This window comes from Cupressus sempervirens, chromosome 6 (assembly GCF_028749045.1).
Source record: "Cupressus sempervirens isolate cs-2001-9-10 chromosome 6, ASM2874904v1, whole genome shotgun sequence".
NCBI classification, from domain to species: domain Eukaryota; kingdom Viridiplantae; phylum Streptophyta; class Pinopsida; order Cupressales; family Cupressaceae; genus Cupressus; species Cupressus sempervirens.
Genome location: NC_143123.1, coordinates 307764771 through 307836859, shown reverse-complemented (window position 1 = coordinate 307836859; position 72089 = coordinate 307764771). Strand labels below are relative to the sequence as shown.

At 36.7% G+C, this 72089-nt stretch overlaps 1 protein-coding gene across 1 annotated transcript; it reads right to left on the bottom strand.

Annotated features, from left to right (window-relative positions):
- Nucleotides 1-18458: 18458 nt before the first annotated feature.
- On the bottom strand, nucleotides 18459-69717 carry LOC149552427 (inorganic phosphate transporter 2-1, chloroplastic-like). The gene is made up of 3 exons (XM_089787986.1): nucleotides 68551-69717; nucleotides 20366-20557; nucleotides 18459-19755 (listed from the first exon to the last, which is right to left on the bottom strand). The coding sequence occupies exons 1-3, from the start codon at nucleotides 69370-69372 to the stop codon at nucleotides 18931-18933; spliced, it is 1839 nt and encodes a 612-aa protein (XP_089644112.1). The 5' UTR covers nucleotides 69373-69717; the 3' UTR covers nucleotides 18459-18930.
- Between the last annotated feature and the right edge of the window lie 2372 nt (nucleotides 69718-72089).

Genomic DNA, 72089 nt, shown 5'->3' with positions numbered 1-72089 from the left:
AGAAAATTATAGTGAAGAGTTTCAATTATCACTAATCATGAATGAGAAAGTGGAGTGCATCTAAACTAAACAATAGTTCTCCTTATTGGAATTAATGCATGGTAATTGGTTGAGTCCTACGTAAATTACGATGAGAACAAAATGTTAACACCGACAAAATGGTTATTGTAGTTTGGTCGCTATAATTGATTGTTATATAGTTTGTTGCAGTAACTTGGTATATACTCTATACACCTTTGTAGAGGTCCCTAAATTCCTAATTATCTTATATTTAGGATATGGATCGATAATTTGATTAAACGAACTTCTCTATATTTTGTTCTCTAATTGTTCTGTGATGCCAAATGATCCTTGCAAACTATATTTTACCATCTTCTTCACTAGTCCTTTTATTTTTATTTTTTGGAATGCTCATTGTTATAATCATTACAGACGAATTCACTCCCTTTCAATCTGATGTGTGTGTCATTTTGGATTATTCTTTTCTATATTTATTTTCTCTGTCACCGATATCCGTGGATTAGCCATTTGTGTGGAATCTGTTGGTATGTTTGTCATTGTACCAAAAGCTTGAGCTATCAACAAACATCACAAATATCGGACTTACCCAGATCCACGAGAGGTGGTTAAGCCATGTTGTGAACCTCGAAGGATGTACTAACCACCAAGTCAACAATCTCCCCTTTAGCATCAAGGGTTCCACACTAATGGAATGAAGGAGACCTCCCAAGATTTGGACCTATAACCTAAGGCTCTAATACCAATTGTTGGTATGTTTGTTGTTGCGCCAAAAGTTCAAGCTATCAAAAAATGTCACAAACACCAAACTTACCCAAATCCATGAGAGGCGGTTAAGTCATGTCGCGAACCCCGTAGGAGGTGCTGACCACCAAGTCAACAGAATCAAATTATTCACCTTGGATATCAAGTACTTGTAACCACATAGGGATCGCATATGCACCTTGTAATGTGGATAATCGCATGAAGGAAGTCACCATTCTTCAAGAAAGATTTGGTAAAGTTATCTAATCTCTTATTTGTGGCTCACAATTCTATCTCTTTTCTATGTATTTTATCCTTTGCTCGAAACTATCCTAACTTTTGCAAGTAATCATATCTAGTGGTTTCAATGGTGATTGTAACAACTCATACAAACACCAAGAATGTATACGATAAGGAAGTATTTCGCCTGACAATATTCCTCATGTTGAATTTACTTCAAATCTATTTCTACCCCTTTTGACCAGTCGTGAAATATTTTAAAACTCACAGGCCTGGTAAGGAACCTACTCTGATACCATGTTCAAGTCGGTCAAATATATATTTTATTTTTTATTTTTTATTTATGTCTTGGATTAACGTAAAAGCATGTTTTGAAGGGACCCCAAAACCCTTTACAGTTACTCAACGAGGAGATGTTCAACTAAGCATTATCAACTAGATCAGCTACCAAGAAATTACAACTACTCGAAATAAAGGCTAAAGAAGAGTCCCACAACACTGGACCAAATGAGACTAACAAATTCAAAGTCAAAGAAAGAAGTCCCAATCTGTCCTAAGGAAAAGAGACCCTCAATCAAGTAAAATAGGGAAAACACTAGGATTTTCCTTTTCCTCCCTTCTTATGAGAGCTAAGGTTCATATCAAAATGAGAAGAGGATTTTTTATGGTGTTTTCTAGAAACAGGGATCCACCCCTCCTCAACCATTGAAATCGCCACCTATGAATCCAACAAGAGAAAATCTTTTGCAGAAGAACTAGCTGAAGAGACTCGACTAGAGTCAATATCAATAGTTCTAGTAGAGGAAACTACATCAACAAGACTGACACTATCAAGGACCTCAACTCAAACAACCTCTACCACTATAGAGGATATGCAAGTAGCATAATCAGAACAAGAATATGGACATAAGTGATAGGAGAAGTAGGCTCAACAATAGGGAAAACCTTAGCAAGCTTCTTAGCAACAATATAGTGCTTAGAAGAAGACCCCTTCCACCAAGAAGAAGCCTTAGTTGTCTTTGGCCTTTGAAAATTGCAATGAGCTACTAGGTACCTAGTGTTGAAGCATTTTCTACACCTGAAAGGAATCCCTTAATAATCCAAAGCTTGAATCCAATTGCTCCCATTAGGAAGCCCAACAATAAATTTCTTGGGTAAGCCCTCTGAAATGTCCACCTCAAGGATTCTCACATAAGTGGACTGCAAAATATTCAAAGAATCTTCGTCAACCATCAAAATGTTACCAATAGCTTCTCCTACAACTTCCAACAAGGAATAAACCCGAAGATTAAGAGAAAGGTGAGGGAGTTGAAGCTAGATCGAAAACTTAGTAAAAGATGTAGTAGCGAGGGAAAACTCAAGATGTCATGGTTTCATCATCAATAGGTGTTGCTGATTCGACTAGGCAAAATAAAAGCAACAAAGGATCTTCTTACGATCCTCAGTATCATCAAACTTAGTAATGAAGAATCCCTTCACCATGGGGAAAAGGTGGACAATATCAGATAAAATAGGTTCCCATTCTCTTGAAATCCAAGCATGCCAATCTGAAAGTCTCTACCAGAGACCCTGAAAGTGACAAACCACAACATGAACTAAAAGATTGTCAATCTCAGCAATATCTTGCATTACATCCTCCTACAAACTGAGCAAAATAGGAACACAGATAGGAAAGGGAACCTTCCCCTTTGAGGGAGCCAAAGACTTTTCTGCAACCTTAGATGCATAAGAAACACCAAAAACTCCAGCAACAAAGCCTTTTCCCAGGCTACCTGTAGCCACAAGCACAACATTGGACTTCTTTGCCCCTCCCTGCACTACCACAACCTCAGAATAAAGAGACAAAGGAGGAGCCCCAATTTATCCTAACCCATTAAGAGTTGCATACCCACTACCAACCACACCATCAGCACAAACTAACAACAAAGAGATTGCGATAGGAGCCCTAAAGCATGTGGAAAGTGTAGAACAAGATTTAGTATGCAAAGAACATTAACAATAAACTAAACATTCACAAACCAAAACTAAATTCACATATATGTTTAGACAAAGAAAAGCAAACAAGAAGTGCAAACCTCGCAAGAGAAAACACTCCATGCTTTCTTGATTTTGTAGATGTGTCCTTTGATGTGGATGTATGCTCAAGATGCTCAAAGCTGCTTCAATGGAGATGGGTAATGGAAAATTGGTAGCTTTGTGAGCTCTCAATTTGGCATTATAAGGGTATGGGTATGGATTTTGGCTCTCAAAAGGACATGATAACTTTAGTTCAAGGATTTTTGATGAAATGGCTTGGGATGGGATTCAATTTATAGGCCAAGGGGTAGAGGGATGGAGGGCTTAGATGCAAGGATGGGGAGATGGTTAAGGAGGGCTAAGATGCACTCAAAGGGGAGCACATGGATTGTGCTTGTTCAGCACCAATGGGAAGGTGACACTTGTCACAAGGAGGATGAGTGTGAGAGGGTAGGGTAAAGGGTTGGTTAAAGGCATGATGAGTGGGGTTGAGTATGTAAGAGAGATGTAAGAGGAATGAGTGTGGAAGAGGGAAGAGTGTGGAAGATGGATGTAAGAGTCATGAGTGGGTTTGTAAGAGTCTTTTATGGTTTGTAAGAGCACTCATGACTTAGTGGTTGGGATTTTTGAGGGGAGACTTTGGTTTTGTTTAGGAGAGTCTTAAACTTGCTTAGGGAATGTGACAACATTAGAGGGTGGATTAGGCTAAATGGAAGATTAGGGATAAGTTAGGGGTTTTTAGATTTGAGGATTTTATTTATCAAATAGATTTATTTAATAAATGGGGATTTTTGGAATTAGATAGAAGAATAGGATTTAATTGATAAATAATAAGTTATTTGATTTATCAATTAGGACTATAGATGATTAATTAAATTAATCAGCTAGGGGATGGCAAAGGATTAATTAAATAAGAATTTAATTAATGATGTCTTTAGAGATAACTAAATAGGATTACCAAAGTAGTGTAATCAAATTTAGGTGTCTACATTTTGCCCCTCTTTGACATAGTATTGAGACAGCACTATTTCAAAAAAGTTTGAATGAAGATGACACGAGGAAGATGTTTTGGCAACAAGGTTGGCCCAGTCTCGGATAAGAAGAGAGACTAGACTTAGATGATGCCCCCTCAAGAAGGTGGCAGGCAGAGAAATGAGGCTCGACAACTTCTTGAAAAGTACAAGAAATTGAGATGAGTCGAGACACAGGTTGGCAAAGAGAAGGGGCTGAATTAGCTCAAACTCTCACTACGGGAGAATGATAAAGGGAAATCAGGGGCACAAGAGTAAAGCAAGCTTAAGACTTTCCAGGATTAGGGGGGAAGGATGGAGGAGCAGAGCGCTATAAAAGGAATCCATGGTAGGGAGATGCATGATGGAATGATAAAGCTGATGCAACAGGATTTCAAAGAGTCAGATTGGCGGAAGATGGGTTTCGGAGATCCCTAGGACTAGGATTGTGGATTTTGAAAGATGAGGCTTGGTGGATTGATTTGATTGGTGGATCCCTAAGACTAGAATTTTGGATCCCTAAAGCTAAGTGTGAGGAGTGATCCAAAGAGATACTGATGCATAAGCTGGGATAGGTTCTGGATATGGATGGGGGATAATGGAGATGAAGGGAATCCATTAAAGCTTTTTGAGCAGGGGGATACTTCAAAGAGAAGTACCACCATGTAGTTGAGCACTAGATTTGCTATAGGACTGTTGGTTAATTTCCAAGGTTACCAAGAACATCAAGGCCTTTTCACCAACCGTCCAGAGGATTGACGAACTGACTTGAAACAAACACGCAAGGATTGCCCCAGTATCACACATAAATCCCAGAGAAAGCAGCGTGGAAATGACACTAGGTAACCCACAAGCAGAAAAAGACCTAATCAAGACCTTACGCTCTGATTGCCCCATTCAAAGCATACCATGATATGGAAGATCGTGGCAACCTTGAGGAGGGAACAAGGAGATTGTTTGGAAAAACTATTTCAAGACCCAAAAGGGAAGATCCCAAATCAAAAAAAAGCAAAAATCCAAAAGAGAACTATTTGCCAACGAGATGGGTAGGACGAGGTACTAACAGACCAAGATCAGACATGAGAAAAGCTATATCCTACAAGGACCTATCGGAGAGCACCTAAGCTGGTGGATTTTGGATGAGTGATGCATCGGGCAAGCTGAACTAAGGATAACACTTTGGTGACAAGAGATCTAGCTAAAGGATGAATTGGAATAGCTAACCAAGATGTGTGATGTGTGCAAGATGTTGACCAAAGATGAACTGACACGAAAGCTGGATAAATACAATGGTACTAAGCTAAAAAAGATGTATAAGTTGACGGACCAAGATATGTTACAAATGTACAAGGTTGTTCATGTTTGGGGTTTGTGAGATGGAAATGTTTGTGAAGGGTGGGATGTCTATAATAGTTGATAGGTGGATAGGTAGATGGTTTGCGAAAAGGTTAAGTGAAAATGGGGTTCTTTGTGTGCATGTGATAGGATACAAGCTAGGATACAAGATTTACAAGCTGTATAGGAGGTATTTACAAGCTCCATTAGATTTTGGATATTTGGTTGGAACACCAAGGGAACAAACAGTTGTTGTTATAAGATGGTGGGTGAATGGATGACGGATAGGATAGTGATAGATAATGGATTAGTCTTAGTACACAAGGCGCCTGAATTATCAGGTTTTCACCAAGGTACCTATCCAAGGCGCTTGAATTGCCAAGTTTTCACCATTGGACGCTTATTTTTCTTTACTATTTTTTTGTATTTTTTAAAAGCTAGAAATACCAAGGGTCTTTAAGCATAGAACTGCTTGAGATGAATGATATTAGTGGGATCATTCAAGAGTTCTCCTTCTGGTGTAGATAACTGATAGGCTCCGGAGCCAAAGGATGCAATGACAACATAAGGACCAAGCCATGTAGGTTCAAACTTGCCTTTCTTTTCTCGATCTGCTTGGACTTTCATGTTTTCTTTGAGGACCATGTCACCTGGCTGAAAGTGTTGTGGGAGCACCTTCTTGTTGAAATTTCTTTTGAGACGATTTTGGTAGACTGTGAGGTGGTCATAGGCTTGTTGTCTCTTCTCGTCTAAGAGATCTAGCTGGGTGAGCCGAGCTACTCTATATTCTTCATCTGATATTTGCCCTCACAAAGATATGCGCAATGAGGGAAGTTCAACCTCTATGGGTAGTACCGCTTTGGCACCATAGACTAAGGAGTATGGAGTTGTTCCTGTGGATGTACAGAAGAAGGTTCGATAGGCCCATAGAGTCGGATTTATTTGTAGGTGCCAACCACGGTCGGAATCATTGACAACTTTCTTTAGGATTTTGAGGAGGGTTTTGTTAGTTGCCTCGGCCTGGCCGTTACCTTGTGGGAAATATGAGCTAGAAAAGTGGTGATGGATGCAGAGGGAAGTGCATAATTCTTCCATGTTGAGATTTTCAAAGTTACCTCTGTGGTTGGTGAAGATGGTGGATGGGATACCGAAGCGGCAAACAATGTGGTACAAGATGAACTTTGAGACCTGAACTCCTGTAGCTGAGACTAGGGGGACTACTTCCAGCCACTTAGTGAAATAGTCTGTAGCTGTTATTATCCATTTATGTCCATCAGATGAGAGAGGTGTGATAGTTCCAACTAGATCAAGGCCCCAACAAGCGAAAGGCCAAGGTGGTGCATAGGCTGGAGATCCTGTGCTGGAGCGTGCACAAGATTTGCGTGCTGCTGACATGGGAGACACTTTCTAATAAAGTCACAGGAGTCTTCTTCAATGGTAGGCCAATAGTAACCTGCTCTAAGGATTTGTTGTGCTAGGACAATACCACTTGTGTGGGCACCGCAAAGTCCGGAGTGTACTTCTTTTAACGCCATCGTGGCCTCGTTTTTATCTAAACATCGAGAGAGAGTATCGTGATAACCCCGACGATATAGGGTATTAGCTATGATAACATAGCGGGATGATTTTCGGATGAGGTTCTGGCGTTGGGTACGTGTGAGGTGAGGGGATATGATACCATCATTAAGGTAAGCGTGAATTTCATGGTACCAAGGGGATTGGGGACCAACCAAGATACAAACACGGTTTGAATCCTCATTCACATAAGCGGGTGTGAGGAGCTGCTCGACTAAAAACTCATACTGCGTAGCTTCTTAGGGAATTTCCAAGAGCGAGCCGATAGTGGCCATGGCATCTACTGCCTTATTCTGCATTTGTGGCACTTGTCTAAACTGAAGCTTTGTAAAATGCTGGGTCAGCTGATCAACTAGCTCTTTGTAGGGTAATAGCTTTTTGTCTTTGGTTTGATATTCATTTAGGACTTGCTTGATGATGAGCTGAGAATCACCAAGATTTCTAACTCAGTGATATTCCATTCTGCAGCTATCTTTAATCCTGCTACAAGAGCTTCATATTCTGCTATATTGTTGGTGCTAGGGAATTGTAGCTTGAAGGCTTTTGGAATGTAATCTCCTTGAGGTGTAACCAACAATATTCCTGCCCTTGATCCATGAGAGGTGTATGAGCCATCAAAATAAAGTTTCCATGGGGGTTGTTCTTCAATTAGACAGATATGCTCATCTAGAAATTCTATGATCAAAGGACATGCATCTATTAGAGGTGCATTAGCTAGGTGATCTACTATAGCTTTCCCTTTGATTGCCTTTCTGTCCACATACTGGATGTCAAACTCACTTAGTAGCATAACCCACTTTGCTAGCCGACCTGTGAGTGCTGTTCTGGAGAGCATATACTTGAGAGGATCAATTTTGGATACTAGTTGGATGGTATGACTTAGCATGTAGTGGCAAAGCTTTTGAGTTGAGAAAACAACTGCCAAACAAGATTTTTCCATAGGAGTGTAATTGAGTTCATAACCAACTAGGGTTCTACTGATATAGTAGATGGCTCTTTCTCTGCTATAATCATCAAGTTGTGCTAGAAGTGCCCCTAGAGCAGTAGGCGTTGCAGCTATGTACAAAATCAGGGGACGACCAAGAACTGGTGGAACCAAGATAGGGGGATTGGTGAGATACTGCTTGAGCTAGTCGAAGCTGCACTGACATAAAGGATCCCACTTGAAGTTCTCATCCTTCTTTAGTAAATGTGAAAATGGTGTACACTTATCTGCAAGCTGGGAGATGAAGCGCCAGACGGATTGAAGCTTTCCCTGAAGAGAGTGAAGTTGTCGCAGTGTCTGGGGAGGAGGCATGTCTAAGATAGCCTTGACCTTCTTGGGGTCAATCTCTATACCTCGTTTAGAAACTATGAAGCCTAGAAGCCTGCCAGATGTGACCCCAAAGACACACTTCTTGGGATTTAGCATGAGATGATATTGGGCTAACCTATCAAAGACTTTCTCCAGGTTAGCGAGATGATCCATGAAGGTGTGAGATTTGACTAGGATATCGTCCACATAATCCTCCAAAATGCTATGGATAAGATCATGGAAAATGACTGTCATAGCTCTTTGATAGGTAGCCCCAGCATTCTTTAGGCCAAAAGGCATCATGGTGTAGCAAAAGGTTCCCCAAGGGGTAGTGAATGTTGTCTTATGCTGATCCTCTTCTGCAATCTTGATCTGATTATACCCAGAAAATCCATCCATAAGGGACAGAATTTCATGTCCAACTGTAAGATCTACAATCATATCTATATTGGGTAAGGGAAAATCATCTTTTGGGCAAGCTTTGTTTAGATCTCTAAAATCAGTGCAGATTCTGATGTCACCGGAAGGCTTAGTGACAGGGACCATGTTGGAGATCCACTCTGAGTAGTCGATAGGTCGGATAACCTTAGCAGCTAACATTCTTTCTAATTCAGCTTTGACCAGTAATGCCACCTTGGGGTGCATTTTTCTAAGCTTTTGTCTGACGGGCTTGATCTTTGGATTGACTGCAAGATGATGAACTACAAGCTTTGGATCAAGTCCTGGCATGTCTCGATATGACCATGCAAATCGGCCAATGTTCTCTCTTAAGACCTCAAAGAGGAGATCAACTTGGTCTTGTGATAGGGATGCAGCAATGTGAACAAGTCTGGGGATCTCTGAAGAACCGATGTTGACTTTTCTAGTATCCTCTATTAGAATAGATGACACCTCTGGTCAATTATCTTGAGGAGGCAATACTAAATCCTCATGTTCTGCTTGTGGCTCTGGATTTTCTTGCTGAGGGGTTCTCTTCGCAGCCTTAGCTAGTCTCGGATTCATCTTAGTTCCAGTTTTGGGTGTATCGAAATTAGGTTGGGGATTTTCTCCAAAATACCCCTTGGGATCTAGCTTATAGATATAGGCAGAATCTGGCTTTGTCTTCTTGTGAGGTGTTTCAGCTCCCATGAATCTTAGAAGCGCTTCCTCTTATGCGAATTCATCAATGTGTATGATGCTTGGTTGGTCTCAATCTATGAGTTGTGGATGAGCGAGTGGTAGGTCAATGAGATGGATGGATAGTTCTCGGAGAACAAAGTCTCCTAGGAAGATTTGGTCTAGGATATTGTCGTAGGCTCTCTTTTCAACTTCCTCAGGAATGTCTTTGATTTCGACAAGGTCGCGGTGGATGTTCGAAAAAGCGTGACCATTCTTATTGGTGCCCCCAGTTGTGGGTATGCCAAAGCCAAGACCTGACTTCGTTTCCCACTTATGTGCTTCAATGGGACATTGCATGCCCCTTTCTTCTGGTCCTAGTCCACCAGCTTGATAGTTCCATTTTTCAGTGATGAGCTTATGTTCTTGGGGATACTTCTGGCTGAAGTGATCAAGGTGTGCTTGATTTCTTGGAGGTGCATCCTTATGTAACCAATAGTTGATATCTGGAGTGAGCTCCTCATGAAGAGGGGTTTTTGAGGATACAAAGGTTGTTGGAGCAAACTGTTTGTATTGAGGAGGTGGAATCTCCTTAGCTTTGTGATATGTCGGTCGTCCATGGGTATGTGGATCAAGTGGGATTGCTTCGACAACAAATGCATCTGACAGACTATATTTTCCACAACCTTTGTTGTTGATCTTTACGGTAGATAGGGTGGAGGCGAGGATGGTTTCTGCATCATTACAAGTGTGGGATGAGCTAGCGATGGCTGTGCCGATGTCTATTCCAAGGCAATGGTTTGTATATGAAGCTTCAACCGCATTGCAGTAAGCAAAGGGTTCTGGATCAGCATGGATGGTTACCTCAGTGCCCTGATGCGGAAATTTGATGCACTGATGGTAGGTGGATGGAACGACCTTCATAGCGTGAATCCATGGGCGACCGAGGAGGATGTTAAATGGTAGGTTTAGATCAACAACATGGAAAATTGTCTCTTGGATGACTGGCCCAACCTTGATTGGTAGCAAAATAGTTCCTTCGGTGGTTCTTTCCAAGTTGTCATAAGCTTTGATGGTGATAACTTCACTGATCATATCTGCCTCAGTATACCTAGCTTGTTTTATGAATTTTAGGGTGCAAATATTCAAGGCTGATCCATTATCTATCAGTACTCTTTTCACGGCGAAGCGGAAGGGTGTGATCTGGCTCGACCATGGGTATGTCAGTGGGTTTGAAAGATAGGGCACATGAGGATGAAAGGTGTCCAACAAGATTACAAAAATCAGTAGCATTGATATCAGAAGGGACACGAGATTCTATGAGAGCACTGTCAAGGATGTCTTTGTACATAGGACTAGTGCGGAGAAGGTCTAAAATGGAGATTTGGGCTGGCATGTTCCCAAGGTGTTCCAAGATATTGTACCGGCTTTTTGATGGAGCTGATGGTGCTGATGAAACTGGTGGGCCTGCGATGTTAAATCGTGCTCTTCGAGTGGTAACTGCACACTCATTGTCTGGTCCTCGGATATTGATAACATTCACAGAAGGCTCTTTCTCGGATATACAACCTATAAGGCTACCATAGTCTATATAGGATGAAGTGTGGTTATTGTTCTTCCCATGTTGTTGGTTTGTCTGGCGGTTGTTGGTGTTGTTGTTTTGGATAGGTGCTTTTCCAGGATTTTGGTTGTTGTGTGGAGGAAAAGCATTTTGATAAATCTGTAAGCCTGCATTGGGAGAGGTTTGGGCACCAACAGTGATTTCTTTCCGATCAATGAGGTCCTGCACATAATCTTTCAGTTTCATGCATCTAAGGGTGGTGTGACCGTTTACCCTATGGAACTTGCAATACTCATTGTCCTTGTACCATGTAGCTTTGGATTGGCTTGGATCAATTTGCTAGGTAGGAGGAAATTTGATGAGGTTTTCCTTAGCCAATTTCTCAAAAATGACATCCAATGGCTCACCAAGGGGTGTATAGTTTCTAGGTGTGGGTTGGAATCTGGGTTTTTGCCCTGCAGCTACATTGATGGCATTAGCTTGATTGTTAGACCCTTGAAAGTTGGGTCTTGTATTGTGGTTTTGATAGCTTTGGTTATTCCGTTGTTGGTAATTGATAGCTTGTTGGTTGTTTGTTTGACATGGTGGGTTAGACTGGTTTTGAGAAGGACCAACAATATTCACATGTCTGGTGTCAGTAACCCCATCTGTTGCAACATGCTTGTTTTTGTTCCAATACCTAGACTTGTCATTGGAATGTGATTGATTTTGGTTGGCCTCTTTATAAATCTTGACCACACCATCTTTGATGAGTCCTTGCTCAAGGATCATTCCTTTCTCTTTGATATCCTTATAGGTCTACAAATAGTTCATGGTCATGTGGTGAGCCAAGCTGGGATGTGCATTATCAATAAACATTTTCACCACATCGCGTTCTGGCAAGGTGCAGGATATGCGGGTGGTAAGGGTTTGCCATCTTTGTAGGTATTTGGCAAGGCTTTCTCCACCTTTTTGCTTGGTGTGGACAAGATCAACTATTGATAGCTCTGTTTCAACAAGATGGGCATATTGGGCTACGAATGCCTCAGATAATTTAGCAAAGTTTTTAATTGTGCCATAGGGGATTCTGTAAAACCATTCAAGAGCTGGTCCAGCCAAGCTTTTGGGAAAAAGGTGCAAGAGGAAGACATCATTGTATGCCACGTCCTGGCAGTGCATGTAAAATTCTTTGATATGTGTGACAGAGTCTCCTTTTCCTCTGAATTTGTCAAATTTGGGTACCTCAAAGTGTTTGGGAAATGGTGTCATGGTAATGGCTCTGTCAAATGGGTAAGGACACACATTCTCAAACTTGAATGTCTTCGGATCATTCCCTTCTTGGATGGCTTTCAGAGCTGTCTTCATTTGCTCCCATTCTGAATTGATAGGTGATGGCTGGAGTGCCCCCAACGTAAGAGTGCCTTGAGGTAGGTATGCACTAGATGGGGCCACTGAATATGGATGGCTATGAGGGATTTTTTGATAGGGGTTGTACATTGTTTGGGCAGCTGCACGATGGATGACGGGTTGTTGAGGGGGAGGTGGCGCATATTGCTGCATGTGTTGCGAGGCTTGCTGTTGATATGGGATTTGAGGTTGGGATTGGGGAACATAAGCTGGCTGTGGGATAAATGGATTGCTTTGTGGAGGTAAGGTATAAGATGGTTGTGAGGTTTGCGGAAAGGATCGGGGGGCTTGTGGGGTTTGACCAATATATGTGAGTTGTGCCCCCATTTGGGATGGTATCTGCAAATAATTGGTGGTTGGCTGGATTGGTGGATTACCTCCTAAAAGTGGCATTGAAAACTAGTTGGTAATAGGAGGTAATGGATTAGTTGGTGGTGGAGGTGGTGGGAATTGAAAGCTTGGGAATGGAACTGATGGGGTTTGATAGCTTGGTGGCTGGATTTGGAAGCTTGGTAGAGTGGTGGCGGGAGCTAGGGTCACTTGGGAGCTTGGTAGAAAATTGGTAGTAGCTTGTGGGATTTGATAGCTTTGTGGAGTGAGGGTAGTAGCTTGTGGATTTGTGGCTGATGGTATTGAGCTCCCAAGACCTAATGGAAATGATGGGATTGTGCTTTGGGCTGTGGTGAACAAGCTGGGGGTGATGAAAGGTTGATTACTTGGCCCCATGGGTGGCATCCCTGTTGTATATTGTTGAGGTTGGCCAAAGATGCTAGCACTGATTTGGGAGATGGGTGGATTTGGAAGGCTGGGTTGGGGAGCAGCAGCAAGAATAGTGAATGGGGTGAACGGTGAGGTGTTTTGGGTAAAGGGGGTTTGGAGCGGAGAGGTATGAACCAAGGATGGAGTGGTGGTGGCTGGGTTGGCTTGCGGCATGGAGATTTCAACTTGGGTGGATGATGGTATGTTTGAGTTTGTTGGATCATATGGATTGGCTGGAGGGTCTTCTTTTGGCATATATTAAGGATAATTTGGATCATAAGAGCCTATGGGTGGTGGCAGCTGCCCAAACAATGGGTGAGATGGATTTGATAATGGAGGGGGTCTTCCAAAGTCAAAGGTTCCTACATTGTCCCTTCGAAAATTAGCCATGATTGTCTCTTTGTTCTTGTCTATAATGGCGTTTACCAATACTGCATTTCTTGGTTGGTTCATGAAAGCTTCAATGTCAGTAGGTGATGGCATAGCTTTTTCTGGGCTGAAGGATGGCTGAGTGCTCAAGGGGGGTGATGTTGTTCGATCCAAATGATAGGGCTCCATTGTTTCTTTCTTCTTGGCTAAGTGAGTGACGGGTGGCATGAAAAATGCTCCTAGGGATGAGATGCAATAATACTGATGGATGCAAAAGGGGGAAGGCTTCTCTATGCAAATGATTTCTTAGGTTGAGGCAAAGCTATATGACAAAACCTAAGGAGGATTGGGTTGGGGATTCTAACTTCAAAGATACGTTGCCAAAGCACAAAAAGGTCTGCTTTCCTATGTGCAAGCTTGGTGGTGATTGTGTCAACTTAAGGATAGACTGATGATCCTGTAGGAAGAACACGAGATTGACCACTTGTGGATCCCAACCTTTAGCTCAAGGTGATGAGGGATAACAAGTGACAAAGTTGGATTACCCTAGACAAAGCTCTGTCAAAGGGATAACCTTGGTGAGATTGGTGGATTTGAAAGATTTTAGGAATGGCAAACTTTTGGCAAGGTGACAACAATTTTGAAAGCTTAGATGTGCAGATTTTGGATTGCTGGCTAGATGGTTTGGTTCTAAATGAGATGGATGAGCTAATAATGCTTACAGGGATAACCTAAGATGGTTGTCTTTTCTACAAAGATGACTCTAAAGTGAAGCTTATCCAAGAAGATGTGGAGAAACAAGGGTGTCTAATCATAGAAATCATGCCTAGTTGGTAAGGCATAAGCAGGATTAACTCGCGGATGTTGGCTAAATTTGATGGTGCGCTCTAACCAGGCCTCTTGAAGTACTTCGTCGGGTGTTATTTCTTTTCTCTTGGCTGAAAATTCTTGGTATGCCAGAGATGGCTTGAGTTTGACTTTGTGAAACTTCTATTTGGGTTTGGGTTGTTCCGACATAAATTCCTGAATTTGCTTGGCTTTGGGAGATTCTGGTTGTTTTGCTTCAACTTGTTCAACTTCTAAAATAGGCAGTGACTACGCTAAGTGTGCCCTAAGCTAAGATTGACCAAGTTTGGAAAACATTCATTCAACAAGTAAAATAAAATCAAGCAATAGATAGGAACACCTAGATAGAAGTTTGTGGTTCTCAGAATGTGATACTTGCGCCGAAGAGTGTGTATGTTCTACAAATGTTTCGATCAGTCACCTCAAACACATTAACATCCTAGATGGTTTTTTGCAAAGCTGACAGTTGGTTTAGCTAGGGAGTCCTCGATATACCCAAGGTATGTGAGGCCCAAATCCGTAGATGAGACCAAAAAGATGTCACACAACCGAGAGAAGCGGTAACCCACTTCTCCTCTTTCACTTCTCAAGGGTATAAAGTTCTTTGAGGCTTAGCCCGAGTGACAAAATCTTGATCCCAAGAGAGGTGTCTTTCGATTCACCTCCCGATTCTTATACTCCGCCGGAACGCTAGAGTTGAGGTCGTTCAAGGGGTGATGAAATTCCCAAGCAGGCCTCCTAAAAAGAAACAAGGTTTTGGATCCTAATCTTATGCACCCAAGATGGCTTCGAAAGACGACAAGGGGTGAGAAGACTTGGATGACCTTGGGCTAAAAAACACGCTTGTTCTTTTACCAACTGACTCTTATGTGTGCTAATCTAGACTTTGCAAGCACTCATGTTTAAGAGACAATGTTCAATTCCAACTTGAAGCACCAACAAAAGTAAATCGATCGAAGAATGCAAACAAAAAGAAGAGTTAGGGTCAACAAAAGCAAACTCGCGCGCCCGGAGGCCCTCCACGTCAAGTATCGATTAATTTTCTTTAAGGCATTCAAAATTGAGTGTGAGTTTGTTTTAAGCCCAAAACAAAAGTGTATAAGATTCGATTTCAAGTGCGCGCCCGGAAGCTCTCCACGTCAGTTGTTCAATTTTAGTGCCCAAACTTGAAGTGTGATCGATTTAATCTAGAGTTTTGGTCATTTAAGAATTTTGATAAAGTTAAAGCAAATGTTCAAAGACCAAGTGAGTTAGTTAGATTGTGGAACATTTAACACCTTTTTCAAGTAGACCCATCCCCATAAATGGCGCTGAGATTGCAACCAATGGTTGAATTAATGGGTGATTAGAAAAGAGGTGAGTCCAAGGAACTACTCAAATTGATTTTTGCAAATTTGTATTTAACTTAACAAAGTTTCTTAAATGTCCAAAAATCAAACTTTACCTAAATTGCATGTGGAAAAGAGATTTGTTTTGTTCAATTTTAGAAGCTCCAAATGAAGTGTTTGATATTGCAATGTTTAATTGATCCTTGGCATTCAAGATTGAATTTGTTGTTTTAAGCATGCATTCCAAGAAAAATTGATTTTAATCCATGGCATTCAAGAGTATGTTTTGAGCAACATTCATTCAATGGAAAATGTGTTTAACCATTCAAGTTCATTTTAGCAACATGCATTCAAAGACAAATGGTTAAACATTCAAGTTCATTTTTTAGCAACATGAGAACCTGCAAGAAACATGGTTAGTGGTTTCATATGTGCTCCAACCTACAATGTGACAAAAAAAAGCAATTTAGTTAATCACCCAAAATCTTCAAAAATGAAAGCTTAACTATGGAAAAAAAAAATTTAACTTTTTTTGCTATTTTTCCTACGCGTAAAAATGCTTATAATGGTCTAAATCCTACGGAACCACTACAAAGTGCAGAAATAAAGATTTTAAAACAGAAGTGCAACAGAGATAGATGACAGTTCATCAGGCGCAGACACCAAACTGCGAAGACGCTGATCTGCGGAGACGACAGTCCAGGATGCGTAGACGACAGTCGAAGACACCAAACTACGGAGATGACAATTTGGTTGCGGAGACGACAGAGTAGCTGGCGGAGACGACAGTTTGCAGGCGCAGACACCAAACTGCGGAGACAAAACTGCGCAAAAAAAATTGAAAAAACGCGGATTTTTTTTTAGAATTTTTTTAATTTTTCGTTATTTTCGAATTTTTGAAGGTATGTCTTCTTCCTAAGTGCGTTCTTTAACCTGCAAAAACAAAAAAAAATCCTACAACTCACTCAAACAACAAGAAACATTAGATTGTTAGAAAAATAACATATAGATAGAAATTGATGATTAAATGACCCATAGTGGGGTCCCACCAGGCGTGCCAAAATGTAGAACAAGATTTTGTATGTAAAGAACATTAACAATAAAATAAACATTCACAAACCAAAACTAAATTCACATATATGTTTAGACAAAGAAAAGCAAACAAGAAGTGCAAACCTCACAAGAGAAAACACTCCATGCTTTCTTGATTTTGTAGATGTGTCCTTTGATGTGGATATATGCTCAAGATGTTCAAAGCTGCTTCAATGGAGATGGGTAATGGCAAATTGGTAGCTTTGTGAGCTCTTAATTTGGCATTATAAGGGTATGGGTATGGATTTTGGCTCTCAAAAGGGCATGATAACTTTAGCTCAAGGATTGTTGATGAAATGGCTTGGGATGGGATTCAATTTATAGGCCAAGGGGTAGAGGGATGGAGGGCTTAGATGCAAGGATGGGGAGATGGTTAAGGAGGGCTAAGATGCACTCAAAGGGGAGCACATGGATTGTGTTTGTTTAGCACCAATGGGAAAGTGACATTTGTCACAAGGAGGATGAGTGTGAGAGGGCAGGGTAAAGGGTTGGTTAAAGGCATGATGAGTGGAGTTGAGTATGTAAGAGAGATGTAAGAGGAATGAGTGTGGAAGAGGGAAGAGTGTGGAAGATGGATGTAAGAGTCATGAGTGGGCTTGTAAGAGTCTTTTTATGGTTTGTAAGAGCACTCATGACTTAGTGGTTGGGATTTTTGAGGGGAGACTTTGGTTTTGTTTAAGAAAGTCTTAAACTTGCTTAGGGAATGTGACAACATTAAGGGGTGGATTAGGCTAAATGGAGGATTGGGGATAAGTTAGGGGTTTTTAGATTTGACGATTTTATTTATCAAATAGATTTATTTAATAAATGGGGATTTTTGGAATTAGATAGAAGAATAGGATTTAATTGATAAATAATAAGTTATTTGATTTATCAATTAGGATTATAGATGATTAATTAAATTAATCAGCTAGGGGATGGCAAAGGATTAATTAAATAAGAATTTAATTAATGATGCCTTTAGAGATAACTAAATAGGATTACCAAAGTAGTGTAATCAAATTTAGGTGTCTACAAAAAGCACAACAGGGGCCACTATTGCGTGAGAGGGACACTCCATAGGAGCACCAGTCGCAGAGGGATAAACACATCTCGTGAACACCTTTAGCGAGGAAGTTGATGTATAAAGTAATGTTTTCTACTTCAGATGGCTTGATATATCTATGTTGTAATATATAATAACGCTTGTTGATTTATGTGTGTTTCAAGCTACTCTTTTAATGAATATGTATATGATATAAAGAGGCACGTCTCTCGTAAAAACCTGTCTCTTTATAATATCTTAACTCACATTAGTTATTGCTTTAACATATGTCACAAATTATATTTGCTCAATATCTCTCTCTAGATATAGTTACTTAATAATTCATTATCAATAATAATAATGCACCATAATCATAATAGTGAAAGATAGATACCAAATGTTTTAATACCGGTAGACTAGTCAAATATTTGATGCTACAATCATTAACACTCCTATCAGTTTATTAAGAACGAGAATGTACATCTGCTCAAACGTAGTTCTATACAATTTTATTGGGGATTAAGTGAAAGTTCAATTCCATTTTGGCAGCTTTATGTTCACGCATCATTAATTGTGCAAAATGCTCTTTTATAGTTTTAAAATTAGCATTTCATGTATCATTTTACTCTTCTAAGACTGGCACAATTTTATGGAGATTTGCCAATAAATTCAATGATTACAAACGTACAAATTATCAAATCGATTATGATTTGAGATATCAAGGAAATGGCTAATTTCAAATGTACAAATTTCAAACCAGTTCTGATTTAACAAGGAAAATGGCTAGTTGTAATATAAAGTCTCGCCAAAGAAAAGTTCGAGCTCCATGAATATTTCAGTCATCCAAATTCGATGCCCAATATAATGCAAGTATTCATTCTACTTTCGCATTTCAGGCGGATAATTCTCTTACAACTTTATCCGTCTAGATTAAAGGTAGAATAATCAGAAAGCACAATCTTTGGTAAGGCACTTTTACAAATCTCGATTTGGAGAAGCCGACACGCGACTTATGATTCCTAGTAGGATTTCTATATTACATTGCCATTATTTGCCATTGTCTGCACAAATCCGAAGAGCCCTTCAGCCACTAAAAGTAATTTGATGTACATTCTCTGGTAGAAGATTGCAAGTTGAAGTCTTTGAAACAGATGTTGCTGGCAATCTCTCCGCGGCAGTTCTATGTCTAATAGTTCCGCAGATAATTCCAGCATTTTCAAGATTCAACCAATCTTCAATCACCACAAAGCAGGAAGAACTCTGGACAGTATGAAAGTGTATGTTATAGAGAGTAATGCTCCCAGAGGAATAGTAACCACCCATGATGCTACAATTTCTTTCACTATTTCAGAATCAACATTCTTTAATCCTCTGGCAAATCCAACTCCCATGACTGCCCCCACTAGTGTGTGTGTTGCAGAAATTGGAAGCCCAAACCTTGATGCAACTGTTACTACTGTTGCAGCTGCAAATTCAGCTGCAAATCCTCTAGTTGGAGTTAGTTCAGTGATTTTCTTCCCAATGGTTGCAATCACACGGTACCCCCATATTAGCAAACCTGCTACTATACCAAATCCTCCCCAGAGAAGTATTGGAACAGACACTGTTGAATCATTTCTGAGGACTTGACCTGGAAGAATTGCTAAAGCAGATGAGATTGGCCCAATGGCATTTGCAACATCATTGGCTCCATGTGCAAAGGACATAAAACAAGCTGACAATATTTGCATGTAGCCAAAAACAGCATAGACAATCTTCAGCTGGGTGCCGCTAGGACCCCCTACTTTTGCTAACAGATTAAATGGGCTCAATTTCTTATTAGAGAAATTGCTCTCTGCAGGGATCTCACAGTAGTCTCCAAACAGCTCTCCAAGCTGCCTCTGAATGGTAAAATACACTACAAGTGCACCCAAAGCACCGGCAGCCAAGGCAGCTGAAAAACTGAAGATTGCACCCCAGTGACTGGGAAAACAAGTTAATGAAAGTGATGTAATTCCTAAAAACACAATTGTCGGAGCTGCTTTTACAGCTGCTTGTCCTGGGTTCGGGGCACTGTATACAAACTATTGTACAAATCAAAATATTAGCATTTTGGGTCAAGAAAAAGCTCAATGACTTGTAACTACCTTGAAAAAAAAATTGAACTACACTAGAAATGTAGAAACTCAGATGAAACAAGTTCACTATTACATTAACCATTTGTGGCCAAAACATTAGGCTTTAATGATATACGTTTCAGTGGACACTGCACTTATACATATCAGTGCAGCCTAAAACTTGATTAAGTTGTATGCTTCTTGCGATTCTATTATAATTGACAAATACTTACCACCTCTTTGCCCTTAGAATTACTCAAGGAAAAGTCCGTGGTAAAGAGGGGTTATTATATGATAAATGATAAATCATAAGATTGTCCACCCTCATGGCTATTGCTCCTATCTCCACTTGAAAGCATTAATCTGATCTAAGTGTAAGTTCTATGAATGTTTTTAACTGACATCATATACTAAAATCTAGGAGGCATTCCAGGGGATATCTGGACAAAAAAGCTCTAGATTTAAATTTGTTGTCATTTTCATGTTCTGAAATGTGCTAGACTGCAGGCAATGTATTTTGTTAACACTGCCCAACGACAAAATAAAGAAATGTGGTAATGCAAATCTTAGAAGTTACCCGTCTTATGCACATGTAGATGATAAATGCGCCTGCAGATCCAAGAATAGGAGAGATAATCCATGAAGAGACAACTCTTGCAAGTGACCACCAACTGACTGCAGAAGCTCCTCCATAAACTAAACCAAATCCAACCATTGCACCAATTATACAATGGGTTGTTGAAACTGGCAATCCATAGTAAGAAGCCACCTGATGCAAAACAAAGTTAAAAAGCTACCTAAAATCGAACCCAGAAACATCAATACACAAGACAGACAAAAATATTGTAAAGAATTGATAACGTGTAACTAAATTAGTAGATTCACATTTTCATCTGTGACAAGAAAAACATAGATCTGTGTTCACAACTGTCATGATCTTCATTCAAACTGGTATATAAGATATCAAGTTCAACCAAAAAATACTGAGAAATTGTTGCATGTTTTACATTATATAGAATTGAGTCATTCCTAACTAACCCAGCACGTTCTTGCATCCTTCAAAATAGAAAATTTGACAAATAAAAACAAGTATAGATCTATCTAGCAATTAATGTAAAAATCCCCATGATTTTCATAAATGATTTATTAGAAAAAAGGTTAAGAATAATTTCTTCCTTATTTAAGTGATGAAAAATGTAACTTTCCCTATACATTTCTGTGCATAAAACTGAAAACCAACAAACCATATAGATAATGTTACATCCCAAATTTTGCTACATTTAAAATAATCTTCTAGCCATTGGAAAGTTCATGTGAAGTTAGGTGTTGGGTAAATTTGTTGAAAATAATGGTTCATGTGAAATTTGTTGAGATATTTTGATTCTTGTGAAATGGATATTCGGTTATTAGTCAATGTTTCATGTGACATGTTAGTTGGCTGTTATGATGGGAATTGGAAAATGAATATCTTAGAAATTGAAAATGATTATGTGATTTTTTATTATTATTTCAAATCATTGGAAATATGTTATTACCCGGAATCATTTCCTGCAGGAGCACAATGAAGAGGGAAAAGTTTCCAAAATGAGAGTTGGGAAGGGGGACACCCAAATCCACTATCAGGCCATCAAGTATGAATCTAACCGCCTAGACCAAGAACAAAATGACTAGACAAGCAATAAAGTACAAGAATGACCATGAGCTATTCAATTAAACTATAACACTAAAAAAAAATTCAAATAAGAAATATTACCTTCATTATATGGATGAGTCCCAGTGTGCTTGTTATGCGATTGCATCTAAGTATATAAATATCGTGTCTATACTCATACTTGTGTGGGTATAAAATGTGTACATACATATACAAATATGTGTGTGTGTGTGTGTGTACATATGTATATACATACATATTAAGGCTAAGCAAGCATGAATATAAAAGGGGCAACATTAGCATACTAAGGCACGAGGGTAGTTGATATTTCCACTCTTATTCTCTTATTTCAATCCTTGACTATGGTTTTTAATTATTTATTTAATTGTTGGAGCTAACACCTTTTTGCCATGACTCCTTCTAAGGCATCGGGCTTTATTTTGATCTTATTCATAAATGAAATTGAAGAGCTGAGTGAACATTCTTGCCACCTCAACCATTTCTTGCATAACTGAGCATGCACACGGGTGACTTCTTGATTACCTTGCTCGCCTCTTTGAGGATGTTTTATTTGTATTGCTCTCATTCCCTCTCGGACACTCTTTGCATTCATTTTTGCTTCTACAGAACTCTCTTCTTGGTCATGCTAAGTTCCTCTCTGTACAACAACTAGTACGGTGGTGTTGTCATTGGTGGTTGCTTAATATTGTTGAGCTTGTGAGGAAATCCAGTATGTTATTCTTGATCAAATTTGATTGTTTGCTATGAAAAGCGGGTGGCATCTTCCTGTGCCGATACCAACCATATCTATCAAATCGTATCTGCAGAATCAGGTCATGCATTATATTCATACTTTATTGACCATGTTTATTTCGTGCATTCTGAATTGTCACTTTGCCTTTTAGAGCAGGCCTTGCTTGTTTTACGGAAAGCCATAATCGGGTGGGGTTGCTTGATGTATTCCTTTCTATTATAATTTGTATAGAAAGGTAATGTGATTGCCAAAAGTTTATGCATGTGATAGTATTGGAATTCAAAGGCACATATGTTCTCTATCATGAGTACCGAACCATACAGGGATATGATTCATATATCCTTGAAATGGTGACATTGCTCTATATATGTAAGAAATAATATTCAAAGTAAAGACTTGACTTCCTTATGATGCCATAGGCCATAGCTAGCATGAAGATGGCAAATGTATAGCACTTTATTTTAAACGGTAATCATATAATGAACCTCCACAGCAATCATCCATGAGGATGAGCATGGTCAAGATGAAGGGAGAGTGGGAAGGATCTTGCAATGAAAGAAAAATATAATCAATGATAAAATTTAAATTCAGTAATAAAGATAGCTTACAAAAATCCTTGTATGCATTCTTGTTGTCAAATCGAGTGGTGGGTGATCAGGCATATAGGTTGCCCATCCAAAATCCTTGGCCAGGGTAGTTAATGGCATGTTTGCCACCATGATTACAAGAGGTTAGAGTGCTAGCAATTGTGAGATAGGCTGATTGGAAAGTACCCACAACCTTGACAACTGACTAGTCGACACTCTTAACACCCAGATGCTTAGTGGCCAATCGAAGATTGAAAAACTGAAGTAATAGAAGGAAAACCAATACAATTACGTAGAAGCTAGACCAGTATGATGGTTACAATGAGCCAATATAATATGCTATATTTTATAAACAAGCAATGATGGGTCTCATTGGAAGTTGGACCATTCCTTACATAGTTGAGGAGGTACACGAGAGAACCTAACATGGGGTGCTACTAAAGACTACATTTGTATCAACCCAATCAATCATAAGTCAATAACCTAGATCCAATCAAACTTTAGTCAAAATTGAAGACTAATTGATTATTATGAAGAAAATGGTTTGGAAGAGTCATGAAGTAAAAATTTATATCATAAAAAAAATGGCATCTAGTTGTATAAGCAGTTGATAGAAAAATTTTAGAGATGGGATTAGGAAGTATATTAATAACAGATATAAAAGGAATAAATAAAAGAAAAGTAGGAGGATAAATTTCATTATTATTGGTCGTCAATAATAATGAATAGAGGGATAGATATATATCATTTGTTAACAAATCATAAACATGAAGATTCTCAAAATGGAAGAGTGGGATAGCTACGATCTCTAACTTGATAGACTCTCAAACTACAAACTCCACTGGGCATTTAAGCTATATCTATGGGACAAAAAAAAACTCATCAATAATAGATATGACCTAATCTACAAGGTAAACCAATACTCTATGCATTGGGCTTTATGTTGATTTTTATTCATAAATGAAATTGAAGACCCAAGTGAACATTCTTGCCACCTCAATCATTTCTCGCATAACTAAGCATGCACGCAGGTGAATTTTTAATTGCCTTGCTCACCTCTTTGAGGATGTTTTATTTGTATTACTCTCATCCCCTCTTAGGCGCTCTCTGCATTCATTTTTGCTTTCACAGAACTCTCTTCTTGTTCATGCTAAGTTCCTCTCTGTATTACAATCAGTACGGTGGTGTTGTAATTGGCAGCTACATAATATTGTCCAGCCTGTGAGGAAATCCAGTATATTATTCTTGATCAAATTTGATTGTTTGCTATCAAAAGCGAGTGACATCTTCCTACGCTGATACCAAACATATCTATCAAATCGTATTTGCAGAATCAAGTCATGCATTATATTCATACTTTACTGACCATGTTTATTTTGTGCATTTTGAACTACCGCTTTGCCTTTTAGAGTGGGCCTTGCTTGTTTTACTGGAAGCCATAATCAAGTGGAGCTGCTTGATGTATTTGTTTCCATTATAATTTGTACAGAAAAGTAATTACGTGATTGCTGAAAGGTTATGCATGTGATAGTATTGGAATTCGAAGGCACATATTGTTGACCATACTCCAAAAGATGGCAAAGTATTATCCATACACTAAAGTTGGCAAAGTTTTGAAACACGCGGACATTTTTGAAAAGGTGGTGAAGACAAGTTTAAATATATAAATTACATGGCACAAAACGTAACGCAAAGGTAGCAAGGCAAAAAGACAAGGGAGTACGTGGCAAGCATATTGGTGTGGTATTAACAGCAACACGATTATACACTGTACGTAGCATTTAATAGAGACTGCTGCATGAAAAAGGGAACTCGCCAAGTGTAAGGATCTGATGGCAGACTTGAAAGAAAAGTTGAAACAAATTTTGGTTGTCGGCATTTTGATAGACCATTTTTAACTCTACGGATGTTATTGTGAAGGGTTTCCTTGTCTTCTCTACAAGTCTGTAAATTTTTTATTACTTTCCATTACTCTGCATAAAGAAAGTTTCTCTTGGTTCTCTATGTGAAATTTTTTGAAAAGATCTTCTGTGAAGTCGAAATGTTTTTTTTTTAATCAGCAAAGCCATGAATTCGTTTTGCTCTGTAAGTATGAAGCATCTTGCCGTTTTTATGAAAGAGTTCTTATAAATATTCCTATGTGGTTTTTGGCATATGGGTTATTGTGAAGAAAAGGTTTGTCTTGGCATTACAATTTTTGGATTTATGGTTTAAATTGTTTCAAGTATTGTTCAAATACTCACCTTTTATGCTTCACTTGTGATTGCATGACTGAGGGTTTTCGGAGGCATAATGAAAGGCTTCAAAACTGTGATAAGGGTTTTTGGAGGCATAATGAAAGTTTTCAAAACTGTGATAAAGGTTTTCGAAAACAGAGAATGATGGAGGTAAAAAAAAAGGCTTCAGGTATGACTATTTTTTTTTACAAGGTTGAAATTTTTTGAATTTCTTCAAGAAAGGAATAAAAATTTTGGAAAGATTTGAAAAGGAATTCAGAATGCTTTCCAGTGAGTTGATTTTGTTTGAAGAAATGATTGCTTGGCTTTGATTTTTTTTTGAAGAAAAATAAGATGAATGAAAGTGTGAAATTTTTCTTTTTCAGTCAGTTTCAAAATGGAAATAAAATATAGTCAGTTTCGTAAAAATGGATTTAAAAAGAAAGTAGAGGTTTTTTGCTTTCAAAGGGAGATTCTCTGTTTGTCTTCCTGTGTAAAGATATGGAAGTTTTTCCTTCTTTGCTTCCAGTATCAAATTTTGAAAAGAAGTCTCTCCTTCAGATTTGGCATCATTTTTTATGAAGTTTAAAATGTTGGGTTTCTAGTTCGAACCCTAGATGACAGTTTTTGAAGGGTTTCATTTGTTTCAAATGGCAATTGTTTTGAAAAGTTTGAAAGGAAAGTGTGAAGTTCTACTTGCACAATTTTCTGTTTATATGCCTGATATTTCAAAGAGCATGAAGAAATCCGAGGCATGACTGGAAAAGTTGTTTTTAAAACAGCATTTCATGAGGGCATTTTGTTGAACGGCCCTAACTGGTTCAGTTTGTTTTTTACAACTGATTCTATTCGAATCTCATCTCTATTTAAAGAGATCATTGTAAAATATGAATAGATGAGTTTGATATAGTGATGTAACACAGAGACATAGATCTTGAAATTGTAAGATTGACCTAAAGGATTGATTATAAACTTATTTGCATGTATAGGTGTACAGTATATTGCATACAGTTATATGTGCATATAAGGTTGTAATTCAATTAAAAGGAAACATGGTTGAATCCTTGAGCAGTTGTTACTGCTGATTGTAAAAGAGTTGAAGCTCAATAAAGATCCCAGGTGCATGGAGTGGTTTTTTCTCCCTATGACGAATTCTTTTTGAGGAATTTTGAGGGTTTCCCACTCGGCAAAATACGTATCTCTATCTTCTATGAGTTCATGTTTTTCATATTCATGCATGGTGAATGATATTTATTTAAATAAGTTTTGAATGCATTCAGTCTATGAATCTTTAAAGTTATATTTTGCAAATTGATTTAGTAAAATCATTAAGTTCTGATTCAACTCTCCCCCCTCCCCCCCCGCCCCCGCGCCCTCCTCAGAACTCTAATACCTCCAACAAGTGTAGGAATTGTTCCAGGGATTTTTATTGGAAGTTATGGCACAAGCTGAAGAGGCTTCCCTTAACCGAGCTCCACTATTTGATGGTAATGACTATGTTTTTTGGAAAGTTATGATGGAAGCATTTATACATTCTTTAGATGTGAGAATGCGGGATGTTGTTATTACAAAGTATATTGTCCCACCAACAGTACCTATTGATGCTAATGATAAACAAACATATGAATTGGATAAAAAGGCAAGATATACTCTGTTGTGTGGTCTCACTAAAGATGTGTTTGCTAAAGTAGTCTATTGTAAATCAACAAATGATATTTGGGAAAAGTTGGAAACTATTTATCAAGGAGATGAAAAGGTTAAAGAGTCAAAATTGTTAACTCTCAATACACAGTTTGATAATTTGAAAATGAATGAAGACGAAAGTATTTCAGCATATTTCTTAAGAATTGATGAAGTAGTCAATGCTAGAAAAGGTCTTGGTGAAAAAATTGAAGAACATGACGTAGTTTCAAAAGTCATTAGGTCAGTTCTACCTAAATTTGAAACTAAAATTTCTACTTTAGAAGAAAAGAAAAGTTTTTCTAAAATGACTCTGCATCAGTTACAAGGAACCCTAACTGCATATGAAATAAGAATTAGCAATTAAGCTAATTCTACATCAAAAGAGACAGCCTTTAAAGCTGAAGAGAGTGATTCAGACTTAACAGATGCTCTAGAAGCTTTATTAGTCAGGAAAATGAAAAAGAAATACAAAGGAAAACCAAAATGCTTTAGTTGTGGCAGCAAAATGTCCAAATGTAGAACTATAAGACTATGATGAGAAAACTGAAAAGTTTTCAAAAAGGAAACCTTGGAATCAAAACAAAAGATTCAAGGATTTCAAAAAGAAAAGTCTTCTATCAAAAGAAGACCCAAATGAAGAGTCAAGTGATGCTGATGTAGAAGGGGAAAGATTGTTCATGGCTGAAATAGTTAACACTCCTAAAACTAAATCTAGTGGATCTGAATCTTCATCTGATTCAGATGAAAAAATTGATCTTGAAGAAGAACTTCTCAAATCTTTGCAAGAACTTAAAAGATTAAAGAAGTTAATTTCAAATCATGAGAATGAAAATAAAAGACTTCAAGAAGAGTTAAAAGAAGCAAACCAAATTATAGAAAATCACAAAATTTTACTTGAAGAAAAGGATAAAAGACTAAATGCTTTGCAATGTTCATCTGAGGAGTTTCCTAAACAGAAAACCAAATTCTTCTTCAATGGTTATTGTTTTAACTGTAATGTCTTTGGGCATAAGGCGATTTTCTGTGATAATAGCACCAATCAAGGTAAGAAAAGAATTATCAGATGCTTCAAATGTTTTCACTATGGTCATTATGCAAATCAATGCAAACTAAATTTGAGACCTAAACAGATTTGGAAACAAGTAAAGACATCTGAAAAGTCTTTAATTGTTGAAACAGCCCTATTTGCTCAAAAACCTGCAACATGGGTTTTGGATAGTGGCTGCTCACACCATATGACTGGGTGTAAAAGTAAGTTCAAAACCCTAGAAGATTTTGATGGAGGGTTTGTACGCTTTGGTGATAACTCAGGAGCCTATATAATAGGAAGAGGCTCAATAATTTTAAACAAAGATACAGAAATTCATGATGTATACTTTGTTGAAGGTTTGAAACATAATCTTTTGAGTGTCAGTCAGATTTGTGACACAGGTACTCTATTTCTTTTAATGCTTATCAAAAATGGAAGGGATAGAGTCATTGCTAGTGGCTTAAGGACAGGTGGAAATCTTTATAACTTGATTGACTCTACTGTTCAAGAAACATCATTGGTTAATACTTGTCTTGTGAGAAAAGTAGAAGAGAATTGGTTGTGGCACAAGAGATTGGGACATCTTAACTTTGATAATCTTGCTAGAATTAGTAAGAATAAAAAGGTCAAAGGAATACTACAAATTACCAAACCAGTGAATATTTGTGAAGAATGTGTAAAAGGTAAACAAACGAGAGTATCTTTTAAAACAAAAAAATACTCATCAAACAGACCACTTGAACTTGTGCATATGGATCTATGTGGTCCAACTAAAACTGCATCATTAAATGGTGACACATATTTTATGTTGTTCATAGATGACTATTCAAGGATGGTTTGGGTAACGTTTCTGAAACACAAATCAGAAGCCTTTGACCATTTCAAAATTTTCAGAAAAATGGTAGAAAGGGAAACTGACTTAAAATTAAAATGTTTAAGATCAGATAGGGGAGGAGAATTCACCTCTCAGGAATTTATTGAGTATTGTGAAAAACATGGCATTAAAAGACAATACTCTACTACTAGGACACCACAGCAAAATGGTGTTGTAGAAAGGAAAAAAAAAGAACTGTCAAAGAAATGGTCAGGACCATGCTTAATGAAGCAAAACTATACGACAAATTCTGGAAAGAAGTTGTTCATACAGCTGTTTACATTCTAAACAGAGCACAAATTAGAGTTAGAACAGCTCATACTCCATATGAATTATGGAATGGCAAAACAGCAAATGTTAAAAACTTCAAAAAACTTGGCTATAAATGCTTCATCAAAAAGAATGATGATTCCTTAGAAAACTTCAATTCAAGATTTGATGAAGGGATTTTTCTTGGATACTCTACACATAGAAAAGCTTATAAATGCTATAATAAAAGGCTGAATAAAATTGTAGAAGCCATAAGTGTTGTATTTGATGAAAATTTTGTGTGCTGCAATAATAAAGAAGATCATGAAGAAACATCATTCCAAAAATTAGAAACTTTGCATGATGAACATCTTGAAAATGTTGAAACTGAACTTGCTGATGAAACTGAACTCGAAAACTGTTCAAGTCCCAAAGTAACAAGTACTGTTTCTAAAATAAAAACTTCTTCTAGAATAATTGCTAAGAGACATCCTGAGTCTCAAGTTATTGGAGATGTAGAAAAAGGGATCTTAACTAGAAGAAAAGCCAAAACAAATAAACAAGCAAATATTGCTGAACATTTTTGCTTGATATCAGATTTCGAACCAAAAAGTGTTACTGAAGCTTTATCAGACTCGTGTTGGCAAAATGCTATGCAGGAAGAAATAAATCAAATTGAGAAAAACAAGACCTGGGAACTTGTTCCTAGACCTAATGACAAAAATGTCATAGGTGGAAAAGGGGTATTTTGTAACAAGTTGAACGAAGATGGAAAAGTGATCAGAAATAAAGCTAGATTTGTATGCAAAGGATATGCTCAGCAGGAAGAATTGGTTTTGGTCAAACCTTTACACCAGTTGCAAGAATGGAATCAATCAGAATCTTCCTTGCATATGCCAGTTATAAAAAATTTACTGTCTACCAAATGGATGTCAAAACTGCATTCTTGAATGGGTATCTTGAAGAGGAAGTCTATATGGAACAGCTAGAAGGTTTTGAATCTTCTAACAAACCTGATTATGTTTACCAACTCAAAAAGGCACTATATGGTTTAAAACAAGCTCCTAGAGCTTGGTATTCCAGATTGGATAAACATTTAATTGCAAATGGATTTTCTCGTGGAAAGGCAGACAACACTTTGTATATCAAAGTTATAAATAATGACATTTTGGTAGTAGAAATCTATATGGATGATATTATTTTTGGGTCTACTAATGATGAATCAGCAAAAAAAAATTCAAAAATTATGGAATCTAAGTTTGAAATGTCTTTGTTGGGTGTGCTCATATTTTTTCTTGGTTTGCAAGTCTCATAGCTTGAACATGCTCTGTTTCTTTCTCAGACAAAATATGCTAAGGAAATGTTGCGAAAGTTTAATATGGCTGATTGTAAACTAGTAAGCACTCCTATGGAAACAGGCTGCAAGCTAATGAAGAATGATGACTCACCTTCTGTAAATCAAACTATATATAGATCCATGATTGGAAGTCTATTATATCTTACAGCATCTAGACCTGGCATAATGCAAGCAGTATGTATGGTTTCAAGATTTCAGTCTGACCCAAAACAATCTCATCTCAATGCAGTGAATCGAATACTGAAATAGATTCAAGGTACACTTGATTTTGGTTTATGGTATCCTCGCAGCAATGATTTTACACTTTCTGGTTATACTGATGCAGATTGGGGTGGATCTGATGATAAAAAGAGTACTAGTGGTGTAGCTTTCTTCCTTGGTGATTGTTTAGTTGCCTGGCATAGTAAGAAACAAGATTGTGTCACTTTGTCTACCTGTGAATCTGAGTATGTTGCTGCTGCAGCATGTTGTACTCAACTGATTTGGATGGACTATCAGTTATCTGATTTAGGTATTCAAGTTTCAAAACCCATTTCTATCATGTGTGACAATATGAGTGCTATTTAATTAAGCAAAAATCCAATAATGCACTCACGCACAAAACATGTTGCCATTAAACTTCATTTTTTGCGAGACAAAGTTCTTAAGAATGAATTCAAGCTAATCTATGTGCCCACTCAAGGACAGGTAGCAGACATTTTACTAAAACTCTACCTAGAGAATTATTTGAACAGTTAAGAATTCGATTGGGAGTTTTCTCTCAATCAATGCTGATATAAGATCTTTGCAAATAAACATTCTGTGTTAGGTTTCTACTCCTATTCATAGAAATTTTTCATGAAAAGCAGATGGTCAGATTTTCGATGCAAAAATTTTGGGGGAGAAATCAAAGGAGTTGCGTTTGTGTTTGATAATCAGCATTTCACATGTATAATCAGCATTTTGTACATTGTATAATCAGTATCCTGTGTGGTCCTCAACATTTGTTGGTTTTCGACATTTGTATGTTCAGCATCTATGTTCAGCTTTACATGGCAATGATCTTCTTGCATATTTGTTCATTATCTTGTATATATGAGAAGAAATTTGTATTCAAAAATTTTATGTTTCCTCTTGTATATATGAGATGGTGAAAATTTTTGCCTCAAAAATGGGGGAGATTGTTGACCATACTCCAAAAGATGGCAAAGTATCATCCATACACTAAAGTTGGCAAAGTTTTGAAACACGCAGACATTTTTGAAAAGGTGGTGAAGGCAAGTTTAAATACATAAATTACGTGGCACAAAACGTAACGCAAAGTTAGCAAGGCAAAAAGGCAAGGGAGTACATGGCAAGCATATTGGTGTGGTATTAACAGCAGCACGATTCTACACTGTACGTAGCATTTAATAGAGACTGTTGCATGAAAAAGGGAACTCACCAAGTGTAAGGATCTGATGGTGGACTTGAAAGAAAAGTTAAAACAAATTTTGGTTGTGGGCATTTTGATAGACCATTTTTAACTCTGCAGATGTTATTGTGAAGGGTTTCCTTGTCTTCTCTACAATTCTGTAAAAAAATTTATTACTTTCCATTACTCTGCATGAAGAAAGCTTCTCTTGGTTCTCTGCGTGAAAGTTTTTGAAAAGATCTTCTATGAAGACGAAATGTTTTTTTTTTCAAATCAGTAAAGCCGTGAATTCTTTTTGCTTTGTAAATATGAAGGATCTTGCCATTTTTATGAAAGAGTTCTTATAAAGATTCCTATGTGGTTTTTGGCATATGGGTTATTGTGAAGAAAAGGTTTGTCTTGGCACTACAATTTTTGGATTTACAGTTCAAGTATTGTTCAAATACTCAACTTTTATGCTTCACCTGTGATTGCATGACTGAGGTTTTCGGAGGCATAATGAAAGGCTTCAAAATTGTGATAAGGGTTTTTGGAGGCATAACAAAAGTTTTCAAAACTATGATAAAGGTTTTCGAAAGCAAAGAATGATGGAGGTATAAAAAAACGGCTTCAGATATGATTGTTTTTTTACAAGGTTGAAAATTTTTGAATTTCTTCAAGAAAGGAATAAAATTTTTGGAAAGATTTGAAAAGGAATTCAGAATGCTTTCCAATCAATTGATTTTGTTTGAAGAAATGATTACTCGGTTTAAATTTTTTTTGAAGAAAAATAAGATGAATGAAAGTGTGAAAATTTTCTTTTTCAGTCAATTTCAAAATGGAAATAAAATACAGTCAGTTTCGTAAAAATGGATTTAAAAAGAAAGTAAAGGTTTTTTTCTTTCAAAGGGAGATTCTCTGTTTAACTTCCTATGTAAAGACATGGAAGTTTTTCCTTCTTTGAATCCAGTATCAAATTTTGAAAAGAAGTCTCTCCTTCACATCTGGCATCATTTTTTATAAAATTTGAAATGTTGGGTTTTTTGTTTGAACCCTAGATGACAGTTTTTGAAGGGTTTCATTTGTTTCAAATGGCAATTGTTTTGAAAAGTTTGAAAGGAAAGTGTGAAGTTCTACTTGCACAGTTTGCTGTTTATATGACTGATATTTCAAAGGGCATGAAGAAATCCAAGGCATAACTAAAAAAGTTGTTTTTAAAACATTTCATAAGGTCATTTTGTTGAATGGCCCTAACTAGTTCAATTTGTTTTTTATAACTGATTCTATTTGAATCTCATCTCTATTTAAAGAGATCATTATAAAATCTGAATAGATGAGTGTGATACAATGATGTAACACAGAGACATATATCTTGAAATTGTAAGATTGACCTGAAGGATTGATTATAAACTTATTTGCATGTATAGGTGTACAGTATATTGCATACAATTATATGTGCATATAAGGTTGTAATTCAATTAAAAGAAAACAGGGTTGAATCCCTGAGCAGTTGTTACTATTGATTGTAAAAGAGTTGAAGCTCAATAAAGATCACAGGTTTGTGGAGTGGTTTTTTCTCCCTATGACGAATCTTTTTTGAGGAATTTTGAGGATTTCCCACTCAGCAAAATGCGTATCTCTATCTTCTGTGAGTTCATGTTTTTCATATTCATGCATGGTGAATGATATTTATTTAAATAAGTTTTGAATGCATTCAGTCTATGAATCTTTAAAGTTATAATCTGCAAATTGATTTAGTAAAATTAGTAAGTTCTTATTCACCCCCCCCTCTCAGAACTCTAATACTTCCAACACATATGTTCTCTGTCATGAGTACCGAACCATACAGGGATATGATTCATATATCCTTGAAATGGGGAAACTACTCTATATATGTAAGAAATAATATTCAGAGTAAAGACTTAACTTTATTATGATATCGTAGGCTAGAACTGGCATAAAGATGGCAAATGTATAAGCACTTTATTTTAAATAGTTATCATATAATGAACCTCCCCAATAATCATCCATAAGAACCAGTATAGTCAAGATGAAGGGAGAGAGTGGGAAGAATCTTGTAATGAAAGAAAAATATATTCAGCAATAACATTTAATTCAGTAATAAAGATAGCTCACATCAATCTTTGTATGCATTGTTGGCAATATGGTCAGATAGATATCTTGAGAGTTGTCATTTATGGCAACATGTATTCAACATTTCATTTATGCATTTAGAGTTTGAAAATTGTCTAAGTGTTAGACAGTTTGCTGTAGCACAAAGACAGATGAGATGTGTACGGACGACTCATTGAGAGTTAGCTATGCGCAATTGAGGAAAGCTCTATGACAATACAAGTATTTGACAAAGCATAACAGAGCATAGCAAAGAATTGAGTTGTACAACTTAAGGAATTATTTTGGTAACAAAATAATTACTAAGTAATGATGAACCGACTTTGTGGACATTATTCCATAAGTTATTTTATATTATGTCAAGCGTGTGAACACATAAAAGCCGATTGAGGAAAGATTTGCTAATATACAAGGTATAAGTAAAGATCTTATCTTGTGAAGATAAGTGTGTGACATTTGTGTGATTTATGTGATATTTGTGATCGATGTGAAGTCAATGAGATCATAGTTTTAAATATCAGCGATATATCACCAGACTCGTGGTATTTCGCTGTCCACTTTACAAGCCGAATATATCGCACTATATATCAGCAACGAAATAAAGGAAAAACCCGCGGCAAAATTATTAGAATATATTGCTCGAAAATGAGAATATCATTGCAAAAAATCGTTGAAAAGTCATCGTTCGTCACTGCTTGTGTGTTAGTTTTTTTTTGTTTCTACTTATCCTGAGGCACACATCGTTTAGACCAGAGTAACAAGAATCGCCCAAAAATCGTGTGAATTGGCAATTCAGCGATCAGATTCATGGATGGTGATTTTTTTGGAGTCGGAAATCGCCATTGCCGATTTCATCGGGTGAATCGCCTGAATCGCCCAAATCAGCGATTAATCCAAAAAATCGCCCAAATCACCTGATAAAATCGCCAAGAGATCGCCCGCGGCCAGTAAAGTATGGACTTGTAAAATTAAAAAAAATCACTTGTTTTTTTAACTTTCTTTTTGACCTATTCTTTTTGTTATAACCCTAAAGGGCCTTCTATTTGTTTAACATGAGTAGAAGAGAGGAAAAGTGAGAGAGAAGAAGAGAAAAGAAAAGCCATAGGTTTCTAACCAGCAAGAAGGAAGAGCACAAAAGAGATCAACAATCCATTTGGGGAGGCCATCAATTGCATTGGGAGCATTATCGAGCCAATCTCAACACTCCTCAACTCATTTGCAAGAGGTAAGTGCTCTTTTTTTTTTTTGCATGTTAGTGTATTATGTATTTTTTGTTAAATTTTTATAGTTTTCAAGATTTTTAGTTTAGATCTTGAATGTTCTTTATTTTTACTAAGTTGCAAATTAGGGTTTGTTGTTTTGTAGCTTTTATTAGCTTCAAACTTTGATATTTTACATTAAAAAAATTATTGCAACAGCCTTTGCTTTCATTTTTCGCAAATTCGCAATGGGTAGAAAAGATGAATGTTGGAAATATAACGAAGAGTTTCCTGGAAGAACCAAATATCAAACAAATGTATTTTTTGTAAAGAAAAAATAACTTCTGGGGGTATTTATAGATTGAAATACCACATTGCTGCTATATCTGGACACAATGTTACAATTTGTACTCACCAAACTCTTGAGGCAAAACGCACTTGCTTAATGGCATTAGAAAAAATTGAAAAAGACAAAGCCAATAGGAAAATGCAACTTGAAGGGTTAAGGGGTATTGGCTCCAATGTTCCCGCATCCACATCCGCAGCCGCATCCATATCTGCATCTGCATCAGCTTCCGCATCCGTAGGTTGTGTTGGATAGGGTTCTTCTAGGTGTCCTTTTTATCCTAGTTCTTCTACTCGTGCTAGTGCTAGTCGGTCACATACTGAGACAGAGTCCCACACCAACCTATTGCAGCCTAGAGTGCGAAAAAACAGAATGGATAGTTACTTTGTGCCCCGCACTACTCCTGGTTCCCAACCCACGCTTGAGGGCATGGGTTTGAACAAGGAGATTCATGATGCTGCCAGAAAAGAGATATGCAAATTTTGGTACTTTTGCAACATTCCATTTATTGCAGCCAGGTAATTGATTCTTTTTTCTTTGTTTTCTTTAAAGTTAAAATTAAAAGTAAAAGTAAAACTTTAATTATATCTACTTGTTTTATAATTTGAGTCTTTGACATCTAAATTTTTATTTGTGATAGGGCTCCTTATTGGCAGAACATGATAGATGCGGTTGCTATTTGTGGTCCAGGGTTTAAAGCCCCAACTGAGGCTGAGTTGAGCGGATACCTCTTGGATGAGATGGTAGAGGACATGAGGGTTGAGCTCGAGGAGAACCGAAAGGAGTGGATTGCAAAGGGTTGCACCATCATGACTGATGGTTGGACAGATAAGAGGAATAGAACACTCCTCAATTTTCTTGTATCCTGTAGAGGTGATTGATCATTCTACTTTCCTACATACATAATTGTAAATTTTGATTTGTTGAATGCTAATTTGTTGATGATCCATTTAATTTTAATATTTTAATTCGTTGTTTTGTTACTTGTAGGATATACCATGTTCATCAAATTCATTGATGCTTCCGCACATGTAAAAAATGCCACATACTCATGTGAGGCTATCGAGGAAGTCATAGCAAAGGTGGGAGAACAAAATGTGATCCAGGTGGTGACTGATAATGCAGCAAGTTATGTTGCTGCAGGTAAACTTTTAACTTTTCAAGTTTTGAAAATAAATTTATTTGAATTTTGAAATTTGAATTTCTAATTGACTTAAAATTGTTGTAGGTAAACTTTTGATGGAGAGGCACCCCACCATATTTTGGTCCCCTTGTGTGGCACATTGCATTGACCTCATGTTGGAGGAAATTGGCAAACTTGAGTTTGTCAAGTCATGTGTGGAAAGGGCAAAAAACATATGCAAATTCATTTATAATCATTCATTTGTCCTTAGCACAATGAGGAAGTACACAGAAGGCAAGGAGTTAGCTCGCCCAGGTATCACGAGGTTTGCCTCGAATTTCATCACCCTGCAGTCCTTGTTGACATCAAGGGATGAATTGAGGAGCATGTTTGTTGGGCGGGAGTGGATTTTCTCTTCCTATGCTATGACCACTGCAGGGATAGATGTGGCGGATTGCATATTTGATGAGGATGGTTTTTGGAAACCCGCTAGAGAAATCCTTCAGGTAAATTTATTGTAATTTAACATTTAGTGTTTTACTTTTACTTTAAGTTATATTATTTTATATTTCAGTTTTGACTCAAATTTTTTGTTTTACTTTATATGTAGGTCACTGAGCCCCTTGTAGCTTTGCTACGAACTGCTGATGAGGAGAAGCCCTCTATGGGCTACATTTATGAGGGCATGGATAGGGCCAAGGAGTCCATTAGAGCCCAATATGCAGGAGTGCAGGAGAGGTATGGCCCTATTTGGGACATCATCGATAGGAGATGGTAGAATTAGCTCCATCGACCCATCCATGCAGCAGCTTACTTTCTGAATCCAGCATATCGTTTCCGTCCTAAGTTTAAGGCGGATGCAGAGGTTCTCACTGGCTTATACACAGTGATTCAAAGGTTGAGTAACGATGAAGATAGCGCTGCTGCGATTGTTGAGCTAGACCAGTTCAACAATAAAGAGGGGCCACTTTTCTCTGGCAGGATGGCCATAAATGCTCAGACAACACTACAGCCAAGTAAAAATTAAATAATATATTCAATGTTCATGAATCTAGATTCTAAACTGAAAGTTGATTATGTAATTTTAGAGTTAACTTGTAATTTGTAAATGAGACTAATTATTTCTATTTTCCCTTATTGCAGATAGATGGTGGCAAATGTTTGAGGCCACAACCCCAAAACTTCAAAAAATTGCCATCCGTATTCTGAGTCAACCAAGCAGTGCTTCTGGATATGAGCGCAATTGGTCCATGTTCGAGCACATCCATTCGAAGAGGAAGAACAGGTTGACAGTGCAGAAGTTGAATGATATTGTCTTTGTTCATTACAACCTCCGTCTTAGGATCAGACAGATTTTGGGCACTGACTCCTCTCCGATCATTCTGGAGGAGATTGATCTAGAATCAGAGTGGCTCACAGAGGTTGTGGATCCAGTCTTCACTGAGGAAGACCGTGCGTGGGTTGACCAGGTGGATATAGAGGCTGAGGCAGCTAGAGCACGTTCTTCAGGCATTGGTAGACGCACACGTGCACGCATAGGCACAGGCCCTAGCAAAGTTCGTGAGCCCATCTTACATGCGGGAGATATGGCTCGGCAGTCCTCTAGGACCTACATTAGACGCCTTGCTACTAGGCAGACTGGATACTCAGAGGCTGAGGTTGAGGCTGCAGCCGAGCTTCAAGATGATGTTGAGGATGATGATGATGACTATGAGTCTGAGGCTTGAGCTGGAACCTTGTTTTTATATTTTGTTTACAAATATTGATACTGAATCATTGATAGACGTATGTTTCAAACTTTCATGGATCTTCATCTTAGATTCTTACATACATTTATGATTTGATGTCTTATGGATCATCTTACATACATTCTATTATTTAAATCATTATGATCATTTGATTTCTATTTACTTCAGCTAGCCCACAATTTACATTTTAGATAACATAGTTACGTATGTGATGGATTTTATGTTCCATGTTTATGTATGTTAAGTTTTAACTTCTATTTGATGATGTTATAGTGTGTTTAAGTTATATTCAATAAATGGTGCATGAAATAAGTTTTAAATTGTTAAAATCTTTAAATTTAAAGGGTTTTTTCAAATTTGCCGATTCATCGCCGATTCATTGCCGATTCACGATTCGATTCGGTCTTGCCAATTCCGATCCGATTCCAATTCTTGTTACTTTGGTTTAGACTTTTACGGCGGCTCTTTGTTTTCGGCAGCTCTTTGTGGCCCCTTTCATTTGACGGTAGCACAGCTACCTGCATCCGCAACAAATTTGGATTAAAAATGTGATTGCCTGCCTTCCACATTTGCCTTCGAATTTCTCTGCATTCGCCATTCACAATATTTGGCATTTACTTCCAGCCTGCATCAACTCCCAGCCTGCATCGACTTCAAACTAGGTATGCTTTTTAATTTTCTTTTAAATTTTTTTATATATTTATTTAAAATTAAACTTTGTAATGTTTCTTTATTTAAACTTTAAAACTTAATTTTATTTATTTTTAATTAAAACCTATATAGATTTTAGTTTTTATTTTACTGTTTATTATTTTGTAAACATATTTTCTAATACTGTAATATTGGTTTGAACTTTGTTTTAACTTTTAATTATTTTAATTTTTAATGTTTTATTTTTTAACTATAATTTAAATTTATAGTAATATTGTTTTTTAATTAGCATATCTAATATTTATAATTTATATTTTAATAGTAAAAAAATAAAGTAACCAGTAAAAGATTGTATTATAGTTTACTAACACTTGCCAGTAAAAAATTTGTTATTTTATAATACTCATTGACATTTGTTATTGAAAATTATGTATTAAATATTCTACTATTTTTATATAGAATTAGAAGAATGTTGTATATATTTGTTATAATTTGATATTTTATTATATGTGTTCTAATAGTAATTATAATTGGTTGTTTTTTGCTAGGTTCTTAAAGTCTCTATTTTTTTCAAAAGATGGTTGGTGGAGAGAGAAGGATGCATTATGGAAATATGGGATCCTAGGAGAAGGCAAAAGACAAGTCGAATGTATCTTTTGCCATAAGCATATGACTTCAGGCATAAGCCGATTGAAATATCATCTTACAAAGGTTCCAAACAATTATATTACACCATGTGATACATGTCCAGAAGAGGCTACAAGAGAGCCTTTGACAAGCCTGCAAAAATATGCACAAAATAAGGCAGCAAAAAAGAGGAATTTTGAGGCCATGGCTGCCCCAATGGGGACTTTTCGTTCTACAAGATCACTAATAGGTGGAGAGAGTTCTTCTATTAGGCCTCAGATACGAGGATCGAGAAGTGGGAGTGCGTCTTTATTCGACTTTTGGGTTCCACATAACACTCGTGGTGCTCAACCCGGCTTGCTAGGCACTGCATGGAACAAAGAGATGCATGAGAAGACAAAGGTAGCAATTAAAAGATTTTGGATCTGCAATGATATTCCCTTCAATGCTTTATGTAGTCCGTATTGGGATCAAGTGGTAACTTCCATTTCTTTGTCTGGTAAGAGGTTCAAGCCCCCAACTCCCTATGAGGTGAGTGGGCCATTGTTACAGGACGAGGTAAGAAATATTCATCGGCTTATGGAAGAGCAAAGAAAAATTTCGGAACAGAAAGGTTGCACTATTATATCTAATGGGTGGACAGATGGCAGGAACAGGACGTTCATCAACTTTATAGTTGTTTCAGGGGGGCAGTTGGTATTTCTAAAATCAGTCAATGCCTCTGATCAAGTAAAAAATGCAAAAAATTGTGTAACATGTTGGATGAGTTTGTAATAGAAATGGGAGTGGCTAATATCATCTAGATTGTGACTGATAATGCAACTGAATATGTGGCTGCTGGTAGAGAGACATCCCACATTATTTTGGAGCCCTTGTGTTGTCCATTGTCTTGACTTGCTTCTTGAGGATCTAGGGAAACTGAGCTGGGTTGAGAAGGTGGTTGAAGATGGAAGGAATATTGCTAAGTACATCTACAATCATACATGGGTCTTGAGTCTTATGAGAGAGCACACTAGTGGTAAGGATCTTGTACGGGCAGGGCTCACACGCTTTGCTACTAATTTTCTAAACTTGCAAAGCATATCTGAGACATTGCTAGACCTTAGGCACATGTTTCTTGATAAGAAATGGTTAAAGAGTCCTTATGCTAGGAAGCCTGAAGCAGAGAAGATTGTGAGGATTGTGTTTGATGGTAGCTTTGAAAAGCTAATGGAAGAGACCCTCAAAGTAAGTTTTTAAGTATTCATTGATGATTTAGTATTAAATTTTGAAATATTTTCCTTGGCTGATTTTTGTATGTTTTATTATGTCCAGGTATCAGAACTGTTGGTAAAGGTTCTACGAGTTGTGGATGGGGATAAAAACCCCGTGGGGTTTCTATATGAGGCCATGGATAGGGAAAAAGAGGCCATTCAACACTTGTATAGGTCAAATGAGACCAAATATAGACCCATATGGAACATCATTGATCGTAAGTGGAACCAACAACTCCAACAACACATTTATGTAGCTGCCTATTTCTTGAACCCCAAGTACTATTTCTCCAACACTTTTAAAGCAAATGCAGAGGTTCAAATTGGCTTGGATACGTGTATTTGAAGATTGGTTGCTGATACGGACCTCTAAGACCTCATACTTGATGAGTTGCAGAGCTACAAGAGGGAAGAGGGGCCATTGTTTTCTTCTCTTGACTGCAAGCGTAGGAGATACACCTTGCAACCAGGTAAAAGAGAATATGGGTTTAGTTTTATCATACTATTTATTTTGCTCGTGAAGTTTATTGGAAGTTTTACCACATCATAAATATTTTTTTTAATCCTTGCAGATCTGTGGTGGGAAGATTATGGTGCCACAACACCTAATCTTCAATAGCTTGCCATCCAAATTTTATCACAACCTTGTAGTGCTTCTGGTTGCGAGAGAAACTAAATTACTTTTCAAAACATACACACAAAGAAATGCAATAGGTTGACTCAAAACCGCCTGAATGACTTGGTTTATCAGAAGTACAACCTTCTCTTGCATGAGAAGAAGGTGAAAGGGCAAGCTTCATATGAAGCACTAGACTTGGATGACATTGATCCATATTCAGCCGATTGGATTGCTCCTTCTGATGGTGAGAATGTGGATGTTGGTGAACCTTTATTGACAAATGAGCAACTAGCTAAGTTTGAGAGAGAAGCAGATGAGTGGGATGCAGATGTGGCAGCACCTAAGGAGAAACATGAGCTTAGTCATCCATCAAAAGCTTATGTCAAGCGTGAGGCACCTATTAGGGCACCTGTTGAGGATGTTGCCACAGAAACTACTTCAACACCACCCACCCAGCAGCAACGATCTCTTTTGAGTTTTACTCATAGACACAATTTATGATTGTTAACTTCAGTTTTCATTGATATCGAAACTTGAACTTAATATGTATTCAGAAGTAGTTTTATAGAAACTTGAACTTAATATGTATTCAGAAGTAGTTTTATAGGTCGGCCAAGATATTGCCAATACCGAGTTTTTAAACTATGGATGAGATGATATGCAAACTATATCTAATGTATGATAACAAGTACGAATTACAGCAGTGAGAAAGTACTGTATGTATATCTATTCTTGTGAAGAACTTTATTATATAAATGCATGTTAGGGCAATGGGCTCTTCTTGCATGCATTGTATTTGATCTACCAAATCCTAACAGGGCTGAGGCTTCTAACAAGGCTTAGTCCTCTAACAAAGACTCGAGACACTATATGTATTTCATAGACTCCTAATAGGGTCTATCCTTAACAAGATTCTTTTGTTTAGTGGATCATCTAGTGGGTATCATCCTTACTGAGGTTTTCCCTTGGCCAGGGTTTCCCTAGTTAACAAATAATGGTGTTATGAGTTCTCTATGTGCATGATTATATTTACTATTCAGCATTGTTGGCTTACTTTCATATGCAAATTATAGAGTAATTAACAATATTCAGTTGTGGGCAAAAGTTTGTAAAATATTGATTCACCCCCCTCCCCCCTATATTATCTATTTCTAACATTCTGGTTGTCAAGTCAAGCGGTGGGTGATCTTGCATATAAGTTGCCTATCTGAAATCCTTGGCCAAGGTAGTTAATGGAATGACCACTCCCACTAGCATGTGTGTTGCAAAAATTGGAAGCCCAAACCTTGATGCAACTATTACTACTGTTGCAGTTGCAATTTCAGCTGCAAATCCTCTAGTTGGAGTTAATTCAATGATTTTCTTCCCAATGGTTGCAATTGCATGGTACCCCCATATTAGCAAACCTGCTGCTATACCAAATCCTCCCCAAAGAAGTATTGGAATAGAAACTGTTGAATCATTTCTGAGGACTTGAATTAGAAGAATTGCTAAAGAAGATGAGATAGGCCCAATGGCATTTGCAACATCAATGGGTCCAGGATGCAAATTAATATTGAAAACTGAAGATTGTACCCCAATGACTGGGAAAACAAGTTAATGAAAGTGATGTAACTCCTAAAAAGACAATTGTCAAAGTTGTTTTTACTATGTATACAAACTATTGCAGAAATCAAAATATTAGTATTTTGGGTCAAGAAAAAGTTCAATGACTTGTAACTACTTTGATAGAAAATTTAAACTACACTATAAATGTAGAAACTTAGATGAAACAAGTTCACTATTACATTAACTATTTGTGTCCAAAACTTCAGGCTTTCATGATATACGTTTCAGTGGACACTACACCTATACATATCATTGCAGCCTAAACCTTGATTAAGTTGTATGCTTCTTGTGATTCTATTATAATTGACAAGTACTTACCACCTCTTTGCCCTTAGAATTACTCAAAGAAAAGTCATTGGTAAAGAGGGGTTATTACATGATAGATGGCTTGACAGTAGATTTGGGTGCCCCCCTTCATAACTCTCATTTTGGCAACACTTCCCCCCTTCATAATTATATCTCCTTTCCTTAGAAAAAGTGTTGTTTCTTGAAAGCAGCCCATCATCATTCAATTGTTAAAGATTTTTGTGTTTAATAGTTAGGTAACCTCATATAGTCTTCTCCCTCAATTTTGGTGTTTTTTAGGATTGTTGTTGAGTAAATTGGATGTGAGGGTTCCCTCATGCTCCAAGTTTCAAAAATTAACAATGGTGTCATCTTATTGTGTTAGCTCCTAGTCATTCCACTATTCATATGAGTTTTCATGCCTACTAAATGAGTTCTTAAGCGCATCTTGGTGTGGATTAGAAATTGAAGGTTCCCTCATCCTACCCTAGTGTTGTGTTCTTGAGAGAACGTGATCATGGCGTAGTAGTTAATGGTTGTTTGGACATCGTTCCACTTTCATTCCAAGATTGATTAATCTTCCATTGGTGCCACCTTACTTGTAGCAATAGTTAGGACGTTCTCATGATTAGTGCCCTTGCATCAATGTGCTTCACCTGACACTTTGTGTGTACAGTGTTGTTGAAGTACAACATGTCAGTGTCACATCTTTTGTGTTTTTGTTTCAAAACAAAACTTTTCCCGTCAGCTATGTCCCAAGTGTATCATCTTGGCGGCATTATATCTAGTATTAGAGTCACTATTGCAACACTAGGATCTCTGATTGATGTACTTGCCCATGTGGTTGGTTGTGCCAAGCCATGCCTTGTGTTTGTAGAGGAAGGATGTCTCCTAGGCCTTTGCATGTTCAATAGAAATGGAATAATGACGTTTGTTCAAAATATCTTGTAGTTGAGAATGAATGCTCTCCTATGATCTCTTGTTGTGTGTGGACTTGAATAAGGCCACAATGTATTCGCAAGTAGCAGGTAATGTGTGTGTTGCCCAATTTTCCCTTGCTTCTATAATGTCATGTATCTAAAATAGGATTTAATTATAGAATTAAAATATAAAAATAAATGAAATATGATATAATCATAAGTTAATTAAGTTTAATGAAAAGTCAAGAGATATGTAATGGTGAGTTATGACTCCCTCAACATACAACATAAAAGGGCGGAGAGTCCATTTGAAAGGATATATGGAGGAACGAAGAAAGAGGGGAGCATAGGAATTAAAGAAGGATTAATAGAAGATGAGAGGAATGGGAAGAAAATAAAGAAATGACTATTTTAAAGGGCAACAATGATGAAGGGCAATAACGCTTTCAAATGGTTGTGACTCTTCAAAAGGGTTGTAATTTAAAAAGTTGTGATTCTTTCAAACAAAGACAATTATGGAGGGTTGTAGCTCTCTCAAAGAGAAAAAATGATGAAAGGTCATGACACTCCCAAGAGGTGGTAATTATGAAAAGTTTTGACCATTGAAAATGGGCAGATGTAATGTCTCCTTTCTAGTTATCTTGGGGATTCAGGATAATTACCTTAAATTCTCTCTGCTCTCTATGGTTTACAGTATGTGATACCCTTGTAGACTTGTGTAATTAATACATGATGTAGAATGGAAGATATCAATTATGCAGAATATCAGCTATAATGATGCAGAATATACAAGATAGACAAGACTGATGTAAAGTATTTTATATCTTATGTAGAGGATGCAGCATATGATTGATTAGTTCCTTGCTATGAGATACTAGGCATAGTATGAATCTATGTCTTAAAACCAGCTTTATTTGACTCCAATTTGTATTATAATTAATAAATACCCTGTTGTATGATAACCATGAACATATTGGTTGTATGGTTAAGTGTACTTCCTTCCCTTGTGGTTTTAGTTATATGATCTATTATGGTCCCTTGTTTTCTTCTTATTTGATAATAATTTATATGATATGTCTGTGCTGGTCCTTATTCCTCTTTGTGCATTAGAGATGATTCCTTGTTGTTCGATGATAGATAATGGGATTCAATCTAGATTATATATCTTGTAATCCAAATGGTTACATCTCTTAGATATCTTCAGACATGTCTTTCTCTAACTGTGCCTCTCCATAATATATTGCATCCCTTCAATATGATTATTGTAGATGGATTATTAAGTCATTGCAGCCTTTGCTAAACTTCGTAACAACCAATTAACTTAATGCCTCTTATGTTAGTTTCATCAATATGATGAGCCACTTAGTATTTTGGCATCTTGAATGTAAGTACTCATATTATTTCATAATAAATCAGTTAACTATTGCCTTTACTTGTTATCTCTGTCACTTTTGACTTAAGAATAATATAATTCTTTTGACCACTGACTTCTTTGACCTTCGTTGATCGTTATAGAATCCTCCCTTCTTCACTATCATTCACAATTAATATTCTTCAATTAAGTTTGTCTATCCTTTTACAGTTCTCTTTTTTCACTGCTTATCTTCTATTCTTCCACTTGGATACTTTGATTATTATGCTTGATCAAGATTTCTTCTTGTCACTCATTTCCTTCACCATTGGATGATGTCGCAACGTGTTATCCTTTCGATGCAAAACTTGATTTCTGAATGTTATCTTCATTGCATTCCTTTGACAACTCCTCATTTCATATACTCGAATATTTGGATCATCCTAGTTCATGCTTGGTTTGCTTGATATCTTGGCATGATGAGCAAGTGAATTCCAAATATGACATTTTGTGTACTCTACACCAACAACAGAGCCTCATACCTTCTACACATAAATCTTTCTTAACACTTAAACTCTTCTTGATCATCGGGTTCTACAAATGGGATTGGTTTCAGAATATCCCAAAAGATCTTTCCTTGTAAAACCACCTTTATCCTTGACAAAAGTGTTAGACAATTCAGCTCATCATGTTTAGTTGTCTCATTAATTCGCCACTTTCCTAATGATGCACATTTGGACAAACTTCTTGGATGTAATTTTGCATTCAAAGCCCACCAAAGTTGAGAAATATCAACTAAATGAATGCCTTAACCATAAAATTGTAGCCCATCCAATAAGAAAACTTTAATTTTTCTGGATTTTTCAGATTTTCAACATTGAAGAGATCTTTCATATCTCAAATGTAACTTTTGAAAGCTCATACTTGTTGATATCCACAAATAAACTATTTGATACCCTCCTTCTAGCACCAATTCTATTGATGTGAGTTTTGTGACCACTCCAACATGCAGAATAAAATACAAGGTATTCTATCCTCCCTTGAACAAGGAAACCTCATATGCTAAACAATATAACAATTGTATGATCAAATAAGGAAACCACAAGGTTTACACTACAACCTTGCGACTTTGTGTTGGATATAACATAGCAAATGTGATGTGATTAGTTGGTAACCACGTAGAGATTTACACCATTCATTCAATGGGACATCAACCTAACAGATGTGAATAATTTGGCAATTTGAGTTCTTCAACTACTTCTAATGAAGAAAGTGCAAAAAGGAATGGGTGTAGGAAGCTAACTCCTACCTATTGATGTGAGTTTCATTCCACTACAACATACAGAATCAAACACTCAATGCTTCAAGGTGAAACACTAAATACTCAATTCTCCTTGGATAAGGATTTTCATATGCTAAACAATGTAGATGAATTGTGTAATTAAGGTTCCTTCTTAATTGTGGACTTCACTCAATTTTAATAATGCAATATGTTGATTATCACAAAGCGACTTATGCTCTTCGTTTAATGGATATCAACTACTTGCACTCCTAAAGATTTAACTTCACAATGTGCAATGAAAATATAGTTTGATTTTCCAACCCTCCACTTCAACTTTAACTCAAACTCAACTTTCTTCTTCTACTACTCCTACGTATGAATGCAAGGAAGTATAGCTGACTTGGACTCTACTAGGTGCAATCTTGTTAGCGACTCCACCCATCTAGTGCAAGCTTCTAAGGAGTGCTCAAATGGTTTTCACATCCATATCTCTTCTTAAATCTACTCCAAGTGAAAGATTAAGGAAACCATGCAACACTTCAAAGCAACATTAAGTAATTCACTATGAACACCAACAATGAATTCTCAATGACTTTGATAGCATTATAGAAACACTTTGATCAAGTTTCTCCCTTAGCTAACCTACTCTACTCTAACCTTCTACTCTCTTGGATCTGACCTTCTAAATTCGCTACTAACTCTTACAAATGAGAAGGCCGGCCTTTTATAGGTGTTCAATTACAATGAAGGGCCAAGATTGATTCAAGGTCAAGAGCCAAGATTGTAATGTCCAATGTCTACCAGATTGGACTTCCACTTTCGACATTTGTACCTGCAAGGATGTTAGTACTCCAAATGTAAAAACAATTAGAATATTATATAATTTAAGAAGAAAACAACATACAATCCCCATTCCCAACTACTTCCCTTCTTAAGGAGAGGCTGTAATCAAATGCTTAGTTCTTGAGGGAGGGTTTCCTATGGCTCTAACTGTTGAGAACAACTCTCCACTAAGCATCATCTTCTCACCATAATTCCTCCCTTTAAGACCCTATGGATAACCGATCCCAATATATCCATCCTTCCTAGAAGATTTCTCATCTAGGCCTTATGGATAACCCTAATAGGTATATCCATCCTTTCATATGCATATGCCTATATTTTCTTGTCTACTGACCTTCAGAGATAGATGACCTCTGCCTTAATGCTTAATTTTGGATTCAGGGAACTCAACTATGAGTTATTCTAATCTTCCTACGTCTTTGTTTGTCAATATGGTTCCCAGCTCCGTATATCTCAAACCTGGGCCTATTTAGCTTGCAAAATATTGTTTGCTAAGAAGATAGTGATGTTTTATGGACTATCTCACTACTCTACTTTATCTTCAGTGGGTGTACTTGTTGATTGTCTATTATCGATTATTTGTTTCAATTATATTGTCGTCCTAGTATGCGAGTTTCTCCTCTACAACTTAAGTGGGTCTGACTCTATGGGCGAATATCTGGTTCTTCTGAGATGTCACAATTTGATGATTACTGGGCACTATCTTTATCTGTCTTACTTTATTTGCAGGTGCGTGAGTGCTATAACGGAAGAATGGATAAACACTGGTTAATGGTGTCTCCAACGGTAACCTTCATTCCTTCTTTCTTGATTACGAATGCCTTTATGACTGCAATGTATCTGTAATTGATGTGGTGAAGCTTGTCCAGGGTGGGGTAGTCCCTTCGTTACGTCCTTACTCTATTCAAGTGTTTGAAGGCTCCAATCGATTCTACTCTTGTGTACATTGTTGTCCTACATTTTGTATCGATAAATCAAACAACACCAATTGATACAATGAATCCTTTTACTGAAGGCTTTCATCAACTCTTTTTCATTTCTCTGATTGTCGAGCTTATGCTTGATTTTTGAGGCTTAAAATGTCTTTTTCTTTGTTTTTGAGTTTTTGTTTGTTGGATTTCAATCCTTTGGTCTTGCTTAAGTCAAGGCTTTCGGTTTCCCCTTTGATTTGGTCTAACCTGGAGCATAATTGGAGTTGTCAGTCAAGAGTTATGGTCATTTTAGTGCCTCAAAAGTGGACCTTTTTTATGCAACAACACGAATTAAAAATATCATGTTATATTTTTAATTTGAGATTCACTTTTTGAAAAATATAACTTAAATTCACTGTATGTTATGTTTTTAAGTTACTTTATCATTAAAATTTTCACTTAAAATAACTATTGTGCACTTTATGTTATTATTTTAAGTTGAGTTACTTTTTTATTTTTCACTTAATTGACTATATAAATTATATAGTTTCAATTTAATTTTTGGTATTTAAATCAAATGCTCATTTAAATGTTTCCTTTTAAATGATATTTATGTGTTATATTTTTAATATGATTTATAAATATGGTTCATGTCCCATTAAAGTAACATTTTAATGAAATTAAATTGATATATGTTTATTAAATGACTTTAAGCTATCAAAAGTGGACATTTTATATGCTACTACATGTAAAATTCATCAAAAGTGGACATTTTACATGTCACTACATATAAAGTTCAACTTAAGAGCATAAGACTCTCAAAAGTGGACCTTTTTGGTGTCATTACACCAAAAATGTGAGTTTTCACTTGAAATGTGTCATTGCATCAAAAACATGAGCTTTAACTTAAAATATGCAATCCTCCCTAAGAGGTCTGATTTTAACCAAGTGCATATTTTAAAATGTGTCATGCCTCCCAAAAGGTGCAATTTGCCTTATGGGGAGTTTTTAAAATATGCATTCCATCTTAAAAGGTCCGATTTGTATCTTGTGTATATTTTAAAACATGTCATGCCTCTTTAAAAGTTTGATTTTTGAAGAACACATGTAATGGGCCTCCAAGAACCCGATTTTGGAGATTGTGAGAGATTTACTTGATGGTTTTGCATGAGATCTTCTCCAATAGGGTCGTTTTTTCTTGGCAATGAATTTTCTAACATCAAAAATGGATTCATCTTGCTAAAAGACATTTTTCTAAGCTCTATCCTAGGGCACGTTTTTGGTGAAAACTCCAAATAAATCCATTTTTGGCCCACATTTTTTCCCAAAGAGGAATTGATTTGTCATTTTAAGTGTTTTTCATTCCATTGTGATACACATTTTCAACTTTGGAAGCCAAAACGTTTTTGTTTCATGCCTTTTATAATTGCATTTTTGCTAAAATTGCCCAAAAATTTGGGTTTTGAATTCGCTTTTATGCATTTTGAAGCCACTTTTTTACTTTGGATCCATGTATCTGTTACAAGATTCAAGAAGAGTTAGCAGATTAACGGATTTCCGGATGATTCATTAATCAGAGGAACAAATGTGTTCCTTATAAAGAATTACAAGGACGTTGTTTCTAAAAGAAACAACGTAGACTGAAAACGGAATTAGAAACAAAACTAGAGACAGGATAGGAAACATTCCTATCTGGACTGAAGAAAAAAGAGACGGGATAGGAAACATTCCTATCTAGACTGAAAGACGGACTACAAACAAGTAGTTGACTATTATAGAAAGTATAAGATATTATCTTAATACCCTCCCTTAATGGTCAACGTACGGATGTCGGAACATTCTATGATAACTGAGACCCTCCCTGGATCTACAAAATGCTGAAACCAAGAAGCTTTTCTAGAAGAGTGCTATGACTCAAAATAAGTTGCATTTACAAAACTTCGTTTTTGTGGGAAAAACGGTAAAACCCAAAATCTCACACAACCTTGCGTATTACAGACAACTTGAAATGATTTTTGAGGAGAAAATCAACAAACCCAGAATCTCACACAACCTTACGTATTACAGACAACTTGAAATGATTTTTGAGGAGAAAATCAACAAACCCAGAATCTCACACAACCTTGCGTATTACAAACAACTTGAAATGATTTTTGAGGAGAAAATCAACAAACCCAGAATCTCACGCAACCTTGCATATTACAAACAACTTGAAATGATTTTTGAGGAGAAAATCAACAAACCCAGAATCTCACGCAACCTTGCGTATTACAGACAACTTGAAATGATTTTTGAGGAGAAAATCAACAAACCCAGAATCTCACGCAACCTTGCGTATTACAGACAACTTGAAATGATTTTTGATGAGAAAATCAACAAACCCATAAAAAATAGAAACAGATTCAGAAGGCGAAAAATGCAGCTTCGCCTTGATCAGGACTCGGAGAAGTCGGACGCTGCCTAACACCCAGAACAAGTTGATCGGTGTTTCGATATTCGAAGATTGCGATGATGCGCTACTTCTAGGTTCCATAATTGCGACCATTGAATTTGGAATTATGTTCGAGTAGAATATTTGTCAGAGATGCCATGGCACGTTTTTTAATGAAAACTGTGAAAATCTGTGAAGGCACATTCTTCGAGGCAAAAATACGAAAGACCCAGAAGAATCAAAGAATGACCCAAAAGAGAGCTCGAAAAACCCAAAAGGAATTTGCTGTCGTTTTTTGGATCCGCTGGCTCGAAAATCGAGGCACCCAGAAAAAACGAACGACAACCCAATTGAGCTCTCGAAAAACCCACGAAGAATCTGCAAACAAAATATTTTTTCAACCCCAAAAATTAGGGTTTCGAAAAAAAACGGCCCTAGCTGAAAAAAGCTTGAAAAAACTTCAGATTTCTTGATAAAAAATGGCAGATTTTTCTTCAAGGATCGATGTGCATGGACGAATGGGGCTAGAGTGTGCTGAACAAACACAGGCAGACCCGAGTTCGGGAATTTCTCTAGGCCGAAAACCCTAAGCAGGTTTTAGAGAAATTCAACAAAAATAATTTTGAAAAAATTTAAACAAATAATTTCACGAAGAAATTATAATTTTTTTCGAAAAAACTTTAAGTAATAGCTCTGATACCATGTTACAAGATTCAAGAAGAGTTGGCAGATTAACGGATTTCCGGATGATTCATTAATCAGAGGAACAAATGTGTTCCTTATAAAGAATTACAAGGACGTTGTTTCTAAAAGAAACAACGTAGACTAAAGACGGAATTAGAAACAAAACTAGAGATAGGATAGGAAACATTCCTATCTGGACTGAAGAAAAAAGAGACGGGATAGGAAACATTACTATCTAGACTGAAAGACGGACTACAGACAAGTAGTTGACTATTATAGAAAGTATAAGATATTATCTTAATAGTATCTACATTTGGGAAAGTCGTTTTTGCATTCACAAGTCAAAAATGACTTAAAAACATGCATTTTTTGGCAGAATTTCTATGTTGGAGAGGATTTTGCCAAGGGTGAAAATCAAGACAATGAGGATTTCATGCATACAACTTGATCTCAGTCTTATACCTTCCATTTTATCTCAAACTTAATTGTATCACCCCTCATCTTCGGACCTTATCCACCATGTCCAACACACCTCTTCAATTCAATGTCAATGCGGAAATACTACCTCAAGTGAAATTCACTTGTAGCAGGGCAAAAATTGGGCTATCATAAGGATTTTCCTTTAATGATGCCAATCTAGTTTAACCATGCCCATCTTGAGCTCCAAACTTACTTCCTTTTGGTGCCAAATTGATGGGGATTGAAATTCTTTTGTCTCTGTGATCACAAATGCTGCCAGTACCTAGTTAACTTTAGGGGCAGAATTCCTGCACCCTTGAGAATTAGGAATCCTGGGAGGGTGGTGGAATCCACCACTTCCCAAGGATTACTGCATTGCCTTAAAAATTTGCAGCAAGTCAAGTTCAAACTACTTCACCTTTTCTCAAAAGTGACCAAGTCTCAAAACCTGTTTTAAAGGTGTATTGATAGCAACTCAAGTATGATTAGCTCATGTCAGAGTTCATGTTATGATTTTGTTATTTTTCCAATCTGATATTCATTGTTTCCCTTAATATTTTGACTCCCAACAAGTCCATTGGCTCCTCAAAATGACCCCAACGATAGCTCACAGGAAAACTGAAAGGAAAGGCAGGGTTTTGGACCATGGAGAAGAGGCAGAAATAAGAGCTGCTAGAGGCATCCTAATTCCTCTAGGGCAGGCAGATTCCACCTTGCCCTGAGGATTTTTCCTTACATGACAAGATGCCCCAAACTTAGCAAATAACGTGTTTTTCCCAAGTTGACTTAAACCTATCAAAATGCAGTTCTGAAAGGGGCTGATTCATGAACCAATTGAACCTTGAACACAAACACTCTCACCTACCTATCCCTCATCATCTTAAGGCTTACTCCAAATCAGTTTACCCCGGGCTTGAATAGATCTTATTTTATAGCTCAAGGACCAGATTAGTTTTCTCCCCCCTTGGCTCCAACTCACTCCTAACTTCAACAAACTCAAATTCACTTCCCTCCAAGCCCCGGAGACTTAAAATTGTTGCTAACTGTGACCTCTAAGACCATCTACACCTATTGCTAGAGAAAAAGAGTGAGTCCCCATTTGCGATGGGTTGATGGTGTGAAAACCTCAGAGCACCACCTCTAACTCTACAAATGCAAGACATTGTTGATGGTGAGATGAAACTAAACTAGTCCTTGCTTCAACAAATTGACTACGCAAAGGAGGGTGCAATCTTCAAAGGATGTTTGAATGATTTTCATATTGCTAGCATTTATTCAAATACCCAATTCTGGTACAAACCAAATGAATATTCCCAATTGAAGTTAAGTGCTTGCAATGAGTTCAAACCAAACTTACACTATTACTTGTAATCAACAAGTGCCATAAGATATGAATATAAATTTCACCATGATTCACCGACAAAAATATCTTCCATTCATCTACTTAAACAAATTCTAATTAACATAAAACAAATTCTATTCTAAGTGAGAAAATGGGAAACCATGCAACACTCCAAAACAACACAAGTAATTCACCATGCACTCAATAATGATTTTGCAATTGCTTTGGCAGCATTTTAGCAATGATTTCACCAAGTCTCCCCTTACAAATGATTTGATCAAGCCTTATATAAAGGCTCCAAAAACAAGGAGTGGCTCAGATTGTTTCAAGATCAGTGACAAGATTAGGCCAACAGAACCCTGATGTAACTATGAGCTGAAATCACTAAAAGCTAACCAATTACAAAAAGGCACTAATTTGTGGGCCAATGAGAAAACTACATTGCCTTTGAATGCTTATCCCCTTGAGAATTGACAAATGAGATAAATTCATTTTGGTAAAGCATTAATGCAATCCACATGTGCACTTAAAACAACTTGATGGAATGAACTTGGACATTGTGGCATAGGAACCCTCTGGTTGGTTGAAGATAAGTGGGTGCCACCTTAGCATGTTTAGCTTGTTTTAACTCCACTTCTCCATCCTTGTTGTTTGGAAAATTTCTCATGTACATGTTCTTGAGATTGTTCACTTGAAATGGTTCTCATCTTGATAATTGAGCCTTGATCTTGCTTCATGACTTGAATCTGATTTGTATCTTGATTTCCTCATTCCAATAGATGTGTATATTAGCAATTCAATTATCACCACCGTTTGAAGTTTCCAACAAATTTGGATATATAACATTGATCACCATACCAATGATGCCTTCTTCTTTCATGTTGCCTTGTCATTGCCATGATTTATCTTTCAAGCCTTGGGATTTTCACCATTGCACTTGCACTTCTGTTTTCATTTTTTATTTCCAACTTCAAACCTCTTTGCTAGCTTGATAAATCTCTTGCAAATTGTTGATTCTCCCATATTGATTTTGGTGTTGGAATGATTCGTGCACATGATATGTTCAGCTCCATGTTGAGATTGGATTTCTTTTGTTTGAGCTTTCTCATCAATGTATCCTTGATGTTCTCATGGTTCTTCTTTGTACTCTAATTCTCCTTCTTTATTTCTTTGCAAAACAAGAAAAGAACTCTGTGTTAAAGTGAAATATTTGTAACAGGAAAATCATTTTTTATGAAAACATTTTCTGAACTGTACCTGATTTGAAAATTTGCTCATTAAAATCTATCAAAGCCTACTAATTTCAGATTTTCCGAGTTTCAACATTTAATTTCCCCTTTCAAAAGAGCCTAGAAAACCCGCTACTTTCATGATTCCATCATTGCAAACTTGGTTATAACCCATGCCTGATCAAACTAGGGAAGGAATTCTGAGTTTCCTAAAAGATTTATAATCTAATTTTATATCCTCTTCTCTAATTGTTACTTACTCAAATGTTTTCTCTTCCTTTTGCTTTCATTGTTGTTCGAATTGCATTGTTTGAAATAGAGGTTTTCACTCTTTTTTTATATGCTTTTCCCCCAAAAGTCATGACTATTAATTAGATCTTACATGAGCCAACCAGATCTCTGTTAACTTGATAAAACATTAATTACATGGATGACCTTAGGACCTCAGCTTTTTTTCCCAAAATATGGTGCGATCAAATTACATTCACTTTGTTTTCATCTTGCGAATCTCCATGTGGCCCAGTATTTTTTAGATTGCTTTTTTGTTTTCAATTCAATAGTGATCAAATCCCTTTGTTAGGTCTTGAAATCAAGCCCAAGAAGTTGAGCAGAAAACATGAGGTCCTTGAAGCGGAATCATGGTTGGCTTGGACGTGAAGCCCCAGATTGCAAGCAAAAATCAGGGTTGTCTTTGGCTCACCCCAAGATGCCAGTGGAGATGATCGAGCCCTTTGGCTCCACCCCAAAATCTGAGCAGTATTAAGCATGTGTTTGGGCTCTGATTCAAATCGTTAGCAGAATTTAAGGTCTTCCCAGGCTTGGACGCTAAAGGTTTGATTTCATATTTTTCCCGAGTACCGAAAGGCAAGATGCAAAAGCCTGATTTCATTCTTTCCTTGTTCACCTTGATAATGTCAACTTTGTCATACATCATTCTGACTTTTCTCCAAGGCTGGGAAAAATTAGAAGGGCTTTTGGGCTTGTACCCCAAAGCAGATCAGAAATCTGACCTTACTTGGGCTCAAAGCCCCAAAGAGGTTGGAAATCCGACCTTTCTTGGGTCCTTCCCAAGTTCAGATTTCATAAATTGCAAGTTTGTTGATAATTGTTTCATATTTATAACTTGCTTTTGATTTCTTCAATCGAAATTGCACTTTAACTTCATTCTTTCAAATTCATTCCTTGAGCATTTGTCTCGTTTCAGCCTTTCCATCTTCATCATGTTCATGTTTTGGCAGCACTTGGAGCCCCACAAATGGGGTGGAAATCTACCTCCCATTAGGATTAGAGCCCTACAAATGGAGCTGAAATTAGGCCCCTATTGAGCTTCAATATTAAGTTCATTTCCAAGTTTAGCTAAGTGTTGGGTTGTCTAGTTGCCTCCCCCAAATTTTACATTTCTTTGAGGCTTTCATCTTATGAATCCAACCAAAATGTCCATCATTTTGTTTGTGATTGGAAAAAAGACTGGAGGTTTACTTGCTCATCATGACAATCCAGCCAAGTTCAAAAATTAAAACTGTTTTCACCTGTCCCTTGAGCATTTTTATTGCTTTGCAGATCGAACTCCACCATTGGTCTGAATTTGAGAGCCCCAAATCTTAGGCAGAAATCAAGGCATGCTTGGGTTCTGAGCTCTAGGAGATGGGTAGAAATGCTGCCCTCTTTGGGCTACATCACGAAGGTTGATGCTCCAGATTTATCGAAGTGTTGGAATCTTGAATTGTTGAAAAGTAAGTTCATCATTGTTTTTTTTGTAGGTTTCAACTATGCCCAATCCAACTTCCATGCTCACCCGAGCTTTCTTTCTCCATTTGAGACCAAGTTTCAACTAAGTACAGAGGACAACCCACAACTAAGACCCTGACTTGCAGCCCTGAACATGATTTGAATCTCAAGCTTACGTAAACTTCTTAACCTATCCACCTTTTCAAGACTTGATATCAAATGTTGCCACCAAAACTAAAATTAACCAAACACTACACTAACAAGCAAAAAAGAGGAGGTCCCCATTTGAAATGGGGTGTGTTTGTTTAACAACACGACAAAACCCTATCAAAAGGAAACAAAATAGATGGCGAAACTAGACAAAAACTAAGAAGGAAAAAGCTTTGTTTTACGTGCAAAGAGTCCTAGGAACCAAGGCATAGATATCTAGGCAAAGGAATACTAAAGTAAGACTCAATAGTGATGAAGAAGACAAATATGATCAAAGCAATGAATAGGATGGATCAAACAAATAACCCTTAAAGACAAAAGAACAACTACCTAAACAAAAGATGAGTGGTAAAATTGCCACTATGATCAGAATTCCTGGGGATAACCCTATTAATGTCCACAGTGTGTTGCAAGGATACAAAATATGTGTGTTAATTGATAGCAGAGCTACTCATAACTTTATAAATTCAGCTTTACTCATCACAAAGGGACTTCAAACAGTTGAGCAAGGAAGTTTTAGTTTGCAGATGGCAGATGGCTCCCAAATATCTTGTGCTATAGTGGTACCGAATTTGAACATTACGATTGGGGACTATACAGTCAAGGCTATTTTATTGTGCAGCTAGGTGATACCAATTCTATACTTAGCATCCAATGGATGATGCCCATTTTTAGGTATTCAATAAAATTTCCAAACAGAATTCAAGTTCAAAGTAGATGGCAAGAAGGTTGTATTTAGGGGGTATTCGATGAAGCTCCTTCGGTTATACTAGCCTAGGCAATGTTATTTTATCCAATTGTGAAACTAATTGAATGTTTACATGAAATATCTAGATATTTCTAATAATGGTTTTGTAGAGTTTGAGGGAGCCTTAAAATAGGTCCAGTCATTTTTATGTGTCGCTGCATCTTCCTTTTTGCATTGTTAGTCTATAGTGTAATTAATAGTGGGTGGAAAATCTTGTGAGGAGTATCATTGAATTTGTGAGGGGGTTGATGGTCGAACCCAACCACGCCCTATTAGATGATATTGAACCTCCGAGAAGGAAATCACGACATGTTAAAAGGGAGAACAACTGAATTTTATCTCCTTATGACTTTTCGACCAAGTTGAACCAGCTAAGGAATGAAGTTGTAATTGGAAATAGTAGTTGTAAATGTGCTAGGGGTCATGGGACTCTCAAATTACTCTACCTACCTCCTTTTCATACAATTTAGCAAATTTAAATAGGATACAACCCTTTGTTGGTTTTTAATCATCTTCTAAGGTGGGCACTAATAATTTGGAGCCTTCAATAGTAAGTGCAATAGTTAAAATGTTAAACAAAAAGAAAAACTTCACCATCTGCCAGTTTGCATTGTATAGAACATTAGTCAAAATATGAAAATTTCTAGACTAAAATTTATAGTTGTATCAAAGCTGGTTTCCATCATCCTATTGGGAATTGGTTAGCTTGATGTAGACAAATAGCTCATATGCAAGCTAGTGAAAGATCTAATAGGCACTATCAGAGGAATATGAGAAGAGGGAATCTAATTTTCCAAGAAATCTAGAAGAAGAGTTTCCTTCATAGATTTTTCAATTGAGGAACAGATAGAAGTACCCTTAACTGATAGGGAAAGAAGAAATGAAGGGGATAGCATAGAGAGATACTTAATGATATTGCTAGAGGACAATAGTAGTTGATGAATCTATTGACACAAATGTTGCAAAATATGAAAATACCCAATGCTGATCAAAACAATTGGGAAAGGAAGTATCTCTAGAAACAATAGATCTGATAACAATACTAAAATAATAGTTGGATCAATTGCTAGAACCTTGATTTCCACGTTTTCATGAAAACAATAAAATTGAAAGGTAATGGAGGACAACAAAATGATGAATAAAGTTCCCTGGATTATTTGTATGAGTAGTTGTCATTAGGAGATGAGTTCCATGCCACTATTTCATTGACTATTTTTTGCCATTTGAAATTGGGGAATAGGCCTAGAAGGTACATGGTTATACCCAATCAAGACTTGCAATAGAGGTTGGGCAAGTTGTCAATAGTTACTTTTGATTGTTCTAGCAATTGCATAGCTTGTTCATGGATCTAGAGACTAGATACATATTTCTCACTAAACTCCATGTTTGAAAATGATGCAATAAATTATGCTACATTTTACCTAAATAGGGATGTCCATGAGTAGAGGTCCTATGGAATTGTGACACAAGCTCATATTCACATAGAATCTTATGCAAAGTTCATCAAAAGACTAGGTGAACTTTGCATAAGAGTCTATCTAAATATGTCAACAAGCTCTTGGATCAACTCCATTGTAAGCAATTCTTCAACCTCAAGTCAATATATCATCAGGTACCAATTTATCTTTAAGATGTTTAGATAACAACATCCAAACTCAAGGAAGGGCAATGAAAAATGTTAGTAATAACAATCAACACCACACAACTCAAAACAGGAAGAGGGGGAGGGGAGGGTGAATCAATTGTGTGCTATACTTATATAGTTTAGACTTCTTAATCAAATCACCAACCAAGAATATAACACTACATCACAAGATGAAAGCCAACACCATCACACAAAGATATTTGTTCTCGAGGAAAACCTTGTCAAGGGAAAACCCACAATGGGGATGATACCCACAAGTTCATGCACTAATCTGAAAATGTCTCTATTTACGAGACCTAACCCTATTAGGAATCAATACAATACATTTTGTACATCTGTCCTTGTTAAAGGCCAAGTCCCTATTAAGGATTGAACCCTTGTTAAAAGGTTTTCAAACTTGTTAGAAGTTGACGAGAACAAAAGGTTCATTGGCAGAGCACACCACTCGAAGGGTGAAGGTTAAAGCCACCTTTAAAAGGACTCGTTATCTGAGAGGATAAAGGTTAAAGCCACCTTTGTTGAACTGACTGAATGACAACTCCATTGCCTTTACAATTCCAATGAAGTACACAAGGAATGATAACAAATTCCACTCATATCTCTACCAAAGCATCTAACAATCCTTTAGCTCCGCTCCGATATCCTACATGAAGGCTCGCCCACATAACCTCATTCCACACTTTACAACCAAGGAAATTACTTTCCTTTATACAAGCTACAAACAAGCAATTAGGTCGTTCTATTAGGACTTCCCTAATGCACAAATAATTAAATAGACCCATGTTGAGGCATACATGTCACCTTTAACAATTATACAATAATTACAATTAACAAAATACACGCCATGATCTACAGTTAATGCTCGCCAATAAAAACAACACGCTACACCATCTTGTCATCTTCCAAAAGCAATAATCCACACACCACACACTAGCATTCGTCACAGCATGAATCAAATGAACCACAAACCCCGATGCATGCATTATTCCAATTCTTCTACCATGCATTATGCTTACAAATCTTAAGCCCGACTTGCCAACAAGTTATACCCAAAATACAACCACCTATAGCATATTTCTCTCTCACTAGCCTACAACTAGTCTTTACTAAAACAACTAAAACTCACTCAAACCATTACATAAGGAGCTCCAACTATAGACATAAGGTCTACACTCATCCTGGAACATATATCCAAGCTCACATACTCAAGAATGTCGTGTTGTATGTATTGTTCTGATCAATAGCCTATAACAACAAGATCTAAGTTTGTCTAACTTCTTTCTAAAATTTTTTAGCATATGCTGACATCAATGACAAAACCTGCATTTGAACAATCATCTAGCAACAATCCCAACTCAACAATCTCCCTTATCATCAATAAGTCCTCCAATACTCAATCTCCCCCTTTGGCATTGATGGCAACATATGCGTGAAAAACCATCAATCCAAAAGTACTAGCTCAATACAACTTTTTGAATATCCTCATCAGTGCTCCCTTAAGACATAGATCTCCATTAGAAAATGCTTCCCTCAAATGGAGGTTTTTCACATAATATTTCCCCCTTTGACATTAATGGCAAAGGGTGCCAAAATAATGTCAAATTCTCTAAAGTCATCTCCCCCCTTGTGACATAGATCTTTGCAATTCCTCTGAACCAAGCAAAAAACTACTATTGAAAGGCAAATGAAGTGCAACTAGAAACAAAATTAATCCAAAAGAGCTCTCAAGATTAGCTTTGTCCAATGTGACTACTTCCCCTGGGGAGCAGCACCAAGCATCAAGTCTAGGAGTGCATTCCTACATCAACTAATGCTCGCAAGGTGATGCCATCACCCCAAGCATACCTCTAAGATACTGAAAGCTATCTTTAGGCAAAGGCTCGGTAAAGATATCTGCAATTTCTTCTTTAGATCTTACGAATTCCAGCCTCACTTCTTTCTCTGTTACTTTCTCTCTTAAGAAATGATACTTGATTAAAATATGCTTAGTTTTAGAATGTAATATTGGATTCTTAGACATATTGATAGTGCGTGTATTATCACCATGTATAACAATAGGTTCATGAAAATTTATACCAATGTCCTTCAACATTTTCTTCATCCATATCAACTATGTACAATTGTCTGCAGCAGCTACATACTCTGCTTCAGCAATAGACTGAATTATACATTCTTGCTTCTTTCTCAACCAAGAAACCAATCTCCCACCAAGGAAGAAGGCTCCTCCACTCTCTTCCTGTCATCAAGATTACCTGCCCAATCTGCATCAGTGTAAGCGTACAATGTAAAGTCCTTAGATTCTGTCATACCACAATCCATAGTTTAAAGTTTCCTTCAAATATCTGAAAATTCTTTTTACAACTACTAAGTGGGTTTCCTTAGGTTATGCCTAGAATCTTGCAACAATTCCAACAACATTAGATATGTCTAGCCTTGTATGTGTTATATATTGCAGTCCATCTATCATAGATTTGTACCTTGTCTAAAATGTATCAAGTGAATCATTAATAGAAGTCAACTTAACTGTCACCATAGGTGTACCTACTGGTCTACGATTTTCCATCCCAAATTTTACCAACAAGTCCTTAAGATACTTAGTTTGTGATATAAAGATTGCATCCTTATTCTGAGTTATTTGCAAATCAAGAAAGAACTTCATTTCTCTTATCATAGACATTTCAAATTCACTCTTCATTTATTCAAAAAAATTGTTACTCATTTAATCATTGCCACAATAAATAACATCATTTGCAAAGACTTCAACAATCAAGATACCATCAGGAATAGTTCTCAAATACAAATTGGTATTTGCACTACCTTTCTTGAAATCAAGATGCAAAAAATACTTTTCTAACCTCGCATACCAAGCTCTTGGAGCTTGCTTTAGCCCATACAAAGATTGCTTCAACTTGCATACTATGTCTTCCTGTTCCGTCAAAGGAAATCCATCAGAATGCTTTATGTATACTTCTTCAAGTTCCCCATTCAAGAATGTAGACTTCACATCCATCTGATAGACCTTGAAGTCCTTATTAGCTGCATCAGCTAAGAATAATCGTACTACTTCAATTCTGGCCATATGAACAAATGTCTCCTCAAAATCTATACCTTCCTATTATGAGTACCCTTTACAAACTAATCTTGCTTTATTTCTCACCACTTCACCTTGTTCATTCATTTTTTTCCCGAATACCCACTTAGTTCTTATAACATTCTTGTCTTTAGGCCTAGGAGTCAATTCCCATGTATTGTTCTTTTGAATGTTCTAATTCTTCCTACATTGCTTTAATTCATGATTCATCTCTACAGTAGTCATCACACCGCTACTTGCGTTGCCAATAATTTGATCATCTGAATGATACAAAGTAACATACCTCGGAGTTCTTGGCTCTTCAATGTGTACCTATATCCCATTATCAATTTCAAAGAACTGTTCTTGCTCTTGATTTTGAGTTTGATTTATATTCTAACTTGTAGATGCCTGATTTTCTTCATTATTAAATGTCATTTCCTGTATCTGAAATCTCTCGTATATTTTTACATTCGTACTTTCACTTATCTTTTTCAATCTCATATTATAACATCTATATGCTTTGCTATTAGTTGAATATCCAAAGAATATACCTTCATCACTTCTAGAATCAAACTTCCCTATTTCATCTCTTCTAATATAACACTTGATACCAAATTTTTTGAAATATTTAACTGATGGTACATTTGACCAAACAAAAGTTCATATGAAGTTTTACTTGTACCATGTCTGATCTAAACTTTGTTCAATGTATAGACTGTTGTGCTAACTGCTCTCTAATAAACATGAGGTACCTTACCCTAAAAAACTCATGGTCTTCGTAGTATCAAATATTGTTTTATTTCTACTTTTTGCAACCCCATTCTGTTGTGGACTCCTAGGAGCTGATATCTAACTGAAAATTCCATGTTCTTCACAATATGCATTGAACTTGTCTGATGTGAATTCTCTACCTCTATCTAACCTTAAACATTTGATCTTCAAACATGATTCATTCTCTACTTTTGCTTTGTAAATTTTGAACTTATTAAAAGCCTCAGATTTCTCCTTGAGAAATGCAACCCCCTTTATCATCAACTAAAAGAATGAAGTATCTATTGCCATAGTATGATCTTGTCTTGGTAAGGCAACACAAATCTATATGCACCAGATCTATTCTTCCTTTAGCTAAGTGTGTCTTGGTCTGAAAGTTATTCCTAGTCTGTTTACCCATCACACATTTCTTGCACAACATGTTAGTAGGCTTCACTATCTTAGGTAGATCTATAACTGCATTTAAATTACTGATCCTTACCATATTATAAAAATTCACATGACAAAATCTTTTGTGCCATAGCAAACCATCATCAATTTTTGTAACAAAACAACTTACTTCACAAGGATTTAACAAAAAATACATTACCTCTGGTCTTTGTACCAAATACAATCATATTTCCTCACTGATCTCTGATTGTACATCTTCCATCCTTGAACTGTAAATGATAACCCTTGTCTACAAGCCGATCAACACTCGACAAGTTATGGTCTAATCCATCAACAAATAAGACATCATCAGCATTAATTTGCCCATTAAGAGTAATAGAACCTTTTCCTTTCATGAAGCAAGGAGTGCTATCACCGAATTTGACAACTCCACCTTCATACTTATTCAATTGCACAAACTTATCCTTTTCACCTGTCACATGATGTGAACATCTACTATCCATGATCCATTCAGATTTCTTTCAACAGGTGAAACTAATGTTTTTTCCTCATTCATAGGACTTTCATCTTTAATAGCAACAAAACCAATTTCATCATCATTACTTTTCTCTGATTCATTATTTGATGCTCCTTCACTAGCATAATAACATTCTTTAGGATATTAGACTTGTAAGGCTTAGGCTTATACTTGGGCACTCTAGTTAGACATCTAGATGCAAAATGACCGATCTTATTATAAGAAAGACATTTCAAAGACAAATTTCCTTCATATTTACCTTTACTTTTGAATTCCCTTTTTGCGACCAATGCTTCAAGCTCTTCAAGCCTTGTTTTTTTCTTCTATTTCTACCCAATCCTTCGCATATTCACCAAGATTATCACTAGCTCTACTAGTGCTCGCACTTTATGTAACATCCTGTTATCTTTATGAACAGTAGCCTTAAATGCAGATTCTACATTAGGAAAAGCATCTTGTGAGCTAGCAATATCAAAAGATGATAACTTACCAATCAATCTTTCCCTGTTGAATCCTTTGATGAGAGGTATCACTTCTTCAATAGCCATGACTTTGGTGTCAAAGGATGGTGTCAAAAATCTCTGAATCTTTACTACAATCTCTTCTTTAATTATGGTTCCATCAATGTTCCTTATACCAGTAACAGTCTTTGTTATCCTTTGAACACAAGATCTGATAGTCTGATCCTCTTGCACTCTCGTGCTCTCTAACTTGGCTTTCCAATTTTGCAACTTCACCTGCTTTGTATATTTATCTCATTCATACAATGCTTCCAACATAACCCAAATCTCATGAGCTTGATCTAATTATTTAAATTCAGTGAACTCGGCTTCAAATAGGGCACTAATCAAGGTTTCTCTGGCAATCATATTGCATGCAAATGTCTTCTTCCCCTCATCTGTACATGAAGATAATTCATTTTCTGACTTTATATCTTTCTTATTCTCTGTAATCATCTTATAATCAATGCCCAAGCAAATCAGATGTGTTTGCATCTTGTTCTTCCAGCTATCATAGTTATCACCATCAAATTTGGGATTATCCTTCCCTTAAGTCATCTTGGATCTCCTTGAGCTGTTAAGTTTCCTTCTCAAAGAGAGCTACAAGCTCTGATACCAATTGTTAGTAATAACAGTCCACCACACAACTGAAGGGGTGGGAGGGGTGTGAATCAATTGTGTGCTATAATTATATACTTCATACTTATTAATCAAATCACCAACCAAGAATATAATAGTACATAACAAGATGAAACCCAACACCATAACACAAAAGAAAACCCTGTTAAGGGAAAAAAACCCAGTGGAGATTATACCCACATAATGCACTAATATGAAAATGTCCTTGTTTAGGAGACCTGACCCTGTTAGGAGTCGATACAATACATTCAGTACATCTGTCCCTGTTAAAGAACTGAAACCCTGTTAAAAAGTTCAGTACCCTATTAGGAGTTAATGAGAACAAAATACTCACATTGCTCGAAAGGTGAAGGTTAAAACTTAAAGCCACCTTCAAAAGGAGTCACTGTCCAAAAGGATAAATGTTAAAGCCACCTTTGTTGAACTGATCGAATGACAACTCAATTGCCTTTACAGTTCCAATGAAGTGCACAAGGAATGATAAAAGATTTCACTCATACCTCTACCAAAACATCTAATAATCCTTCATCTCCTCTTTGATATGTTGCACCAAGGCTCGCACACAATAATCTCATTCCACACTTTACAGCCAAGGAATTACTTTCGTTTATGCAATTTATGAACAAGCAATTATGTCGGCCTATTAAGACTTCCCCAGTGCACAAATTATTATATAGACCCATGCTAAGACATACACACCACCTTTAACAATTATACAATAATTACAATTAACAAAATACACACCATGATACACAATTAACGCTCACCAATCCAGACAACACGCTGCTCCATCTTGTCAGATTCCAAAAATAATAATTCATATGCCACACGCTAGAAATCGTCATAGCATGAAACAAATGAACCATGATTCCCAAACCATGGACTATTCCAAGTCTCCTAAAATGCATTATGCTCACAAACCTTAAGTCCAGCTCGCCAACAAGTTATACCCAAAATACAACAACTACGTATGGCATATTTCTATGTCACTGGCCTGCAACCAATCTTTACTAAAACAACTGAAACTTGCTCAAGCCATTACATAAGTATGCGACTGTAGACATAAGGTCTAAACCCATCCTGCAACATATATCCAAGCTCACATACAGGAATGTTGTACAATATCTGTATTGTTCTGATCAACAGCCTGTAACACACAGAATCCAAGTCTATCTAATTTCTTTCTGAAACTTCTGAACATATGTTGACATCAATATCAAAACCTGCATGCCAACAATTATCTAGCCATAATTTCAAGGCAACAATCTCCCTTATCATCAACTAGTTCTCCAATACTCAACATAGACTCTTCTGCAAAGTTCATCAAAAGACTAGGTGAATTTTGCATAAGAGTCTATCTAAATATGTCAACAATGTCTTGGATCAACTCCATTGTGAGCAATTCTTCAACCTCGCGTCAGCATATAATCAGCTACCAATTCATCTTTAAGATATTTGGATAACAATATTCCAACTCAAGGGCTATAAAAATGGATGATTATGCCTTTTGACCCAACTAATGCATGAACGACATTGTTGCACCAAACGGATGACATGCTATGACCCTTCACTAACTTCTTTGTTATGTCTATGTAGATGACGTATTCATCTTTAACAAGACTGGGGGGACCATGTGAAGCACATTTCGTGCATCCTAGACACTCTGCACCAACACAAGTTGTAGACTAGAATTTCAGCAAGTGTACCTTTGGCACAACACAATCCAATATCTAGGCTACATCATTTATCATGCAAGAATCCATGTAGACCCTAAGAAAACTAAGATGATGTTAGACTGGCCAACTCCATGCAACATCGCTGAATTGTGGAACTTTCTCAGACTTGCTAACTTCAACTGCAGGTTTATTATCAGATTCTCACGCATTGCTTGGTCACTTAATTAAATGCATGCCAAGACATCATTCATTTGGGCACTTGCAGATCAATACACCATAGAGGAGCTTAAGCAATGCCTCTGTGTAATGCTTATTCCAGCAATGCCTAATAGTGCACACCCTTTGAGATTCATAACAATGCATCTAACTATGCTCTCACTACTATACTCACTCAAAAAGGTAATTTGGTTGTATATCATTAAAAACCTTTCGCCAGCATGTTCAATTGTACTTCAACTATGAGAAAGAATTATACAACATTGTTCAAGCTATCAGTAGCAACATCATACATTCTAGGTAAAAAGATTATCATTCATTCAGATCATAAGCCACTTCATATTTTACACACATTGAGCAAGCTGCAGAACATATGCCAGATGAAGTTGATGGCATATTTGCACCAGTTCCACCCACAGAAAAGTTCCACCCACAGAAAAAGAATGCAAAGGCAGGAGACAATAAGGCAGAAAATCACCTCAGAGTATCACCAATTCAAGCATTAGAACTTCAACTCGACAAACCCAGACTTCATGCAAACTTAAGCTATGCTTACACAAGACGAACAAGTTGGCAAATTCTTCTTCTCTAACTGGGTTGTCTAGAAGCTTGAGAATCTCTATGTTCCAAAAGATATACCTCACCACCAACTCACCTAGGAGGCACAGTAAATGAGAACAGGTGGACATTTCAGCACTATCAGACACTGCTAGTGCTACAACACATTTCTATTGGCGTCATATACTCATAGACATTGAGCGTGATATACATCCTGCATTCCTTGTAGCATCACCTACCCTATGAACGGGAATCAGAGGCCCTACACTTTACCACAAAGGCCTGGGGAATCTATCAGCATGGATTTCATGAGGTTTCAATTGCTTCTATGGAGATTCAAAACTTTTGCAAGAGAGAGATAAAGCATAGAGAGCTTCAAAATAACAAAATTCAGCATATAATCAAAGTTATAATTTTTTTCTGCAACTAGAAAAATGTCTCTGATAATCCAATTCTAAAATTGAAGCAATATCAGATCAAGCCACCAAACTGAAAAAAGTGTGGGTTAATGAGTCTTGTCAACTCATCCTCTTTTCCCTTGGTGCTTTTCATAGTATACTCAACCTATATTTTGGAAAGAAATCGAGCGCTGGGTTTATGTAATGAGGAAAAATTGGAATTGTTTAATGGTGCCTCCAGATTCAGTAGAAGTATACAGCCGACTAAAAATCAATTATTTTATAAAATTCAACCTCACCGATAAGAAAAAACCAATGGACTATTCCTTGCAAATATATTGATTTTCATATTTGGTGTTCTAAAGGAATTATTTTGCTAATCAACAAAATTTGTTTATACTCTATTACGTTGAGTGAACTTTTTTTGTTGTTAGTGCTTAAATTTCCCAAAACCATCAAATTTACTATGAATTAGCACTAAGATGTTCATTTGTTTTTTAACTCTCGTATCATATATATATACACACACACCTTGGGAATCAACTCTTCCACTACTTAAATTTACATCAAATTGTTCAATCTTGCAGATGAGAGAAGAGGATGCTGGCTCTTTCTCTGCTCTGAGTCTAGTGACTATAGTCTAGTTCTCCATTAGAGCCCTTCTCTGGTTTAGTTGACGTTCTTTTTGACAAGGGATTTTCGCTTCCCTATCTTATTCTTTAAAAAATGATTTTTCTATGTACTGAATTGTTACCTATTTGGGTCAAAAGGAAATGAATTAAACATCTACCCAATTCTTTTTATCTTCCAATTGCAGTACAATGTCTTAGCATATTCACTTCAAACTGGGGTAAAAAGGGAGGCAATTTTCCTGACCTGAAGCCATGTTCCCGCAGATGCCAAAGATGAAAACAAGCCGGAGAAGAGCAGGGCATCTCTTCCATTGAAAGCCCCAGAGGTAAGAATACCATTCTGCATGGTGTGGGTGACATGAGAACCCACTAAAAGGGCTCCGGAGAATTCAAGTATTGCAGCCGTTACCACCGCCTGTCTAAGTGTCAGTGCTCCCGAACCCACTGATGTGCCCATCGCGTTGGCCACATCATTGGCACCAATATTCCATGCCATGTAAAACCCACAAAGCAATATCAAGTATGAAAGGAGCTTGAATTTCAGGGGATTGGCTGCTGTCACAGGTTGCATAAAAACGGGAAAAAACAAAGCAACCAGGACAATTCCTCCTGTAATACCGTAGGCTGTTTTAGCTGAAATATTAAAGGCTTCGGCCATTCCCTGCAATAGCCCAGTCTTGGCACCTTCATTATCATTATTCTCAGACCCCTGCTCATGAAGGATTTCATCTTTTACATGTTCATCTATGTTCTCTCCTTCAGCTGATGAAGACAGCGTTGCTCTCATATTCTTGTGCCCATTTAGTATGGGTAAAAGGTAGAATGGAGTAATGCTTGTTTTGCTTCTGTTTAAACAAGATGAGTTGCTGTTTCTTTTCGAATTTGAAAGACTTATTTCATATCCGGCAAAAGCCATATGGGATTTTCCATTCACAATACCCAGTGGATTAAAAGAATTAATTAGTAGGGATCTACGAATACCAGTTGCTTGCCCTGGACGGTAATGCAGAAATGTGAGCATGTTCTTATGTCCTTTTAGTTGTAAGTTCCAAGCCACCCTTGTCATCTGTGGCTCACTTTTTGAAGTCAAGGGCAACAATATTATTGCCTCTCTGCAATGATACACAGAGAAGACTAAATTGTTCTCAGGAAATGTCTTGATTGAGGATCACATTCATTTTACAAATAAGAATCTCATTACCTTTTATTATTATTACTTTAGTATTGGAAGAATCTATGGGAACCACTTATATCAATGTCTGGATATTCATGGTTGAAGGACGGGCCTTGCAGAAGCCGTTGTAAATAAATAAACTAAAATACAAGAAGAATGCGAGCTGGTGGATGATATTTGTCTGCAATACTAGTGGTTCCTCGTTATTCTTTTTGGATAACATCCTACTCTATATACTTGCCATCTCATATTTGTGAATCTGGCATGTTTCAAAATATTCTGTGACGCAATCGTGAAGAGCATATATTGATTAAAGGGGGTTTATGGATGTAGTTCCTTAGGGGGGGCCCTCAAGGAATATCCACGATTTAATTCTCTAATAAACTAAAATAGAAGATTTCTACAATCTATATGAAACTATCAATTTTATCTTTTCTATTTGATTATGTGATTGTTTTTGCATCAACATTTTGAATTACACTTGATGATCCATCATCACAATAGAAGAGAAAGAAATTATCATGTGAAAGTAAGAGAAGTAACAGACCAAGCCAAATAAAAACGGGGAGCAGTAAGAGAGAGAAGAGAGAAGATTAAGGGGAGAATGCCAAGTGGCAGGAAAAGGATAAGGATACAAAACCAAAATTGAATGTAATCAAAACAAAGACCTAAGACTAAAAAGAAACTATAAACCAAAAATAGAAGAGAACTATATTTATTTATTTATTTATTTATTTATTTATTTATTTATAAAAGTATATAATACATATGTATATGTATATATATACAAACCAAATAAAGCTTAAAAATAAAAATAATAAGAATGACTAAAATAAATAAATGCATTGTATATAACTAAGATTTAAGACAAAAATATAAAGAGGAAAAATAAAACCAAGCGTGTATGTGTGTGCATATATATACACACACTCAAATGTACACTAAATGATATTCATATGTATAATTAGGACTTTTTGTATTCTTATTTTGCAATATGGAATAAGAACACAATATCTATGTGTGTGTGTGTATGAATACAACATGTAACTAAAAATTAATAGACAAAAATTAAAATTGAAAGAGGAAAAAATAAAAATAAAAATAAAGGAATCCTTCTATGTATCCTTATTTCCAATTTTTGTGATGTTTATATAACAAAAATGAAAGTTAGATTACATACGAGGTCCAAATATAAGGTACATATACATAGTATATAAATATAGTACTCTAAATTAAAGAATTAAAGAACAAAAATAAGAATAAAGAATAAAACTCAAATCCAAGTAAAAAAATACAAGAAAATAAATAAATATGAATAAGCACACAAATGAATAAAGAAAAAGAACAAGAAAAACATAGATATACACACACGCGTACTATTATGTGCCTATGCACGAAAGATTGAAGAAATTGAAAAGAAATAAGGGCCAAAAAGTAAATATAAAAGAAAAAGAAAGATGCAAGAGACTAAAGCACGAACTACCCACTAAAAGAAGAACCACCCAACTGGTGCAATAGGGCAAGGAGAAAAAGCAAGAAGAAAGCAAGCAAACAAGGAGAGAAGCATGGGGGTGAAGGTTGAGGGAGAGGAGGGAGGAGGATCGCTATAGCGAGAGACAAAAGAGGAAGGGGAAGGAAACCTAGGGTGAACGACAAGCAGGGGGGAGGTTTAGGAAGAGGAGGGGAGAGGACATTGAAGAATGAGAGGATAAAAGAAGAGGGGGAAGAAAATGATGGATCATAGAGTGTGATCTGAAACATTGATATAAAAAAATCACACAATCAAATCCAGAAGCATCTAAAATTGAATGTAATACATTATTTTTAATGCTCATCAATCGACATCAATACATGATCAAGTAGATGGGAGGTCAAACTTTTTAAATTGGCATTTGTCAATATAGTAGGAAGTGTGTGATGAGTTTTGTTACTAAAGAGTTTTGCCCTTTAACAAGAATTACAAAACATGACTCAATACACCTGACAAGAAGGACAAAACGTACTACTAGTTGGATCAATTATCATTGATTGATAACTATCCTCTGAATAAAGAGGTACAACTCCCTCATAAAAGATATACAATGAATTTGACAAACTGATCATGTCTTTAACCTGAAGACACGAAGTGTTTTCTAACGTTCATCCATAGGCATGAAATGAATGTGATTTTAAGATTCAATACTAGATGGAAGGAGAAAGATGAATAAGCAACCACAGGACTACTTAAGTCTTTCAAATTACAGAAGGGAGAGAAAGGAAGCTAAAAATATGTTTATCCAAAAACGTGAGTACATAATTGCAAGATTACATACATCACATTCAATGTAGTAATAAAAGATTGTATCTGAAAAAGGAAATAAAGAACACAATATTCTTCAAAACCAAATATATAAATGTACAGACCACAGGATTGAACGCATATATATTCCTCTTCATTTCAGAGATGTGACAAAACAACAATAGTATTATTATGTCCTTCTATTACAATCAATCTGCATAAGACAAAGCTCCTTCCCCCGTCACAAAACAGAACTATTTTCTTCCTATAGCAGCAGCTGTAGAACTCCCACCCGAAAAAGAAGAACCCCACTCGCTGCCTTTCTTTGGTA

Bases quoted from the DNA above. Each gene is read 5' to 3' on its own strand.
- LOC149552427 (XM_089787986.1), bottom strand. From the start codon at position 69,372: ATGACAAGGGTGGCTTGGAACTTACAACTAAAAGGACATAAGAACATG. The intron at 20,558-68,550 runs GTCAGGAAAATT...GTTTTGCATCAG, and splicing joins CTGCGGGAACATGGCTTCAG to GTGGCTTCTTACTATGGATT. The intron at 19,756-20,365 runs GTAACTTCTAAG...TTTGTACAATAG, and splicing joins TCTACATGTGCATAAGACGG to TTTGTATACAGTGCCCCGAA.